Source organism: Pongo pygmaeus, chromosome 22 (genome assembly GCF_028885625.2).
Source record: "Pongo pygmaeus isolate AG05252 chromosome 22, NHGRI_mPonPyg2-v2.0_pri, whole genome shotgun sequence".
Lineage (NCBI taxonomy): Eukaryota > Metazoa > Chordata > Mammalia > Primates > Hominidae > Pongo > Pongo pygmaeus.
In genome coordinates, this window is record NC_072395.2 from 39,528,067 (window position 1) to 39,600,155 (window position 72,089).

General features: G+C 38.3%; 1 protein-coding gene across 1 annotated transcript; it reads right to left on the reverse strand.

Annotated features, from left to right (window-relative positions):
- Positions 1-19,790: 19,790 nt before the first annotated feature.
- ADAMTS1 (ADAM metallopeptidase with thrombospondin type 1 motif 1) lies at positions 19,791-29,352 on the reverse strand. Its single transcript, XM_054468833.2, has 9 exons — positions 28,132-29,352; positions 26,254-26,600; positions 25,371-25,503; positions 24,505-24,672; positions 23,784-24,070; positions 23,383-23,569; positions 23,097-23,272; positions 21,949-22,124; positions 19,791-21,788 (listed from the first exon to the last, which is right to left on the reverse strand). The coding sequence occupies exons 1-9, from the start codon at positions 28,859-28,861 to the stop codon at positions 21,080-21,082; spliced, it is 2,913 nt and encodes a 970-aa protein (XP_054324808.2). The 5' UTR covers positions 28,862-29,352; the 3' UTR covers positions 19,791-21,079.
- Positions 29,353-72,089: the final 42,737 nt, after the last annotated feature.

Consider the following 72,089-nt stretch of genomic DNA (forward strand, 5'->3'; position numbering starts at 1 on the left):
GTGGATGATCTTATAGCAGTATCACCAAAAGGAACAACCACCATAGGAATAACAATACTTTTTAAAATTCATTATAAATAAAAACAAACTCTAGTACCTTTCTTTTTCCAAGGTTTAAAACTTTATTGTACATTTCCCTTTAAAACAAGGACTGTCATTTAAAAACGTCTTTTAAAAACTCCCAATGCTTTTTATACACACAAGCAAATATAAATAACAGTGTTTCTTTATATAAAAAAATAATAAATGGGAAATTTATTTGGGGTCATTTCTTGTGAACTTTTTTTAAACCACCTATAAGCTTGCTCTTTATTATGACCATAATTTTATATATGTGTAATAAAATAACAGAATAAAAATTATATGGTCATAATTGTTATTTTTAGAAGCTCTGACTTTCCATCATTAAATTTATTAATCAAAAGTGTATGCTACTTATTTTCTAATTTATTCTGAAATGTAAACCAAGGAAATGGAGAACATGAAATTTTTGCTTCAAGAACTTAGACAATGTAAGTAGTGTTTAGAACCACGGTCATCTAGGAGAGCCATCACCCCATCAAAAAACTCTCGTTAATTATAATAAAAATAAAATTCATCCAAAGGCATTTTCATGAAGTTAGGAATTAGTTACATTTAATAGAAATATATATATGAATATATATATTTTATATAATTTCTATTTTTAATATAAAATAGAAAATATATAATAAAATTATATTTTAATAATTTTATTATTTAATGTTATAATAAAAATATAATTATATACTAAATAATTATAAAATTTAATACAATTATATAATTAATAACATAATTATGTTATATAATAATATAGTAATACAAAATTATGTAATTTTGTTTTATATAATATATAATTATGCAATTATATATTCTATATTGTATAATTATGTTAAAATTAAATTATATAAAAATTTATTATTTTATTGTGTATTACTATATATACTCGCTATAATATATAAATAACGTAATATTTTTAATATATAGTAATATATAAATATATTCATATATACTATATTATAATAATAACATATATGTATATATGTTATATATTATAAATGATATATCACTATATACTTATATATAAGTGTATATAAGTATAATTATATATAAAATACTATATATTATTGTATATATTATGTAATAGATATTATATGTATTATATATAAAATAGAGAAAATGTACACATTGTAGTTATATATTTATATAAAATAGATATTTATGTTTATTTTATATACTATTTTACATGTAAAATATATTTATATTTATCTATTTTTTTCCTCTTAATTCAGTACTTCAGGAAAACAGGCTTTTTTACTTTACGATGGAATGCACCACTCACATTACTTGTTGCTTGTTACTTTTGGAATACTGTCTGGGCCATAATTAACCCTAGCTTGCCTAAGCTTTTGTTGGGGCTGATAAACTTGTCAGCTTCTAGAAGCTTCTGAAGGCCAGTTGAACTCAGATCCATTCTTTTTACCAAAATACCTTCTAAGGTAACTGAGTTGTGTGTCCCTAAATCAGGGCGGGGTTGAGAGCATTGAATCAGCTAGAAAACGACTATAGTCAGCCATGTGCTCCAGATATTAATATCTCAGTAACATGTTTATTTACCCCATGTGCCGGAAGTTTTATAAATAATATCTCACTCAGTTTAGAGTAATCTTTTAAGGTAGCTCCTCATTTTTATAAAAGATGAACCAGAAATGCAAAAAGGTAATTTGCCAGTTCCCAGAGAAATTTGTAAGTACAGACATGTCAACCTCAGTAGCAGCAAGGTCATAAATTCCCCTCTACAGCTACTTGAGCCATGGTAACCAGTAAATGTTTAAGCCATGGTTGTTCTTTGCAGAAAGCCCAGATGTTTGTCAATGAGTAAAACTTTTATTGAGTTTCTACTATGTCTAGACTACAATTCTAGGAACTCGATAGGAGGGAGAGCTATAAAAGAAAAAGATGTGGCTTTATTATTAAGAAACATAAAACCCACTTATAGAGACACAGCACAAGAGTATAAAATCCGGGTGAACACTTTTATAGGGAATGTGTGTCTCCTGGGGGCCTTAGCACAGGAAAATGATAGAGTTCAAAGTGAAAGCCTTCAAGTGATTCTGTGCTAAATAAAGGCAATTTAAACCAAATATATTTCTTTTTTTAGTAAACAATTAAAATGACAGTATAATGGGTTTAAATTGAAAAAAAAATATTTTAAAGGAAATTGCCTTGGCTATCATGGTGTGATATCTGCCTTTGTGCGCATCTCTGTGACTTAAAGTCCAATGCCAGGATACAATGAATTACACATGGCTTTTGGCTTTCCAAGGTATTATCCAGTTATTAACAAGAGATATTAGAAAAGGAAAAGGATTTTCGACCGTAAAATTAAAATAACTCAATTATCTTACCTTGTTGAAGAAATAACAGACCTAGAAATATTAAATGACTTGCTCAAGGTCATATACTTAGTTCCCAGACTTCAAACTTAAAGACTGTAAGCAGAAAGGATTGAAGAAATGTTTGCCCATTCATTTTTAATGTCCTAAAGTGTAGCATGAAAGCATAGCAAGGGCTTCATGCTGGGAAACTGAAATGGCAGACAAAGCAAACTAAACAAAGACCCATTGTCTCATTATGAACTAAGATTTTGAGGAGGTTGTGGGTTTACTATGAAGACCTTAAGGAGCACTAGTTGGGGAAGGGAGAAGTATGACTTTATGCATAGATTTAGGGGACTCTGGGCTCTTTGTGGTTTTAATCAGACATACAATTGTTATCATAAACTATAATTATTATAAGTTACACCCGTTTCCTCCTAGCACAGATATAGTGATATGCATGTATATTATGTATTTTCTCAGTACACTCTCTCTGCCTATACAGTTATATTCATTTGGTAGAACCAAAAATGCATCTTATGGCAAATTTTGATTTCAAATTGAAATACATCAGTCAGTATGGAGAGTGTTGTCCAGAAATGCAGATGGTTCTTTGAAGGAAAGGACAATCAAACATGGCAGAGACAGTCTTACATAACAAATAACAGGGCTGACGTCAAAGTTCTTTGCCAACAGAACACAGTATGTACACCATTAAGCACTTTGCTGTCTTCATATGAATTTGTCCTTAGAAAAACCGCCCCAATCTAAACTGTTACATTCATATCTACTACCATATTAGGATTAGGAGTGCTTACTATGTATCAGGCACTCGTTTAAACACTTAGCAGGTATTATGAGTGGGATAATTATACCAACTGAATGAAGTACATTACTATTTTCATCATTCCCATTTTATAGATAGAAAATCTAGGTAAGGCAAGTTAAGAGTAAGGCAAGTAAATGGAAGAGCCAGGATTCAAATCCAAGCAGCCTGATTCAAATTTTACATGTTCAGTTGCTATGTCAACAACATCTCAATATGACTGAATCTTTTTCAAGAGAGAAATCAAAACCCAAATGCAAAAGCACTCTGTCCCTTTTAAGGTTGTCATTTGGGAAGTACATACACCTTTCCTAAGAATGCTGTCATACCTTAAATATTTCTGAAATGGATACCTTGGAATTAACGTCAGAGCCTGCAGCTCATTCTTTGACTATCTCCTGTGGTGGCAAATCTCTCTTTGAAGGAGGATTTTGTTTTGGATGCAACCAAAGTCCCTTGAAGCCAAATACCATGACTAAGGTGGGTCTCTAATCTGGGTGATGCCATTTTTGGTCAAAAAAGTGAAACATGCCTGGGAGGAAATGGGACAGATTGTTTCTCTAAATTGGCTCTGAGGACGGTTCCAAGGAGGAGCTTCAGAGCCTCTGGAGCAATTGCCTGCTCTGGGTTCATGACTTGTAGTCCAAAGTGATTTGACTTGGGGTGAGGGGGTGGTCAATTTACATATTCAAATCTGGACATGTTTATCTTCAAAGGTCACATCACTTGCCTCTGTAACTTGGATTTAATTTTTAAAAATTCATAAATCCAAATAGTCAATAATTTCTGTAGACAACATTTTGGAAAATTAAGCTGACCCATCTAGTTGAGTGAACAGGGATGAAGCTGGCAAAACAGGAGGCATCCATCTGTGTCTTTATTTTTTGCTCCGTGCTGGAAGGGTTTCGTGTCCACCCAGCATACCTGGTGGTATTACCTACACATGCCACTCATCAGTATGAGTGGCTGAGCAAGAATGGATCACATGGATCAGACATTTTTGTCCCTATTATTTCTTCTCCAACATCTGGAACACATCTCCCGCCTATTTTCCTTCCTTTCGACTCAAAGTATCATGTTATGTCTCTACTCCTTCCTTGAGCCCTTGACCTGAAGTGATCCCTTGCTTCTGTATTCCTGAGCTCATGTTATTGATGCAATTCACTGGACTCACTTTCTGGTATTGTTATTTTTTCTTCTGTATACATTTTATTTCTCCAGCTATGCTATAAGACTAAAGGCAAGAATGATTTCTTTTTCTACCCATTTTATTTTCCTTTCTTTCCATCCTCTTTCCTTTCTCTCTTCCTTCCTTTCTGCATCCTTCCTTTCTCTCCTTTTTTTTTTTCTTTCTTGTGAGCTCTTATTCAGGCCCTAGGACAGTTCCCTATACAAACTAGTAGCCCAGTGATATTTACTGATTCTTACTCATTCTTGTTATATCAATGGAATGAATAATCTAATTGCCCACTCTGCAGATTTATCTTTCTTATTATAATTTTCTTAAGAAAATGTTAAGTTGTTTTCCTTCCTTTGTTTCTTCTTTTCTTTTTTTCTTGACATATGCTACTTAAAGGGTTATATTTCAAAAAAAGGCAGCCTTAGTTAAACATCTTTTTTTATTTGTTCAAAGTGATAAAGGGCAAGTATACTACTAAAATTGATTCTATTTTCTTTGCAAGGGATGTTTTTCTTAAAGATATGCTATTGAATTATAATTGACTCCTCTTGCTACATAAAACCTTTGGGGTCTACAATTTGATTCTTCAGAAGTCTTTGTCTAAATATTGCTTAAAAGTAAGCATTTGTTTTATCAGTATTCATTTCTTATATTTTGGGGGTTCAAAATGTAAATAAGTATAATATCCAGCAATCTAAAACAACTTTACTTTTATTGATGCTCTATAATCAACAAACATTCACATTGATTCACATTTTAGATTGTACCTTTTTGTGTGTGGTTATTGATAAAGTCAGGTCTGATAAAAATAACTAATGATATGGTCCCACAGTTTGTGGATAGGAAAATTGCTCAGAAAAGTGTTCAGTTCTCTAATTTTGGACTGTTACTAATGCCTTCTTTTTCACTTGTAAAATGATGCTCTTTCCTTTCTCCCAGTCATGCTAAGAACTGAATTTTACTGCTTCAACCATGCCTGCAATATCTAGGAGAGTCCCAGGTGAGGTTTCTTAGAAATGTTTACAAATGTAGAGGATCAAAAGCTTTTCTAAGTATTTAGCTTTGTTTACATTTTAATTCTTTTAAATGGCTCACATGCATATGGATGTTAAAGAAAAAAAAATACAACCCTATGATGACCTTAGGTAGATAACCCATGTCCTTTGTTTTAAGAAAAGAAAAAAGGAGACTAGAGAGCAAAGATAAACAGGATATTCTGCATTTTTTTTAGCAATCTTGTACAGTTGTATATTACATTTGAAGGCCAAATTTAGAAGATATACTGAAGGTCTATATGAGAATATTCTGTTATCACTACTGTCAAAGGAAGTCATTGGGACATTCTAATTAGAAAACCACAAGGTTTAACTAATATCTAACTTCTAAAAGAAATTGACCTTGTATTATAGAGCATATTCCAGAGTATCCTGTACTTTGATAACTATATATCATCATCTCTGTGGGTCTTTAAGAGCAAAGGATCCTGTCCATAGGCTTGGGCTAGCCTTTGAGAATATGTATCCTTATTGTTTCAAATGAAGGTCTCCAGCCAACTTCCATTTATTCGGAATTAGTTTATCAAACCAAAAGATGATGTACACCCCTGCTTTTCTTTTCTTTCCCCTGAAGTATCCTTTGGAATGAGGTTAGTTTTTATTATTACCTCTGGCATACTCTGGGAAGAGAAGAGATATAGCCAAACCTGTTGATTCTACTCCTGTTAATAACTTTGGTGAAAACACTGAAGGTGAAAGGTTCTGGAATATTCAGAACTGAATAAACCAACTTGAAATTAATGAAAAGCCAGAGCAATATTGTAATGCCAGCACTGCCAGAAGTCAGTCAGCATTTGTGTTCTTTATTTGGTGCATTTCTCTGTTTTTATGCAAGATACAGCAGGAGTCTGATAAATTCCTAGCCCACTTTAAAGAAAAAAATGAAGAAACTGTGCACATAACTAATCTAATACATATGGTGAAGAGCTTCAGATAGAAACCAAATATCTTTGAGATTTAACTATTTACTTAATCTTTCAGCTGAGCTCCCTCATCTGCAAATTCAAGGTTGCCAAATGATATGGTCTGGCTGTGTCCCCACCCAAATCTCATCTTGAATTGTAGTTCCCATAATCGCCATGTGTTGTGGGAGGGCCCTAGTGGGAAGTGATTGGATCATAGAGGCAGTTTCCTCCATGCTGTTCTCATGATAGTGAGTGAGTTCTCATGAGATCTGATGGTTTTATAAATGTCTGGCATTTCCCTGCTGGCACTCATTCTTTCTCCTGCCACTCTGTGAAGAGGTGCCTTCCACCATGATTATAAGTTTCTTGAGGCCTCCCCAGCCATGCAGAACTGTGAGTCAATTAAACCTCTCTTATTTATAAATTACCCAGTCTTGGGTATTTTTTTCATAGCAGCATGATAATGAACTAATATACCAAATACGACCTCTTCCTGCTTTACCAATGGACTATGGACTCTACTTCCTTCAACTTTGAGAGCCAAGAATCTCTCTGATGGTCTTCATATTAATTCCCTTCTCTTCAGTCAGCATTTCTCTCCTCAAAAAAAATTCCCTTGATATGTGCTTCAGGTAGTCATCATAAATTTATCTTTTGTCCTTAAGATTAAATCCTGAGTACCTGCAAGCAAAAAGTGGTTTTTCTTTTTCATTCTCTATGTAATTTTCTTCCTGTTGGTGGAAAATTGGAGTTCTAGGAGACTTTAATATAAAATATTGAATTTTTTTGTATCTTATGATAATATTTAAATCATGCCTCTGTAGGAAAAGTGATAAATTCACAACCTATTACAATAGAGAATCCATTTAATTGCCCTATATTTTACATTGCTGCAGAGCATAAATATTCCTTCCTTCCTTCCTGATTTTTACTTTAATTACCACATAATGATTTCCTCCTGCACTCTGTACTGAACCCTGTTTTAGAGAGTGTTTCTGTATTTTTAAGTGTGAGTACTTTAAATACATTTATACTCCTCAAAAAAGCAAGAGTAGAAAAGAACACTAATATATGTCATATTTTAAATTGCTTCAAATACTGATATTGATTTGTAAATTAGATGAAAGAAACATAACTTCTCCTCAGTTTATTTTTAACCTTTTATTGTAGAAAAAAGTCTAATTATACAAAAGTAGAGAACGAAGTATGCGTCTCTATCACTCAGCTTTAACAATTATTATCATTTTGCTCATCTAGTTTCATCTATCTTCACATTTTCTATTTTTGCTTGAAAATTTTAAAGAAAATTCCAGACTTTGTATTATGTTACTTCAGTATCTAGCTTTAGTTTTTGAAACAAGATACAATTTAGAAATATCTAGCCTAGTTGTGAGAAGATGGGATCTTTCCATTGAAGTGTTTTTGTTCAAGGTAATAAACACCACTGCGTCCAAATAGGCCAGTGTGCCATTTTAATATGTTATATGATGTCAGTACTTATTGGATATTCTTTTCTTCTACTGCTAAGGGAAAAACTTTCTCTGCCCCACTGACAGTTTCTGTATTAGTCCATCTTCACATTGCTATCAAGAACTACCTAAGCTTGGGCAATTTATGAAGAAAAGCGGTTTAATTGACTCACAATTCCACAGGCTGTATAGGAAGCACCGTTCGGGAAGTCTCAAGAATCCTGGTGGAAGGTGGAGGGAAAGCTGGCCTGTCCTATATGGCTGGAGCAGGCAGAAGAGAGAGCCAAAGGAGAGGTGCTAAACACTTTTAAACAACCGGATATCGCAGAACTCTTATCATGAGACAGCACTAGAGCAATGGTGTTAAACCATTAGAAACCACTCCCATCGGCTGGGCGTGGTGGCTCACGCCTGTAATCCCAGCACTTTGGAAGGCCCAGGCGGGAGGATCACGAGGTCAGGAGATCGAGACCATCCTGGCTAACACAGTGAAACCCCGTCTCTACTAAAAATACAAAAAAAAAAAAAATTAGCAGGGCGTGGTGGCGAGCGCCTGTAGTCCCAGCTACTCGGGAGGCTGAGGCAGGAGAATGGCGTGAACCCAGGAGGTGGAGCTGGCAGTGAGCCCAGATCGCGCCTCTGCACTCCAGCCTGGGAGACAGAGTGAGACTCCGTCTGAAAAAAAAAAAAAAAGAAAAGAAAAAGAAACGACCCCCATTATCCAATCACCTCCCACCAGGTCCCACCTCCAACACTGGAGGATTACAATTCAACAAGATAGCTGGGTGGGAACACAGAGCCAAACCATACCAGTTTCCATAAGAAAAATGAAGAGAGTTGAAAATGATAATTGAAAAGATTTTGAAAGTTATTTCTACAGAACTTCTGTCATAAAGAGGACTATCATCATCTCATCTTGGCTTTACTCTTTATATGTATGCCTACAATTAAAATCGTAGTTTATTCTTTCACCCTTAGCTTTTGGTGGATTCTTTTGTTCCACAGATAATCTTGAATACATAGGACTATTGTTGTGGGGCTTGAGCCCAGCCTTTTCCTCAATTCTCATGTTTGGCTACTGTTGCACCCTACATTGCTTCAGAACGAAAGGACTTAATGTGAGAGGACTTAATATCACAATGTGACACACAAAGGAATACTCAATTTATGTGGATTTGATGCCTACTAGGGATCTATGAGTTTGATTCTCCCAGATCTCCCCTAGTTGTAGGGTATACTTTAAAAAAAATTAAACTGTTACTAACACTAAATTCTTAGAGTTTTCCCATTCATTCATCTTCTTCACTAGTGAACAGGGGCAGAGAGATGGAAAATGTAAAATTGTGGGAAACTCAAACAGGTCTGAATTTGAAATTAAATTTTTGTACTTTTAGTTATATATAGTATACATCTCTTTGTAAAATAATTTATATACTGAAGTCAAGATATGAAATCTCTTAGTAATCAACTGACCAATTCATCTATCTTGAAATCTACCTTCATGCTTGGAAAAGCCATCCTCATCTAAATACCAATATAACTAACTTTCTTTTATTATATCGTGCTACAAAAATGCTTCAGCTTTTTGAAAGCTACCTGTTTTGGAAACAATTTAAATAACAACAGAAACTATTTACAGTGTCTTGAAACCACTGGTGAGAAAATCTTCACACTTAAGGAAAACCACATTAATTAGGGTTTTCCTACCTTTTAAAAAACCATATTTTTTGATGATTATAAAAATGATATAGTGTGGTTTTATTGAAGAAAACATGGAAAATTCATAAAGGTACAAACAAGAAAACAAAAATAGCCAGTTAGGTTACTTTTGTATATATGTATTGTTGTGCGTGTGTGAGCACACAACTTGGCAGCACAACATGGCTTAATACTTAAGAGTATAGAAAGCATATGCTCTTGAGGTTGGGTTCTTGTCTTGGTCCATTTACTGTTGCTATAACAGAATATGTGAACCTGGGCAGCTTATAAAGAAAAGTTTATTTGGCTTGCGGTTCTGCAGGCTGTACAAGAAGCAGGGCACTGGCATTTGCTTGGCTTCTGGTGAGGGCTTTCATGCTGTGTCAAAATATGGAAGAGAATGTCTAAGCGGAAGTGGGCAAGTGTGAAGGGAAACCAAAGCCAGGGGATGAGGGATGTCTGTCCAAGCTTTACAGCAACCCACCCTGGAGGGAACTAATCCATTCCCAAGAGAACAAATGCCATCCCTACAGAGTGAGAATTCATTCAGTATGGTTAGATGGCATCCAGACATTCGAGAGGGTTCTGGCTCCCTGATCCAAACACCCCCCACTAGGCCCTACCTCCCACCACAGCCATACTGGGAGATTAAATTTTAACGTGAGATTTGGTGTGGACAAACAAACCATATCCAAACCACAGTGGCAAATGACCCATGCTCTACCTCTTGCTAACTGCCCTACCTAGACCAAGCAGTTCAACCTCCCTTTGCCTCTTTCCTTATCTATAAGATAGAAATTATAATAATGAAGCTTTTTTTAGGATTAAGTGAGTTGATTTATATAAAACACATTGTAAATTTCAAAGAATGTTGATTACCAGCTGGGCATGGTGACTCACACGTGTAATCCCAGCACTCTGGGAGGCTGAGGCTGGTAGATCACTTGAGGTCAGGATTCAAGACCAGACTGGCCAACATGGTGAAACCCCATCTCTACTAAAAATAGAAAAATGAGCTGGGTGTGGTGGTGCATGCTTGTAAGCCCAGCTACTCCCAGGAGAATCACTGGAACCCTGGAGGCAGAGGTTGCAGTGAGCCGAGACCATATCACTGCACTCCAGCCTGGGTGACACAGTGAGACTCCATCTCAATTAAAAAAAAAAAAAGGAATGTTGATTACCATCATTACTATCTGAGATGCAACTTTTCTTATGTCAATAAATACAGTATACCTCTTTGCTGGCTACATTCAGAGTTATGTAACATTCATATATAAATCTTTGTGAAACCTTCAGATTATTTAGCATAGATTCTTAGGAGTAGAAATATCTATATCCAATAATTTGAGTTTTTTGCTTATTAAATAAAAATCATATCTCACAGGCATAGTTTTAGGAGTTTGGGGAATGGTGAGCAAAACAGACCCAGAGCTAGAAGAGGATGTGGTTTCTATGAAAAGTGACAATGGAGAATGTACAGAGTACTTTGAGAGTACAATCTAGCCTGGGGGGGGATTTAAGATAAAGTGACATTGACTTTAAGATCTAAAGAATGATTAGGGATTAATTAAATGGCCATTTGGAATCAGGAGGTGAAATCAGTGGCCAGCAAGAAAGTCTTGAAGCAAGTTTGGGAGAAACCTCAAAGGAAGCCAGAAGGGAGGAAGAGAGCTTCTGGATGAAGAGGAACAGTTGGGCCAGATCCTACAAGTCTGGTATTCTGTCTGCAGATTTTGGCTTTATCCTCTACATAGTCAGAGAAGTGTTTGAACAAAAGAATGACATCCATTCTTAGGGTGATGGTTACACTAAAAGGCCAGACTTCACCACAATGCAATATATCCATGTAGCAAAACTGCACTAGTACCCCTTATATTTATATATTTTTTAAAATGACATTTGTTTATATTACCAAAAATGAAACAAAGAACACTCTGGTTGTATGTATTGGAGAGAGCACTGTAAAGGAATGTGGCCTTCCCCTTAAGAGGCAGATGCAAGCCTAGTGGTGGAAGAGATGGCAGCTGGGACTAGGGTGGTGGTGATGAGGAGGCAGAGGCATGGAGATGGTGAAAAGACTTTGATGCAGTAGCAGAACCTGCCTATGGGCCACGTGTAGAATAGGAGTGGGGAGAAGTAACTTCTAGCTCTCTGCTTCTGCAGCATACTGAGAAGAGAAGTGTGGAGGAAGCAGATCTGTTAAGCTGGAACTACAAGTTGAATTTAACTTTAAATATATGAACTTTGAGGTTGAAAATTATGATTACAACTTCAAGAAAGAGTGTTGTGATTTACATCTGCACCAGCAGGATTTGAGGGGGCTTTCACACAATCATACCAATTTTTAATATTATTGTAATTTTTACTAATATTATTTTTAAACTTTGCCTATTTGGAACCTGAATTTTAATCTTGTTTAAAAACATGCACTCTGATTTCTAGTAGTCTGAGCATTTTTTTCTGAACTTTATGTACATGTAGATTTTTTTTCAGTTGTCTGTTCAGGTCCTTTGACAATGTCTTGAGTACTTATTTTTATCTATTTGTATGAAATTTTTCTACATAACAGATCATAACCCCATACCTTTTGTATTTAATGAAATACCTTTTTCAAATTTTTTAAAGAATTCTCTTGAAACATGGAGGTATAGAGCTTTTAAGCCAATCAAATCATTCCATTTATCTGTGTGTGTGTATTGTGTATATATGTGTGTGTTTGTGTCTTGGCTGTGTAATCACATTCATTGTTTCTATGTTCACATATACTCTCCCATCCAGGGAACAGACAAATATATCCTTATATTTACTAATACTTCTTAAGGTTTTTGTGATGGTGGACTGTCTGTGTCAACTTGACTGGGCCCTGGAGTACCTAGATATTTGGTTAAACATTTTTCTGGCTGTTTCTGTCAGGTTGCATTTGCATGAGAATAACTTTTGAATTGGTAGACTGAGTAAAGCAGGTTGGCTTCCCCAGTATGGATGGGTCTCATCTGATTTGTTGAGGATCTGAACAGAACACAAAAACTGAGTAAGGGAGAATTTTCTCTCTCTGCCCAATTGCCTTTGAGCTGGGACATGGATCTTCTTCCGGTATCAGGCTTAGACAGAACTATACCATCAGCTCTTCTTCTTTTTATATTTTAAGAGATTGCTTCTTGTGAATACCATTCACAGATGCCACCCATCAAATATGGATGTTTGATTAGCCTAGTCTTCTGGGACTCCAGCTCACCGACTACAGTTCTTGTAATTTCTCAGCCTCCTTAATCGTGTGATTAAGGATAGATAGAGAGATATAGATAGATCTAGATAGATAGATAGATAGATAGAGATTTACTACAAAATTTATTTATTATAAGACAGATATATTCCTACCCAAATAAAAACAAACAAACAAATAAAAAACCCAGAATAACTATACAAATCTTTGGAGTCATCTAGGACAGTATTTTCCTTTTCCTTTCATATCACATTCATCTGCAAATCTCATTGTCTTGAGCTGTAGAATTTGACCTCTTTTGTAACTTCTATAGCTGTATAGCTAGATAGAGAGACATAGATAAACCTATATAGTTAGGTAGAGAGATAGATAGATATCTATATAAATTGATAATTATAGATATAGATATCGTATTGGTTCTGTTTCTTTGGAGAACCTTGACTATTACAGTTTTCATTTAAATGCTTTAACTATTTATGTATCTAGAATTTAAGCTGATGAATAGTCCAGAAGAAGCCTCTGAATTTACTTATTTTTTCCAAATATTTTTCAGGGCTATGTTTTGAATGGTCCTTTTCTGCTCACAGATTTATGTTTCTAACTATCATCTAGTAATAATTTGTGGTTAAAGTTACTAAGATTTGTTTCTGGGCTATTTTTTTCATCCAATGTTATGTTTATCAATAATTCTACAACTACCATTTTGTTTTCTAATCGCAAGTTTAGCGTGAATTTACAAATCAAGTCAAACAAGTCTCTTGTATTATACCGTGTTTTTTTCAGTTATGTTTCTCTCTGTTTTTCATTATCAAATTTACTTCTTCAGATGAACTTCAGAATCATGTTATCAAGTTCCAAAAATTTATGAGTCATTAGCCAACACTTGAAATTTCATTAAATCTACTCATTATTTTAGGACAAAATAAACAGGTTATGATTTGGAGTCAATCTCAAAGAAATCTGTATGTCTTTCGCTTTATTTAAGCCTTCTTTTTATGTTTTTGAAAAGGTTGGCTTTTTTTTCTTACGTATTTGATCTGTCCTTAGCTAGAGACAGATGTTAAAAATAAACAGAATAGTGCTTTCCTATTGATTATCCTTTGCAATTTTTTAAAAAGTTTTAAATTTATAGATGTTTTATTATCCGGGACACATATTTTATTGTGATTTGTACTTTTAATTCACAAAAATATTATTCTTTATTTTATTTTTTGTGTTTCCATCTTAAAAATAATTTGGCTGAAATCAATTCTTTTCCTATTTTCTCTGTGTTTGCCTAATAAATCTTTGCACTTCTTTGAAAAAAACATCATTTTGATTTAGATAGTTTCCTTTTACTTATCATGTCCTTGGATTTTATTTTTAAGCACATCCTGAAGATATTTGTCTTCTAATAGAAAAGTTTAAACAATGTGTTTCCATAATAATGTAATCGGAATTCCATCATCTTATTTTGTGTTTTTACTTTGCTTTCCATTCTTTACTTTATGGGTTTCATGTGAGTTCTCTTTCCATGAAAAGACTTTTGTGTGTGTTTGTTTTCAAGAAATATCATTCATCTATAGTTATCTAATTACCAAACTCAAGAAGAAAATTATATTATTTGTTAACTCCAAATATAATTTGAGCAAATTCTTTTATAATTTTGTAAATATGACATATGGTTTTATACTTGAATTATTTTTATTAAAATATTTCACATTATAGATCTGCTTTTCTAACAACTATCTTTACATTTCCAGATCATTTTGAAACCATATTCTCTGCAATTATTTATACTTTGCCATAGGTGTAACTGGTTTCAATAATACTAGAAATCTTGTATTTTAATTTCTGTTGATCTCTAGGTAGAACACAGTACACATATATGTTGCACAAAATATCTCCCCATCCAAAACAAAAAAACAGAAGAACAATACAAATCTTTGGAGTCATCCATGATGGTTTTTTCTTTTCCCTTCACATCTACAAATCTGCACATCTCATTGTCTTGAGCTGTAGAAGTTGACCTCTTTTATTACCTCTATAGCTGTCACCCTAGCTCAGCCCACCATTGCCATTTATTGCAATTATGGCAATGGTCTTCTATTGGGTCCTGTTCTATAACGGCCTCCAATTAAAATGTTAGGTAAGCATGCCTTTCCTGTGCTCAGTTCCTTTTGCTAGCTCCCCATCTTACTCTGAGCAACATGCAAACATACTGCCTACTGTAGTGGAACATGCTCTCTGCCCTCCACCAACCTCCTATCCTCATTGCTCCAGCCATATTGGCCTCTTGCTGTCCTCTCCAAGAAGTGAAGCACACTCCCACCTGTAGTGGCCACCCCTCTATTGTAATATCCCTCTGAGAGCTAATCCCTTCCATCTCTCTGGTTTCCATTCAAATATCTCCTTATTTAAGAAAACTTTCTGTATTATTCTTCATAAAATTTCACTCCTCACCTCCTTCACACCCCAATAAGTAATTGTTTTGTATTTCTCTTAAGAGCAGCAGAACATAAAACAATAGTAATCCTAAATAAAAAGAAACTACCCTAGCTAACAAAACATGCTAAATTTCAAAAAAAATAACTGTACTTTTAGAAACCTACCCTTACATAAAGGCAATATGGCTGCTAGAAGGGGCTGTAAAGAAAAATTCAGGTTTCTGAATTATAGGGACAAGAACACATTGAACAAAGGCCATATAAGGAATTTCCAAGACTGTTTGTGACCAGATGGAGACAAATGGGGTGAGTGGGCATTGTGTATGGTTCTGAATTCCTCTGTGACTTGCCATGTTCACGAATTACTATATTTTATGTTCTGCTGTTCCAATGAGAAAGCATAATTTACTTTGTTGAGAAAACATATAGATGAACCAAAACATCTTCCATCTTTAATGACATCATTCCCTTTCTGCCAATATCATGAGTTCACCCATGTCACAGAAATATGTGCATGGCAGAACAGACTACATTTCTCTACTACGATATCTTTGCTTAATTTCCTTGATAGTCCCAGCACACACAATCTTAATATTAATACATTTTCTTTTCTTTTGGGAAATCAATGAGGTTAGAAAATTATGGCTGCTGTATATTGTTCCTCTTTCGTTAGTATCTGTAGTGGACTCTTCTAGAAGACAAATGAAACAAAGCTGGGAACTGTTTTTGCCAATCGTAGGTGAAATCTGATCTGAAAATTGTGCTTGGATTGGTTGTTGTTTTTTTTTCTAAGATGGTGAACCAGAGGCATTGTTAGCATGCCTCTCCCACTTGAAAAGACAAAATATTGTGTAGAAATTTGTGCTGTGAACGTTTTTCCAAGAAGCAGCATAGGAAATTAATCAAAAAACTGAAAGAAACCACAGACCTCTTTCAAAGAAGTGGTGAGCAGCAGCTTACGCCGTGAACCACACAAAAACCTGTGAGTGTCCAGAGCGTGAGAGGGAGAGACTGCATTTATGACACACACTCTCACTGAGGAGCCAGGCAATCCAGGCCACGCGGGGAGGCCTTCACCCTATCCAGTGCTGGAGCTGACTTACTGAGCTGTGGAGAGTATATGAGGAATGGCGTTCGGATCTGCTTTGTGTTTACTCCCAGAATCCAGTGGTGATGGAAGGAAATCATGCCTGATCCTACCTCACGGAGGACCTCGCAGAAGTCTGCCAGCTAATTGAGTTAATGGTCATGGGATGAGAGATGCTCCCAACAGATGTGCAGTATAATTTTGAGTGGAAATGAACCCCATTGGCCAGAACTGAAAGTCAAGTGAGAACTGTGCTATAGCCACAGGCACAGAAGCTGGGTGCCCACGCTTTGCTGGAGGACCAGAAGAGGTGTGGCCTGAAAGCTGGAGTTTCTGTCTCAGCCCAGAATGCTTCTAGCCTGGGGGAGTCTGGAATTCTGAGTGCAGGCTGTCTGGAACCCAGCTAGCTGCTGCTAGTAGAACACTGTGGATGCGAGACCTGCCTTGCCAAGTGTGTGGGGGCTGAGTGGGGCTTACTGCCACCTGCTACCCCCGACTCCCCATGTGGATTCATTTGTACAGCAGAGGCAGCTACACTCCTCCCTGTAACATTACCCCAGCAGGCAGGGAGTTGCCCTCTGATCACCACTGGGGCTGCTGCTTGTACTCACAAGTGGGGAGCCAAATAGCAAACTTGCCTGACCCAGTCCCCACCTGGCTTTGCCCCTTCATCTGCCCTGGTAGTGTAATACAATGGACAGAGACTCCTGGGAGCTCCATGGCCCTGCACATTGCCTGAAATACCAGAGTTCGCCCCTCCCTTCCCCCCGCCTCCCCTACCCATAGTAACATAAGGCAAGCACGAATCCCAAAACTACCAACACAGTTGGCGTTCTTTTGCAAGTGCCACCTCCTGGCTGGAGGCCAAGTGGCACAGCCCATTACAACATCTGCAGGCACAATAACACAGTGCCCAGGAAGGAGAAAACTTTTGCACAACCTCAACTATCACCATTGCCTACATCACCCTGGCTAGCCAGTAGATCTTGAGTCTGTCCATGTGCCCAGTACATGACCACCACAGCTGTATTTGAGAAGGCCAACACACTAAGGCTATTTATAACCACGGAAATCTCACAGGGTCTACGTCACTGCCTTCCCACCCACAACTGAGCTGGTACTGATACCCACTGCTAAGGGACCAGACAGATCACATCACTGGATCCCTTGCAGACATTCACCAGCGGCAGCATGGAGTATGGAAACCTCACTGGGGACGAGACCCAGAGGAGCAGCAGTATTCACAGTAGTCTAGCCCTCAGGGACCGCTACTCTTAGGGGTGTAGGAGTGCATCACATTAAAGGAGCATCCCATGGGACAAAGGAAACCAGACTGCAGGCCTTGAGTCCCTGATCTCTCCACTGTGGAAAGTTTCTTTCAGCAGAGGCACAGCTCATCATTTATACCTGTAACAGGAGAGAGCACGAAATCTCTCCTTGTTTCAAGCAAGCGGTTAATCAATCTTATAAAACCGGGATGTGTGTTTTGAACTAATCTCAATTTGCTGCCAGCAGAGTATCTTAAACTACTCAGCCTACTGATGAAAAAATATTTCACCAGCAGAGGGCTGAAAAACAATGTGGCAACACCAGAAAGTTGTCTGACATTGCCTTGATCTGAGAGGATGATAGAAAATTTTTTGGCTGATTTTATCCCTTAGCGTCCTGAAGTTTAGTGTCGTTACTTATGTCAAATCAATCTAAGCTATTAAAAAGAAAAGAATTCTGGTGAATGAGGCAAGATCTAGAAGTGACTTTTTAATCTGTTGAGCTATCATTTTAGATTTGTGTACCTCATTTTCTCAAATGGTATGTATAGTTAATGAGGATCAGGGTATTTCTCGTGTGTGTCCTCCATGTCACTTACTGTGGGGATGTGTACTGCACTAATGTAGACAAATAATTTATTGTGAGAGGTTGTTGTTGCAAGTGGCAAATTAGGTCACTGAATTGAATGATTAAATTCTGTGTTTAAATGAGTTCTGGAGGACCAAGACTAGTTCCCACAATGTGAGAAGATGACTTTAACTTTCAGTCCTTTAGTCTAGTAGGTAGGAAAAAAAATAACCAGAAATTAATTTGATTCTCTGCACCTGTACACCTGACTGCTGAGAATGATATGTTCAATTGCTCAGGGGAAGAACACTTCGAATAACTGAGAGTAAGTTAGAAATTATCATCTATACGTTAAAAACTAGCATGCTATATTGTAATACCTGTGATACGGTTTGGCTGTGTCCCCACCAAATCTCATCTCGAATTATAGTTCCCATAATTCCCATGTGTTGTGGGATCCAGTGGGAGGTAACTGAATCATGGGGGTGGGTCTTTTCTGTGCTGTTGTTGTGATAGTGAATAAGTCTCATGAGATCTGATGGCTTTTTAAAGAGGAGTTCCCCTGCACAGGCTCTCTCTCTTTGCCAGCTGCCATCCATGCAAGACATGACTTGCCCCATTTTGCCTTCGGCCATGATTGTGAGGCCTCCCTAGCCATGTGGAACTGTGAGTCCATTAAACCTCTTTTTCTTCCCAGTCTTGGGTGTGTCTTTATCAAACTGCAACAGGAGAGGGCACAAACTCCTCCTTTCAAGGAAAAGGAGAAAAATGTAGAGTTCAAAATGTCTGTGGTTAACCACGTAATCTGAGTCTTCTAGTAAATACTATTTCCTGGGAGAAGTGTAGTTACTTTGGAAGGAATCTGAACTTTTAAAGTTATTGGTGTACCACTTAGTATTTAAAAGACAGTGATTTACAAAAAGACTACCCAGAAAGGCCTGGGCTTTCCAAGTTTTCTCCAAAACCCCTCAGGTATTCCTGATGAGCAAGTGAAGCATCTAGAGGGTTTAACTCACCATGTATGTCTAACCTACATGTAATTTATGAGTCATTGTTTTCTACTTAATAGCTAAATACTTTCACATATTTTTACTTATGGGATATAATTACTTATGGGATATAATTGAAGAAGAGGTACAAATTCAAAAAGCATCCAGAACTGAAAGCTCTTTCCATTTAATTTATGACATATACCAGGGTTGGCAAACTGAAATCTACAGAACAAATCTGACCCATTATTTGTTTTTGCAAATAGTTTTATTGGAACACAGCCATGTCCCTTCACTTACTCATTCTTTATGGCTACCTTTGTGCTGCAACAGCACAGCTGAGCAGTTGTGACATAGATGGTACTGACAGGACGATTATTGACAGGATTGACAAAGTTGCGATTATTTACCATTTGGCTTTTTACAAAAGAAGTTTGCCAACCACTGGTGTATATTATTAGATACGTTAGTAACAAACGACATCATAAATTTCTTTCTTTTTAGCAATCATGTATACCAAGGATACAAGAAATATATTTCATTAGAAAAAAATCTTCTATTCGGCCATCTTGCTTCACCTTCCTCTGGAACAAAATCTTATTGCCAAATAATTTAAGAAAATAATTCAGTCTTCAGATTCAATATTTGTGCCTCGGGTTTCCTTCCTAGGAATTAATTTCCACTTCAACAAACAGACACACACATTCCAAAAGTGTTCTTTTATTTCTAGTAACATATATTGTATAAATACTCTATTTTATATGCACTTTCACAAAAGCGATATAATTTAAAAGTTTTTTCATTAGAAATAAATGTATAAAAATAAATATGTTATTATAGGCATTTATTACTAACTATAGTCCTTCTTGGAAGGAACACCCAAACCAATACTTATAAAGTACATGTAATTTATAGTAACATATTTTACTATATACATATGGAAGAAATCGTATTCTCACAGAAGAGCTGAACAGACATTCACCAGGATACGACTGTTGGACCAGCTGCTGGAGATGGACCTGCTACCCCTCAGCAGCCTCCCCACCACAAGACGAGTGATCTCAATGTCCCCAAACCTGTGGGACCCTGTTCTACACACCTCATTTTTGTTCCAGCATTTCATCCTCCTTGTGTGATTGTACTGATTTTCATGAGACACAAGTTACTTCTTTACATCCATATTCCCAAATCAGGGTTACATGGTAGGAAAGAAAGGAAGTTGGAGGTACTAAGCTCATTGTGTCTCCTCTAGTTTTTACCAGGACCTAATGCTTCACTACTTTTTTTCTCCATTGTAGACTTTAATGCACTTGAATAAACACATGGAGTTGTTTTTTCCGCAAAATGAATTACACAAATAAAGACTGAGATGGTTCAAAAAAGGAAAGAGGAAGATATTTGAGTCATTTCATGTTGCTGAGCCTTTCTCTCATGCTGAACAATCTGAAGTTTTAATTCTTGGTAGAAATAATGTATAAACATTCTCTGAAACCATAGCAGCCATAAACAGTGCTGGTCAAAGATTCTATTTGTACTCCTTTCTCCCCCCGTTGTTAGTGAGGTAAAGTAAAACAGGTCTTAGTAAAATCTCACCTTTCTCCTACTTTTCATTTCCCAACCCCCATGATACAAAAAGTATTTGATAAGTACCAGGAAACAGGGGTTGTAATAGTTCTAATTTTTTTGACAATTGCTTTGTTTTTTTTTAACTTGTAATAGATGTAACAAAAGAAATAATAATAATAATGCCCGGGGCTTTATTATGCTATATCACTGCTCAGAGGTTAATAATCCTCACTAACTATCCTATCAAATTTGCAACTGGCAGTTTACTCTGATGATTCGACTCTTTTTCTATCTACCCCCATAATCCCACCTTACTGATACACCTCACTGGTTACCGGCAAGATACGCTGGATCCCTCCAGCCTTCTTGCTTTCCCTGCACCAGCCCTTCCTCACTTTGCCTTGCCCTCAAAGCTAACACCACTTAAACCACTTCACTGCATTCTGCCATCGTGCAAAAGTCTATGAAATGTTTAGGTTTCTTTAAAGGATCACAGTTCTCATGAGATAACACCCCTCCATCATGGGACAGACACTTCAAGCTTCTTTTTTTGTAACCCTTCCCACAGGTCTTAGAACATGATGACCACTCCCCCAGCTGCCACTGGGGGCAGGGATGGTCTGCACAAGGTCTGGTGCTGGCTGGCTTCACTTCTTTTGCACACTCGGAAGCAGGCTGTCCATTCATGTCTCGGCATTCTACTAGTCTTGTCTGCCAACCCAACTCACATGACTTAGAACATTCGCCCCATTCTTCGATGATCCACGCTGAAAAAGTGGGGATAGCATTGAAAGATTCCTTCTTCTTCTTTATGAAGTAGGTGTATTTAATTTTAGGTCGAAGGGCATTGCCCACAGTAAGAACCTGGATGGTCAAGGGCTCTTTGAGAGGGCTAAAGCTGCGAATTCTTTCCAACGCCGCAGAGGAGCCGCTGTACCTCAAGACAACGCCTTTGTACATAATGTCTTGCTCTAAGGTGGACAAAGTGTAGTCACCATTAAGAATATACGTGCCATCAGCAGCTTTGATGGCAAGAAAGCTGCCATTGTTCCTGGATCCCCTCTGGTTCCGCTGTTTCACGTCGATGTTCGTGGCTCCAGTTGGAATTGTGATGATATCATGATACCCAGGTCTGCAGGTGACAAAAACAGGCATAAATCTCTGATTCATTGGCTAATTAGATTATTTAGCTTAAAAACACATTAATCTTCCATGAGACATATTTTTTTCCCAGACCTGTTGAAAGGCCCACTTACATTATAAGGTCTGCAAATAGGTGTTTTAAAACTTACTTTGCACTAGTAACTGATCCTGATATTTTCTTACAAGTAGATCCATTTCCCCCACAAACACCACATTTATCAAACTTCTTTTTGGAGTCTATGATGTGATCACAACCAGCTTTTACACACTGTCCTTGCACACAGACAGAGGTGGAATCTGGGCTACATGGAGTACCATCCACAACCTGAAAAAAGGACACATGTCTAGTGTTACATACAAGCAAAGGAAGGAGATGCTGCAATGATAAGTATAAACATTTTCTCTCTACTTTCCTGACCATGCTAATTAAAAACAGTACCCTCTACACATTATGCATTTCATGCATTTACCCTTCACTTTGGCATGTTTTTCAGTACCACGTATAGACATGTGAAGAAATTAGAGATTTTTAAAAGTTATTTATCTATTGACCTATCTCTCCTCCAGCTAAGGTCAATGAAAGTAGAGCTCTTTGTCACTTTGTTTACTGCTGTACCTTCAGAGCCTAGAATAATTAGTATCTGGCACGAGTAAGTGCTTCATAAATCACTTGCTGAATATTGAATCTGCAACTTGGGAATATTTTCATAGCCTACGGTGCTAATGACACACGATCATCTCAATCACATTAAATTCCATTTTCTGTCTCAGATCCAGATGTATTCCCTTAGCAAAACAGCAAAAGAAAGGATGCTTTTCCTACTTCAATATGTGTTTTCAAACATAAAAATTATCAATACTCAGACTACCACTTCTATTATTCTGTTTGCACCTGCTACTGCTAGTTACCCTGTAACAAGTATTTTGGACCATGCATAAACTATTTTCCAAAACTACTGGTTACTGTGTGAACATATAATGTATCTAACTATGAGCTGTATGTGAAGCCTAGTCGCACAGAGGAGCGCTTGACTGTCCAAAAAGCTTTTCTTTGTATATAAAAGAGTAATAGCGAGCAATTGCAAGCATCTGAAGTGTTAGATTTAAGCTTCATTCATAACTGAAAACACGAAACTCAAAGCAGGCAGTTGCCAATTAATGTAAAAGAAAAGGAGTTCAAATTTGAAATTGAAGATATGTTAATATGGAAAGCAAAGAAAGTATATCAAAAATTGCTCGAAAAGGTAGCAAGCCTAGGCCTTGGGTTTTAGGTAAAAATAAGGTAAAAACTAACTACCTTGGGCTGCAAAACGAAGAAGTAGCCAATGCCTTTGGCTTGGCAGATGAGCTTGCACCTGTCCTTTGGTGAAACACCTGCATACTTGGGAATCCATTCCACCGCGGGCCCACTCCCAAAGGAAGCTTTTGAAAACTCGTTGTGTGCCTCACATTGTTCCTCTCTAAAGGTTTTTCCTGGAAAGAGAATAATATGATAACGTTATCAGTTTCCAATCTTGAGCCACCTGTTTGTGGGTACATCTTTTTTCCCCCGTTTCTTAAAACCAGAGTCTGTTGCTCCTCACCATTATTGTCTGGACAGTCCTCAAGGTTACAGGATCTGTAGCGAACTCGTTTGCCTTCACAGTACTTCCCTCCATTCTTTGGGACTGGGTTGTCACATTCCCTCATCGTGTACTGGACTCCTCCACCGCACGTTCTCGAACAGTCTCCCCAAGGCCCCCACATCCCCCAGCTTCCATGAAAAGGCGTCTAAATGGAGACATAAATCATCAGCATTAGAATTATCTAAAGAGAACTTTTAGGGTATCAAAGAAAACCACATGGGACAAAGAATCAATTCTAAAAATAAGCTATCTCGCATTCCTGCTAGAGGACACAGATGGGGATGTTTAACTTGGTATCAAATCTTTTACCATCACTTTGTTCTTTTCAATTCTGAATGTGTTTCAGTAGAAAAACTCACATCAAAATGCTTTCTGTCGGTTTTGTTCACACACTTGCCGTTGATACACCATTTCCCTTCTCCACAGCTGGTGCCATCTGCCCACGGGAAGTGTTTGGTTTGGCACACCAGCACCCCACCAGAGGTGCCGGTACACCACAAGGTGCTACATGTGCTGGCTGCATCAGGGCAGTGCTTGGAGTCCTCCCCAAATGTAAATTGGCACTGCCGGTTGGCATCGTACGAGGTGCCAGGGAGATCGCCTGGGAGCTGTATGGGATTCTGAGGCTTGTCCATCAAACATTCCCCTGCAAAGGAAATGCCAACCAATATTAATACGAGTTACTGAGGGCATGAAGGAGTAGATCCCATTTCAGAAAATATTTATCATATGAGAAAATAGATAGCAAAGTGATTTGAAAACTGTAAAGCTGGGGGAGGGAAATGCTAAAGAGATTTAGATTACTATTAAGATCTTATCCTCAAAGGGTTATTTCTATATTAACAATGACAGGAAGTTATTGATCTGCTAACAATGTGAATGAATGGGCTTTGGGAGCTACTCAACCAGAAGCACTATTTTTTATTTGGAATTAAGATCTCAACAGTTAGGATCTTGACAGAGGAAAAGTAATTTTGAAGTGGGGAAAATAAAAAGAACAAAAAGGAAAGAGTTCATTTAACTAAACTTTATGCATGAAAGGTTGGATGCCATCTAGAGAGAGTAGCTGGAACATCTCACCATGACCATTATCCAGAAATGATGTAATCATGTAGGCACTGCAAGGAGACCAAGGCTGGATGTGGTCCAGGTTGGAAAGCATTGACGCCATCATGTGGGAATCCTGGTTCACACCATTAAGGCTGGCACACTGCTTTGCATCATCATGCGGCATGTTAAACACGTGGCCTAGGAAGCAATCCAAAACCCACATTAAAACATGGATCATGGCTGGGTGCGGTGGCTCACACCTGTAATTCCAGAAGCCGAGGCGGTGGATCCCTTGAGGTCAGGAGTTCGAGACCAGCATGGCCAACATAGCGAAACCCCGTCTCTATTAAAAATACAAAAATTAGCCAGGTGTGGTGGCATGCACCTGTAATCCCAGCTACTGGGCATGCTGAGGTAGCAGAATCGCTTGAACCCAGGAGGCAGAGGTTGCAGTGAGCCGAGATCGTGCCACTCCACTCCAGCCTGGGAGACAGAGTGAGACGCCATCTCAAAAATAAATAAATAAATAAATAAAATAAAATATGGATTATATGCAGCAGGTTCTTTTTTCCCAACAGGGATTCATTCATTTGTCCCAAAATAACATTTCTAGAGAAAGAAATATATTTAGGAGATCGGCTATTTTGCAGACCATGTCTACTTTTCACAGGATGTAAACAAACATACACATTTCCAAATGTCCAGAGCTACTACTATCTTATTTTTTACTTTAATAAAAATGACCATGTTTGAAATAGTGAAAAAATATTTTCTATAGTTTCTAAGACGCACTAGGACCTAAAATAGCAATATAACCTACAGATTCTCCTTATTATATTGTTTTACCAGTTTACATTTCTGAATTGGGCTTAACTCCTACTTTGAAGCAGACTTACCTAATTCATGGGCTGTGGTGAAGGCAGCTTGTAAACCATCATCTTCTATGACGGAGCAGCTTCTGCTCGGATCACACACAGTTCCAACATCAGCCATCCCAAGTGTATCACATGTCTGGGACCCACACAAGTCCTACAAAAAGCAAAGGTAAACCCTTATTAATAAGGGGAGCATGACCCTTGGGATCTAACTTTTTTGGCAGGGTGTGCCTTCACATATGCTTTGGAGCATCTACGTTCATTATTGTTGACATAAGAAGACTTCATGTGACTTTAATCAAGCTTTTTTCTAATGCTTTTAAAATATATCACATGTCTGGGACCCACACAAGTCCTACAAAAAGCAAAGGTAAACCCTTATTAATAAGGGGAGCATGACCCTTGGGATCTAACTTTTTTGGCAGGGTGTGCCTTCACATATGCTTTGGAGCATCTACGTTCATTATTGTTGACATAAGAAGACTTCATGTGACTTTAATCAAGCTTTTTTCTAATGCTTTTAAAATATATCACATGTCTGGGACCCACACAAGTCCTACAAAAAGCAAAGGTAAACCCTTATTAATAAGGGGAGCATGACCCTTGGGATCTAACTTTTTTGGCAGGGTGTGCCTTCACATATGCTTTGGAGCATCTACATTCATTATTGTTGACATAAGAAGACTTCATGTGACTTTAATCAAGCTTTTTTCTAATGCTTTTAAAATAGAACTGTGAAACTTGAGATATTTAAATTACAGTAGAAATGAGTAAGATAAACCATGCTAGCCAACTAAAAAAGGTTAACTGCAAAAACACTGGTGAAATGCCTTGTATATATCTTTTTGGTACAATGTAGACTCCTAAGAGGACAGTCTCACAGCTAGTACCATCTTCCTCTTACCTGTCTGGTGAAAAGAATTGCTGTGTCATAGTGCTCTGCATCTCGGTCACTGGGTGGGTTGTGCTGCTTCTGCCAGTTGCAAAAGTTCCGCAGAGTGAGGGCAGCATTGGAGGTCACTTCTGGCCCCTTTTGTTCATCGTGGATGACCAAGATCTTCACCACCACCAGGCTAACTGAATTACGAATGCTGGGGTGTTTGTACAATCTGGCTGCCACCGAAAACAACGTGAGAAGGTAATGCTTTAGACCACTGCCGTGGAATTCTGCCATCGACTGGTCTGCCACAAGCATGGTTTCCACATAGCGGTGACTGGACACAAATCGCTTCTTTCTTATGCTTCCAGTTCCTGTAAAGAAAAAAAAGAAAGTTTGCTTATGGTCAGGCTGTCCAAGAATAGTTACCTTCCTAGCATATATTAGGAAAGCCTAACCAGTCAAAGCAAACAAAGCAAAAATATACCCAGAACAATAACAAAAATATTTGCATATCTTCACTCGAAGTGTTATTTTTAAAGTTCTCTCCTCTCCTTTAAATAAAAAGACCACGCGCTCCTTTGCATGGTCAGGCTCTTTCTGTGTGTGAGCAGGATTTCTTCTGTTCTCTTTGAAATCCCACAGTCTGAACAAGGCAGTTTTGCACATCATCCTACCCAATTGTAGTAAAATCTTGGAGCAAGGGTGGCAGGCAGAGGCCCTGAGTCACTCTTTCACAGGCGAGGGCTCAAATCCTGAATGAGATCATCAGGCTCCACGTGGAAGGCCTCGGGTAGGGCCTGGGCTGCTGCCAAGGGGCCGGGCCTTAAGGAATCTCAGAGTGCACAGCTCTGCTGTCTCATTCCAGGGGTCCCTGGGGTGCTCCGCTCTTGCCAATTCCGGGCACAAGGACCACCCACTCTGCCCAGCAGCCTCTGGCCCCACTCCCACTGCCCCAGGAAATAAGTTCCAGCTTCCAGGCATGATTGATTATTTGGAACAGAGCCTTCCACTCCGGACTGAGACCCAAGCCCTGCAGAAAGTCCTAAACTGGGCTGCGACCACTTTGCTCCCAGGAGCAGGGGAAAAGGGGAGAATTCTTTAAAAAATGACACGCGAGAGAGTTAAAGAAGGGAAAAGGCCCCAAAGTGATAAAACAAAAAGAACTGGAGAATAAGCACTGCACACAAGAGAGAAGGCGTAGCAGGAAGGACCGGCAGTGACTTTCAGCAGTGCTTGAGAGCAGAATTATGGCCGCGAGAGGGAGTGCAAACTGGGAGGCGGGGCAAACCCGGGAAAGACCTCCCAAGCAGGTTCTGCGAAGGGGCCCCACCGCCTTCAGCCCGCCCGGGTCAGCCTTATAAGGGGGAAAGGGGACAGAAGTCTGCAGAACAGAGATCCTAGCGTAGCCATTCAGAGTACCTTCCTAGGTCACCATTGCTCCTCTGCCCTCTCCACATCCGCCCTCCCGTGAGCGCAGGATGCACGCACAGGCAGCGGTTACAAAACTCAGCGCAACGTTGCAACCCGCACAAAAGGCGCACACAAAATCGTTAAAAAGAAATACACAGAGTGGAAAGAACTCGCACAAGCTCCAACTCACTAAAGGTGGAAGGAGTCAGGTTACAAACTCTCCCTCCCCGGCCTAAATGCTTTGCTTTAGTTTGCAGAAAATCGTTTGTCAGTTTTTTTCTTGGTTATTCATTATTCGGGCAAATGCAAGTATGTTTTCTAGCTGAGTTCACCAATCCAAACCTCAAACCACATTCCTCCACTCCAAGCCTCCGTTCTGTCCGCGGACTTATGCTCCTGCCTGCCAGCAGGAGTCTACCCTGAAGTCGCGTGGGATAGAGAAAGTGAGGAGAGGAGGATGAATGGATAGACAAACGAGAGCATTTCTTCTACCTGTGGGCTGTCCTACGCGTTGCAGTGCCGGGTCCTGCGGCGACCACTGAGCCCTTTCGTCCTTGTCCTCAGTCCCTTGGTCCTCGTCTTCGGTCTCCGCATTCGCAGTCGGCCGGAGCTCGTCGTCCACGACCCCGCACGTGCCGCCGCCGTCGCCCTGCCGATTCCGCCGCAGGAGGTGGAACTGTAGTGGTGCCGGCGGCTTCTCCCCTGGGGCGGCGGTGGCGAGGCGCTCGCTGGCGGCGGGCAGCGGCTGGATGAAATACGCCTCCCCCAGCAGGTAGAAGGCGCCGCGCACGCCCTCGCAGAGGCTGAGGGCGGCCGCTGAGCTGGGATCGCCATTCACGGTGCCGGAGTAGAAGCAGTGCGCCAGGTCGGGTTCCGGAAGCGGCGTCTCGGACCCAGATTTGCGCCCCACGTTCTGGAGCGTGAAGCCGGGCGCCAAAAAGCTGCTGTCGGGCCGCAGCTCCAGATCCAGCTGCTGGTCAAAGGCGTGCAGGCGGAGGCGCGTGGTCCAGTGTCCCGGGGCGCGCTCCAGCTCCGGCACCACCAGCTCCTCGTCCTCCTCGGAGGGGCGCCCGAGGGCGTCCGACACGGCCAGTAGCGCCGCGGCGAGCAGCAGCAGCGTGGGTACGGGCCCAAAGCTCCGAGACCCCGGAGCCCGTTCCGCGTTCCCCATGTCGCTGCCCAGCTTGCGCCTTCCGAACCCCTCGGGTACAGCTCGCTGCATTGGAGCCCCAGGAGACACCGCTCGCAGCAGCGCACGGAGCGAGGGAGCTTTAGTTCGGGTCGGGAGAGCAAAGCCTCGTTGGCCTGCTCTGGATTGTTAAAATTAACAATTTCTATTATTCGTTGGAAGGGCGCGCAGAGCCGGCTACAGCCGAAGCTCCCGGAGTCACTAAGAGGAGGCGCTGCAGTTCTGCCGGCGCGCGGGAAGTTTTTCTTCCAGCGCAAAGTTGGAGACACTGAGAGGGAGGTGCAGGCAGAGTGGCTCTGCGGGGACAAGAAGCGCTCTGGGGCGCCTCCGGGGCTGAGGCAACGCGGAGATTGGTGCCTGGCGCCCCTCTTCTGCCTCCGCCTTGGCTGCGGTGTTGCTCACTCTGCTCAGGGCTCTCCCCTCTCCGTCCGGTAGCGCACCCTGGCTTTGCAATAGCCCCTGGCTCGGCGCTGCTTTCCAGCGAGTGCAAGAACCGGGCAGCCGAGCGGTCCTTTTATAGTGGACCAGTGAAACCGACCCCTCCACCCCACTCCTCCCCTTTGGCCCTTTTCCATCCCAAAGACGCCGCCCCCGGCTCCGTTGGTGCTAAACCGCGCTCCGCGCTGCGGGCTCGGGAGGGGGAGGGGGCAGCCTCCGCGCTGGCTCCACGCCACTGCTCGTCAGTCTAGGGGCGGAAGGAGCGCTGTGACCAGCACTTTGTACTGCTGGGGCCGCTCCAGGGAGAAGACTCCCTTCCACCGCTTTTCTCCCTCGCCGGTTTCCTGGACCACCCTTCCTCCCCACCGCCCGGTTGCGGTAACTCAGTTACCGCGCTGGGCTGCGGTTCCCAGGAGGGAGGGTTCGGGTGGAGAACGCAGTCTCTTCTCCAACATTTCCCTATCCTGGAGCTGCCCTGAGTCTCCTTCCCTCCTCCCTCAGTTCCCTCTTCCCCAGTCTAGGAGATGAGCTGGGGCTACACTCTCTAGAAAAATACCTCACCCCACTTCTCCACCTTCCCAGCCTGCCAGGAGCTCCTTAGCCGCCGCCTGCTCTCTCTTTGCCCCAACTTTTCTAGGGAAATCTTGGCCCTGCCCTTCCCCCAGAAAGCATGCCTGGGTGAGGGGCCAGGTGACACTTCTTAGGATCTGGATTTTAAAATATGTTTGCTTATGCCTTCACCCTCCACCAACCCCCACCCCGCACGCCACCTCTTCCCCAGAGACGACTTTGTGAGGACCCGGTTTCACATTTCTGGAATGGGTGATCTGGGACGCGGCTCATTTCCCTAGAGCATAAGGAGGGAATTGCGCTTTCTCTTCTTCATTCGAGAAATGATCGGCTCCCGCCAGTCTGCGTGCTTTCACTCAACAGCAGCTGCAAGCCCTAGGCCAGCGTCGCAGAAACGGCCAGGAACCCCACTTTCCTACCCGGGGGCCAGCAGCGATCGCTGGGGCTAGCAAGCGTGCAGTGGGGGAAAGAAGGAAATCGGCTTCCTTCCTGGACCCCTCCTTCCTCTTCCTTCCAGGAAGGGAAAAGGCTATATCCGCGTTACGAAAGCGAGGAGAGGTCCGCCAACAGGTCCTCAGGAAAAAAAAACTGAGTGGCTCTTCTCTCCAAAAAGTGGGAGGGGCTCAAGGACCCAGAGGAAGGACGTGTTTCACAGGCGGAAAGCCGCGGGGACAATGGCGAGAGCGACCGCCCTAGACCCGGGCGGACCCGCAACCCTCACACTCGCGCGCCCCCGCTTAGTGCTCGAACTGGTCTCCGCCTTTCCGCCCCACTCCCGTCCGGTCTCTTGGTTGGCTCCAAGTAGATCTGGGTCCTTTCCTCGCTCCTCCCCAGATCTTCCCAACTTCAGTTGGCCCCAGCCAGAAGCGTCCCTTCTAGTTCTCCCACACGTCCCTCTTACAACCTTTCTTTTCCGGATGCTTTCCAACTTCTTTTTTCCTAGCGAGATTGCTTACTTGAAAAACAAAAACAAAAACATTGCTTTCCACTCATCAGGAAAAATCAAATGAGCAAGAATGGCAGAGAGAAGCAACTCAGCTTACTTCTGAAGGGCTTAGTAACGACCTCTAGTCCCCACACATTTAGGAGTGGGTGGTTTCGTAGATGTAATTTTGGTTTCCTAAAATCACCCTCATCGTTGAACGTTGAATAATCAACCAAGGCCTTAGATATATTTTGACAGCGCTCGATTAACATTCTGATAGTGTTTCTGCCTACCTCTTTTCACTGAGTCTCTCCTTTGCAGCCCTCGCTCTCTCCCCTCCGTTGCATTTCTCCTTCAAACTCAACATTGACATCCGCACACGAGTGTGTGATTCCTTTCTGCATTGTCCAGCATTGTCCAGCCTACCCTCCTTCTCTTCTACTTTGAACTACGAGGATTATTCCTTCCTGTTTCTCTGTTTCCCAAGCGTCTTTTCCCAAACATCTGATCATTCCTACTTCCCAGTTTGGTTTTCAGACTTTTTTTTTTTTTTTTTAACATTGTTTTCTTCTGTTACAGTAATTTTTTGACGGTCCATTTTCTATGATTTCATTTCATTTTACTTGTTCTTTCTAGCTAGAAGAAAGGTAAGATACTTGAGAGAACATATGAGGAAAAGTCATGTTAGACTTTCAAGATATTGACCGCGGGATCACAAAAGCATGAAGGCAAAGCCATCCGTACATTTTCAAACCTCTTGCTTAGAAAAGGGCTCAGAAGATAATATACGGTGACAACAGTTACAGCCTCAGAGTGGCTTTGAGATGGAGATTTGAGATGGAGATTTTGGACACTCATAATCTCCATCTCAAGGAGAGGTGGCCCAGAGGCTGAATGAAGATGAGTGAAGGTAGATGTGATTCCCTTAAATTGGGGCAAAAAGGGACAAAAACAGCAGAAAATCTGTATCTTTAAAGACATATGTAATGTATTTCAGTCTATCAACTTCTCTACATAAACTTTAGCTTTTAAAAATATGTTAACGTAAGTTTGACCTTCAGTGTGTTTCTACCTGCAGGGTTATTCTCATTGGAGGTTTGTTTAAAGCATACATTTCTGATCTTGAATGGGTTACTACAAATCCATTATAATTTTTTCATATTTCATGTTGCAGATACAAGTAGAGTTGAAAAAACAGTGAGTTAAAGGCAAAAGGATGGCCAGGAACATGGCTTTTTTATTCTCTGGGTTTCTGTCCAGATTTCTGTTCTTTTGCATAATGACTCCAATCTGTTGTGCACCTGTAGTTCTGGGAAATGATTCTTTTTTAATCGCTTCAACAGAGACATGGATGTTGGAGTTGCCAACTACTAAGCTGAAAAACTCCATCTACGCTCAGAAGAACATTTAATCCACTTACTTTTTCTCTTTTTTTTAAAGATCAGCACTCATCAGGCATTTGTGGTAATATGCAAATATATACATATGACACATATGTATATTTATAAGCAAAATGTGAATTGGAAAAACATTTGAATGTAGAAACAAGACCACAGGAGTAAATTTGTACAAGGCACTAGCAAAAGTGACATGTAATGTGGGGTTCTTGTAGTGAGTTTCATAATCCAATTTTTGCTCCTTGATTTGAATGGGCATCCAAAATAGCACATGTTATCCTAATCCCTACTCCCCATATTTTGGGTTTTATTTTTATAGAATACATATGGGCTTATATAAACAATAATCTTAACATGTTCTAATTTACATATGTAAGCCAATTTTTATTTCTGGAGATAACAGAACAAAACTCAAAACATTTGACATAAAATTATTGGAACAATTAACAGTTTGACCTATTAAACACATTATTGTCCTCTATGAACAGAGGGACTGTCTCAAAAAAAGAACAAGTTGTTTGCATTTTTAAGTGAGAGATAAGCATTAAGGTGTTAATTTCTATTTACACCTTATGTGTTTCACTGATTCATATGTTATAGACACAATATTCTATTCACAATTTTCATGACGTCTATACCAAAGTAAATATTCAACAAGTAACCATGAAATGAAGAAATCTGGTAATATGCATGAGCTATTAGAATTGTTTTAATGTAAACATTGTCTAGAGAAACAACTAATGTGCATATTTTATAACCGGGAAATGCTTTTTATTCACATTTTAGTACCATAAGATTGACTAATTAGAAATAGGGAAGCTGTTTGGTATTAGTCCTACTTTTGGGAACATATGGTCTAAAGTAATATTGGACAAATGGATATTTTAATTGATCACAAATGAGAAAGTAGTTAGAAAACTTCTAGTTTAAACAGGTTATATACCCAGAAATATTGCAAATATTGGAGACAGAAAAATTATTGTAGCTTGCCTTTAAACTCAAAATTGATATTCCCTCCAAATCATGCACTTGCAGAACTGAGAGGAGTATGATCTGCCAGATCGACTCCCTTTGTGTAACTGATGCAGAAATGAGACTCAAAAGGGTTAAGTAGTTTTCCCAAGATGTCATAGCTAGAGTCAAACTGGGGGCTTAGAAATGACTCTGACTCATAACTTTTAATCAACTGTTTTGACATTTTAACCTATCTAATTGTGTAGGAGGTAATTATATTGTCAGAATTTGGAATGATGTTGTTTCCAGTAAAGTTTTGTTTTAATTATAAATAGGAATTTTCCAGCAATAAAAAATTTCCACCTTAAAAAGATTCTCAGACTTTAGTACATCTTTCTCCAAACACAAGGTGGCGATGGTCTACAACAAATGATGTGCAACTCGGTGTTTTTTTTTTTTCTTTCCTTTTTTATTCTTAATAGTTCAAGTTAAGAATTTGCAAGTTTTACATCTTCTCAATCATATTTAATAAATTCTAATTAAATATTCTCCTACCTCTTAGTATTATGGAAAATATTTTAAAAATATTACAATGTTAAATGAATTTAATCTTGAGGGCATAATAAAATGCTTTTTTAAATCAACTACTTTTTAATTATGTGTTTGTATTACCATAAACAAAAATCCAATTAAACTTTAAAGAAAGAAAACTGCCTCTGACAAAATAATACTGTGGACCGCTTTTATTCATTACATTTGAGAACTTCTTGTCATTCAAATGAAAAGATTAAGTACATTTGCAATCCACTAAAACAGATTAAAAACTCATTCATTTATTCAATAGATATTAAGTACATACAGTATGTTTAGTATACATTAATACTTGACAATCAATACTGGTTAACTGGTTTCCCTGGTTTAGAAATTTTCCTTAGCAACAACGTAAAGCTTAAAATGAAAAAAGAAAAGTGAGAAAATGTTCTACCACCAGGTGGCGACAAAAGATAAAATTTAAAATCACTCTTAACGAGTGCGTACTTCATGTAATTCTTGAATACTGCAAATATAAGTGACTTCCGAATGTCATGTGAATTTAAAATCATATTCTAGGAATATTTTATTAATTAAAGCAAATTAATACTAACATATTATCTCTAGTTTAATAAGTGCTGGAATTGGAAGTGGACAGTTTTAGTCAGCAGGCGGCACTTGAGACCATAGAATAAGATATTTTAAACTATTTCACTACTGCTTTTTTTCCCCACCCGGCTTATAATTATTGATTGGCTGATTGAGATAGGAGCTGGTCCCCTCCTTACACTTCCACTAGCAGGGATTTAATCAGAGGCTGAAAATCAATTGTCCTTTAAAAGTGATTTTTGCTAAAGATCAAGAGCAATATTTGGTTACATCTCAGCCTCTATCCTACAACATTTATCATTTTATAATGCTCTTTTGTGTAAGATACAATAAATCTTATTAATAACCGAAAACTGAATTATGAATTATTGCAATTCATTGGCCATCTACTTGGGCAATTACAACAGTTAGTAGCTCAGAAGCACTGATATTTGAGCACTGTATCTTCAAATTCCTAGGCCTGGGTTAGGATGCTTGCTGCTGGAAACACTGGTTGGAAAGCTTTCTTGTTCCATGTGGCTCTCAGGTCACCCTGAGAACTGGACACACTCGTAATTGGTTGATGGGTAGGCTTGTATGTTCATGAAATGTTGATTGGAAAGGCCTAGAAATCTCTCTAAATACATAATTGGACAAGATTGTTGAAAGGATTAGAGTTGGACACTATTGTAAAGTGGCACAATGTCTAAGCATAGAGGTTGGGGGTCTTCCCGTTCCCTGCACTTAATACCCTGAGAGCTAGTGGTGGAGAGCCATGTAATCCACATTTGAATTCTGGCGTTCTGACTGCTGCATCCTTACTTTGTGGCTTCAGGGAAGCCATGGATCATCCCCGAGCCTCAGCCTCCTCATATGTAAAATGGAGATGACAACAATCCTGACTTGAAGGATAATGCACCATCGTATTTGCTTCCTCCTCTGTCTTTTCCTTCCTAGTTACCCCCTCCTGTTTCCTAAACTTACTTACCCTTGCCTCCCCACCTCTACAGGGACTGCATGCACATGAGCCCTTTTCTCAGGTTGTGCTTTCTGGGCTAAACTGAGTTGAAAACAGTGAGCATCAGGAGATCTTCTAGATGGGACTGCTCACTGATCAGAGGGCAGTAGAACCCGTTTGCTGGTGGTGAATGGAATGGGATCGCCCCGGCACGCAGTGTCAGTGCAATGACAAAGAGTCTCTGTGTGGGATGAGGTGGTAGTACGGGGTGAGGAGCAGGTTTATGCAGCAGCAGCGGCACTTAGACAGTACGAGGAAAATAACAATTGAAAGGAACATGTAGCTGGATGGGATTTTGATAGCTGCTTCAGAGCAGGGGCTGGCAAGCTATGACCTTCAGGCTGATCATCTGTTTTTGTAAATAAAGTTTTACTGGAACGAAGTCGCAATCATTTGCTTATGTATTTTTCATGGTTGCTTTCACAATACAAAGCAGAGTTGAATAATTGCAAAAGAGAGCAATGTCCTCCAGTCCAAAATATTTGTTATCTGGCCCCTTCAAAAAAGTTTACCAACGCCTGTTTTGAAGGTTATTTTGGAAATATAGAGATTATATACAGAGATTACATAGTTTTCTCACTTAATTTAAAGACATGCCATAAAAGTCACTTTTATCTCCTGTAATCAGAGAGAAGACAATGCTGAAACTCTAAAAATGTGTAATCTTATAGTTGTTTTATATTAAAGTTAGGGTCCTAATAGAAAAACTGTGAGATTCTGATACATAAAATGGAGACATTTGGATGGATGAGCCCCAGATTCTCCTAGACCCTGCAGAAGCAGATGTCACCCCCTTGCTAGAAGAGAACACCCTTTTTTGGCCTACAGGCTGTAAAGTTCTCAGCAGAGGCAGGTGCCTCAAAAGGATACTTGTCCTGCTCATCTTCTGCCCCATTTCCCCCTCATTCCTAGCCTCTTAAAGTCTAAAATTTCTTTGGGAACTTTTGTAAGAAACACTGACCATATGTATTAGTCAAGATTCTTCAGAGAGATAGAACATATGTATTTAATGAGATTATGAGGAAATGGCTCACATGATTATAAAGCTGAGAAGTCCCATGACCTCCTGTCAGCATGCTGGAGACTCAGGAAAGCCAGTGGTTTGATTTTAGTTCAAGTCTGAAGGTCTGAGAGCCAGAGGAGTCGATGGTATAAATCCCAGTCCAAGGACAGAAAAAGACTGATGTCCCAGCTCAAGCAGGCAGGAAGACAAAGGAGGGGAAATTCTGAAATTCCTCCTTCCTCTGTCCCTTTTGTTCTATTCAGAGCTTCAGTGGATTGGATCATGCCCACCCACCTTGGGGAGAGCAGTCTACTCTACTGGAGTCCACTGATTCAAATGTTAATCTCATCTAGCGACATGCTTACAGACACACCCAGAAATAGTGTTTATTCTAGGCACCCCTTGGCCCGGTTAAGTTGACACATAAGATTAACCATCACACCATCTGAATTATATTTCATAAATATTTTCCAAATTTATAAAATGGTAGCAATAGTGTATCTAATATTGAAAGCAATATATGTTGTAAATATAACATATAGCATATTGGAAGACTGCTCTCTCTCTCCATAGTAAAAATTCTGGGAATCTGGAGGGGTGATAGCCAAACCAAAACCAGGCCCAACTTCACTATGAAGCTTGGTGGTGGTTGTCCATTCAGGTTTAATATCAACCTGATATTGATTCTAGTCAGGTATCTGGATGAGATTTCCAGGAGAGCAACAATGATTCCAGGAATCTTTCAATTGTCTGTCTGATCTAGAGAGATTTGGTTTGAGGAATGCTCATTGTGTGTGTAGTAGGGGGAGATCTCACACTTCAGGTCCCATGACCCTGCTTCCAGAGCAGCGGCTGCCTGCTGTTTCCTGCCAGACTGATTCTACCTTTTATGTCACTCCTAACTTAAGAACTCCAGTCCACTCAAGAGAACCAGCTGGCAGGGGAAGGGAACTAATTGCCAATGACTTTATAATTGAATGTATATTTTTCTACAGTTTTGCTGTGACAATAATAATAATGCCTGATATTTGTTGAGTGCCTACTATATACCATGCCTACTTTATATACATAAGCTAATTAATGCTCACATGTAGATTGATTGCTATTAATATCCCTATATCATTGATGAGGTTACTGAGGCAGAAATTTGGCTAGCTCACACAGATAATAATTGATGGAGTCAGGTAATCTGTTCTTTTAAACTTTAACACAATGTCCTGCATATACACCTGTATTTAAAACATTGTGAGGGTGATGTGGTGTAGAGAAGAAAGAGGACTAGGCTGAGAATCAAAGTATCCAATTCCAGGTTGCAGCCATCTAGCTCAATGGCCTCAGTTACCAACTCTCTGGGTCTCAGTTTCTAAATCTAGAATGGGTTGAACAGCTCCAACTTGAATATACCATAACTCTCAGTGTAAATTTGGTACTTCGAATGATGATAGATGTACAAATTCATGTACCTTTATTTTAATGGCATATCTTTGTTTTGTAAGTGATTTATTATATCATCAACCATGGTGAGGAAATTATTCCTCAATTAAACTCTGCCTTAATTAAAACATTGTTCATATCAGAATATAAGACACACTTGTTTCTATTTCCAGAAACCCACTGTAGATAATGGCATTATTGTCACCAGTGTCTGGAAACAATGAATTAAAATTCTAAATAAGGCTATTCTGTTTTAGGTAATTTCGCCCATAAATAAACTGAGAAATATGATGGTATACAACAGGGTTTAGTGAGGATTTAGTGACACGTTTTGTAGATTCTGTAACTTTAAAAATCATACACAGTCATGTGCCACAAAACAATGTTTCAGTAAGTGTTGGACTGCATATATGACAGTGGTCTTATAAAAATATAGCACTGCCTTTTTACTATACCTTTTCTATGTTTAGATATACAAATACCATTGTGTACAATTGTGTATAGCATTCGGTACAGTAACACACTGTACAGGTTTGTAGCCTAGAAGCAATAGGGTATATCATACAGCCAAAGTATGGAGTAGGCTTTACCACCTAAATTTGTGTAAATACACTCTATGGTGTTGATACTGAGAGACAGGACTAGCTGGATTTCCTAGGCAGACTAAGAATCCCTAAGCCTAGCTGGGAAGGTGACCGCTTCCACCTTTAAACACGGGGCTTCCAACTTAGCTCACACCCAACCAATCGGATAGTAAAGAGAGCACACTAAAATGCTAATTAGGCAAAAACAGGAGGTAAAGAAATAGCCGATCATCTATTGCCTGAGAGCACAGCGGGAGGGACATTGATTCGGATAAAAACCCAGGCATTCCAGCCGCAATGGCTACCCTCTTTAGGTCCCCTCCCTTTGTTTGGGAGCTCTGTTTTCACTCTATTAAATCTTGCAACTGCACTCTTCTTGTCCGTGTTTGTTATGGCTCGAGCTGAGCTTTAGCTCGCCATCCACCACTTCTGTTTGCCGCCATTGCAGACCCGCCGCTGACTTCCATCCCTCCAGATCCGTCAGGGTGTCTGCTGTGCTCCTGATGCAGCGAGGTGCCCATTGCTGCTCCCGATCCGGCTAAAGGCTTGCCATTGTTCCTGCATGGCTGAGTGCCTGGGTTCGTCCTAATAGAGCTGAACACTAGTCACTGGGTTCCACGGTTCTCTTCCGTGACCCACGGCTTCTAATAGAACTATAACACTCACCGCATGGCCCAAGATTTCATTCCTTGGAATCTGTGAGACCAAGAACCCCAGGTCAGAGAACACGAGGCTTCCACTATCTTGGAAGCAGCAGGCCACCATCTTGGGAGCTCTATAAGCAAGGACCCCCGGTAACAATATGATGACAAAATCACTTAACAATGCTTTTCTCAGAATGTATCCCCGTTGTTAATTGATGCATGACTGTGTGTGTATAAGTATTTATCGCCAAAAGAAGAAATAGATTTCAAATTTCCATATTGTATCACTGAGGCAAGACATGTAAAGAGTTCAGTCTTATGACTTTTCAGTTAAGGAAACAAAATGGACTCTTGAGTAGATAAATATGATGATTTTTTGGAACTCATCAACATCATTCTCATCATTCCTGATATTTATCAAGCACTTATTATATGCAGATACTGACCTATCTATTCATATTTATTGTAGCTTGGCCAAAATTTATCCCTATATTTTTAAGAGAATGTTTCAACAAGGAAAAGATAAATACATGACAAGCTTTTACATCTTTACAAAAACCATATAAACATTTCTACCTGGAAGAAGAATGTGACACTAACCCAAATTTAAGCAGCTGGTGTACATCCAAATTCAAGGCAACTGCACAAGCTATATATACTTTACATTAGAAATTAGAGACCAAATAAACAGAAGCAGGTGAAACCAAAAGAACATTACAAGAGATTTTCAGACACCCATGAAACACAACAGCTCTGTTCTGAACAACTCCTGTGCGATAAGGGAAGAGCAAGAACTCACGTGGTATGAGAAATACTGCAATAAGAAGGCTCAAGTGAATCACTTTTTGGGTCTATTTTTGCAAAATTAAGAATTTAAAAAAAGAAAATTTGAGACATCACATAGAAAAAATCAAAAGCATGAAGGAAAAAAACCTATAAGCTTTTAAGAGAATAGAAAATAACTTTAATGAATTAGGCTTATACCCAAATGCCATTTCTGAGTGTCTGTAGGACATGGATTTTGAGAGAAAATTGAGGCTGTCAGTCACCTCTTCCCTGTGTTAAGCCTAGGTGCCAATACTTGCCTGAGGTTTAAACACAGATTTGAAGGTTTTAGAGGTTTTAATACCACTAAAACCAGATTTGAAGTTTTTAATACCATTAAAACAAAAAAAAATTAGATTTTTCCCATCAACTATATGTCAAATGACAGATGTCTGCTATTCACTTTATTTGCATATAGAAAAGAGTGCATAATGAGAAGAACTTCTCTTAAAATGCTATGCCTTTTTAGCCATTTCTTTACTAATTTTTATAATTTTATTATGCTCTTCCTCCCCACTTTATATTTTATACACCCTAGTTTAGTTAAAACAAGCACACAAATCTTATTATTTTACAGGAATATTGCAAATGGTTATTGCCAGCTTCAAGTACTTCAGTGTAGGCATAAATTTCATGGGTTTTTTTTTTTTTTTTTTGATGGAGTCTCACTCTGTCGCCAGGCTGGAGTGCAGTGGTGGGATCTTGGCTCATTGCAACCTCTGTCTTCCGGGTTCAAGTGATTCTCCTGCCTCAGCCTCCTAAGTAGCTGGGACTACAGGCACGTGCCACCATACTCAGCTTATTTTTTTTTTTGATAGAGACAGGGTTTCACCATGTTAGCCTGGATGGTCTCGATCTCTTGACCTCATGACCTGCCTGCCTCAGCCTCCCAAAGTGCTGGGATTACAGGCGTGAACCACCGCACCCGGCTGCATAAATTCCATGTTAAGGAACTGGAGGAAAAGAAGTTTTCTTATCAATTGAAATGACTTTTAAAAGATTGTATCATTTTTCTGTGACTTCATCAATTTTATTCTCTCTCCCTCTTTTCTTCCCTCCTCTCCTTGCTTCCTTCCTTCCTGTCTTTTTACATTTTTATTTATTTATTTTGCTATATACTGTGCTTAACACAGATTTTTTGATGTTTATTAAATTCCTACTATGTCAGGTGCTGTACTGGACACTAATGGCATATACTTTGCACCCAAAGACTTCACAGTCTTATCGAGAATTGTTAGAATACTGCTGTTTTAGTGTAGTTAGTGATCTACAGGGAAAACAGACAGAATAGAGAGGTTGGGACCATTAACTCTGTTCAAGGGCATGAGGTGCGGGGAGGAGGGAGCAGAGACGTTTTACAAAGGAAGAGTTATTGATCTGATTTTCTTCATTATATTATTTTGAGACTTGATAGATATATCTTGTATGTGAATAATATTTCTGTTTCTGTTCCTTCTGTAAAAAGTTAAGTGTCATTCACTACTTAGTTTAAAGAATGAATCTGGGGCATTTTTTCATTGGAAAGAAAAACTTTAAACTTGGAGTCTTCAATTTAATATTAAAATATTTTAAATATTTTGCATTAGTATTTTCTCCTTTACATATGGTTTACTTATTCTCTTTTTTTTTTTGAGACGGAGTCTCGCTCTGTCGCCCAGGCTGGAGTGCAGTGTTGTGATCTCGGCCCACTGCAAGCTCTGCCTCCCGGGTTCACGCCATTCTCCTACCTCAGCCTCCCAAGTAGCTGGGACTACAGGCGCCCACCACCAAGCCTGGCTATTTTTTTGTATTTTTAGTAGAGATGGGGTTTCACCGTGTTAGCCAGGATGGTCTTGATCTCCTGACCTTGTGATCCACCCGCCTTGGCCTCCCAAAGTGCTGGGATTACAGGAGTGAGCCACCATGCCCGGCCTGCTTATTCTCTTTAAAATGATTGTGTATAAGTAATAGCAAAAGCCTTTTTGACTTCTTGTATTTTTTCCCTACTTTTCTAATTATTTCTGTTAAGGATGGTACATAATAGTGAAATCGTTGATGAAGAGAATCTTATCTTCCTAAGAAAAAACTTGTTTCCATTTCCTTTTCTTAGAAAAGAGGGAAATGCATATATTGAGCAGTAAAAATTACAAATGAAAAATAATTTAGTTTTTGTCCTATACTTATTTTTTGTAGACTACATTATATATCTATATTTATATGTATACACACAAATATTCATACATTACAGCAATCAATATATGCCTTTACTTATATTTTTACAAATTGTGATAGTCTTACAATATTGAATTATTATCTGAATTGGCACTTTGAATAATATATCATTTTTAATGTGAATCATTTGAGGAGTTGAAAAGTGCCATTTGAATGCAATATGTATTAAACCTGAAAGGTCTTTTTTCCTCATTCATTCTCTGGTAGATATTAATGTAAATGTTAATATATAGGCTCAATGCTTCCTCAAGAAATCTAAAATAAGAAAATAATCACAATGAAAAATGAATTTTTCTGATTAATAAATGAGTCAAAGACATAAATCATTCAAAAAATATTAGACAATCCAAGGCAAACATATATAAAATATTTTTAACAATACTTGAGTAAAATTGATTTAGCTATAACTCACAATAATGATGATGATAGTGGTGGTGGTATAATAACTCACATTGACTCACTACTGGGGTTTTCAGGCACTACATTAAATACTTCCCATGTATTAGTTTATTTCCTCAAAAGAGCCCTATGAAATATTTTCTGTTAATTGTTGGAAGCTTAGAAATGTTAGTTGACCTGCCTAAGGTCCTATAGCTAAGAAGCAGTTTATGTAGTCATTATAAACTGTCTACCAAATATTTCTGGTTCTCTTTCCAAGCACATGTTAGTGTTGTACTTCCCTACCCACTTGAAGTTAGGTGTGTCTGTGTGACTTGCTTTAGTAAACTGCGAGCCAAGTGACTTAAACTGGGCAATAAAATGAAAGCAGAGTATGGCTTCCAGTTGGAAACTCTGAAGCCACTGAGTGATTTGCCATGCTCCCTTTCTTTTCCTCTGTAATGACAATGCTTATGTCAAAATCACTGGCTGCTCTATAAGCCTGAGTCTTGGAAGAATGACAATGACAGCAGAGCTTACAACCATAATGGACAAGCAGATTCAAGGTGCTGGCAGGTTCAGTGACTGGGGAAGATTGCTCTTCAGTTCATAGATAACTGTCTTCTAGCTGTGTCCTCACATGTTTGAAGGGGCTGGGGTTCTCTCTTGGGCCTCTTTTATAAGAGTACTAATCCCACTAATTAGGGCTCTTCCCTCAATGACCTAATCACTTTACAAAGGTGGCTCCTCCTAATGCCGTCATCTTGGTGAGGCAGGAGAATAGAGTCTGGAGGCAGGAAACCTAAGACCAATTTATGCTGACTTCCTAGACCTAAATCTAAAGGAAACCCAACTTTCCATGCCCAAATAACAAAAGGATCAAAGTCTACTCCTTTTGCAGCCCTCCCCTTTTGTGCTTTGCAGATAAAAAATGGAAAGTACCTGTGATAGGTCCCCTCCTGTAACCAGTCAGACTGGTGGTGGGCCTAGTGTAAATTTGCATAGGGATATAACTTTGTAACTTCACTTCAGCCTCTGATTGGTTGCCTTCCATAACCAATCAGACTGGTTGGGGGCCACTCACCATGTAACCAATGGGAAACCTCTAGAGGGTATTAAAATCCCAGAAAATTCTGTGACCAGCACTCTGGAGCCGCTTGCTTGAGTCTGCTCCCACTCTGTGGAGTGTACTTTCTTTTCAGTAAATCTCTGCTTTCATTGCTTTATTCTTTCATTACTTTGTCTACGTATTTTGTCAAATTTTTTATTCAAAATGCCAAGAACCTGCACAATTGGTAGTCAAAACCCTCCGCATCTAACATTAGGGGTTAGGATTTTAACATATAAATTTTGGAAGGGACACAAACATTAAGAACATAGCACTATTTTACTGAAAACTAAGAAAATCAAGTAAAAACTGTATACAATATTAATAGCATTGTCATAACTTTCACATATATAAAAAGCAAGCAGTTTAAATATATAATGTAAGAAAGCTCCCTTCACAACTATAAAAAATTATTGAAATCTTAAAAAGGAGCGTGAAAAAATATATTAAAGATTTGCTGAAAAATAATAAAGTTAAAATGAACAACTCGTGAGGGATGCAAAATGATTTGATCAAATGATGTCATACCTCAACCGTGGAAGGTTGAGTCCATGGAAGACTCAACATTATAAAAATATTTGTTCTCCATAACTTATACGCTTAACATGATCACAATAAAAATATTAACAGAACATTTTTTAGAGGGAACTCAGAATAGCAAGTTTAAAATTTATGTGGAAGAACTAATTCAAAGGAGTTTAGCTTTTGCTTAGGACGTATAAAACTGTCAGAGAACACTGTTAGAAAAATCTGGATGATCAACAAAATCGTAACTTTTCTTGAACTGTTCATAAAGCTGCAGTCATAAGGAACTAACTACACTAAATTCCAAAGTATAACAACCCTTCCAAGGCGAGAACACACAATTTTGTTTCACCCATTAGTACGGCACTAAGAAGAGTTATCTACTGCAAAGGTGAGTAAGAAAAAAAAAAAGCGAAGTATTAACCAGCATGTCAGAGAGTCCAAACATGAGAAAGCTCTGCTGGACATTTTCCTCCCCTTGGTGATGCTAGGTACAAAGCTCTACCTACTTTCTAGAATTATCTCTTATTTGAAGCCAAAGTTAAAGGGGAAGAATCCACTAACTCTGTGGGTGTAAACTAAAGCAAAACTATCTTCCTTGAGCATAGGAAGTGAAAACAAAGTGAAAGAAAACATTCCACTCCTGGAGGAAGAGGGAAGAGACCCAGGAAGAGGTGAAATTTCAGTTTGATTCCAAAGGCAGGAAAAAGCCAACGTCTTAGTTCAAAGGTAGTCAGGTAGGAAGAATTCTTTCTTACTAAGGAGAGGGCCCACCTTTTGTCCTATTTAAGCCTCTGATTGATTGGACAAGGCCCACTCACATAATGGAGTTCAATCTGCTTTACTCACTCCATTGATTTAAATGTTAATCTCATGTAAAATATCCTCCCAGAAACACTCAGAATAATGTTTGAGCCCAAATCTGGGCACCCTGTGACCCAATCAAGTTCATAGATAAAATTAACCATCACTATGTGCTTTTGCATGTGTGTGCGTGTGTGTGTGTGTGAGTGACAGGGTCTTGCTCTGTCATCCAGACTGGAGTGCAGTGGTGTGAACATGGCTCACTGCAGCCTCAACCTCCTGGGCTCAAACAATACTTCCACCTCAGCCTCCTGAGTTGCTGGGACCACGGGTGTCAGACTCCATACCCCACCAGCTTTTTATAATATCAAAGAATCAAAGAATGTTAAAATGTAAGCAATTTCAGATACATTAGAATACAGGTATATGATTTAGTGCTATGTTGCATAAAAATGCCCTGAGAAGAAAATTTAAAATCCTGGTAAATTTTTATGATATACTTTTAACTTATTAAAATGTTTACAGGGCATTATGTTTTATATGCCTTTTAAAACTATGTAAAAATGCATGAAAGATATATAGATATGTATATGTGAATGAATGTATAACATATATATTGTGTGTATATATGTCAAACAAACCAATTTCTTGTTATACTGGTAAAATGGTGTATTTCTATTAAAATGATAATTATATTTTATAGAAATACACAGAAAATACTACAGAAAATGCTAAGTCAAAAGAAAGGGATACAATAAAGAATAAAGAAACATATGCATGTTTCATGTAGTCCATCTTCCACAAATTTCAAAAATGACATTTTTGTTGTATGAGTTTGTTTGCCCCTGTGGTGCTTCAAACAAAGCTTCCTAGTCATTTAGAAGATAAAATCCAAACTCCTGTTGTGCCCTGGGACAACCTGTCTAGGGTCAACTCTCAGAAGCCCTTCTTGCCCTGTGAATTCTCATGGTACCTAACTGTTGTTTTCTGCACACACAATGCTGCTTTATATCTCTGTACTTTTACCTAGTCTATATTCCCTGCCTAGATTGATCTTGAAACATCCTTTATGCTCTCGTGAGCCTGAAAAATATTTATTATTTTTAGTACTCTGCTCTTCTGGTGACATCATGTTGAAGAAATCCCACATGGTGTCAGTTTTCTCCTGAGAAACAAACAGGCTGAGGTAGGAACATCTTCCTTTCTTCTATTTTTATTGCTATATATATAGTTATTTTATTACCTTTTATACATATAAAATTTCTGTAATTGTTTGGTTACTGATATGGTTTTCCCACTGGAATGTAAACTTCTCAAGGACAGTAGTTGTAACTTATCACCACCTGTAACTAAAAAAAAAATTCTCAGGCACTCCACCAACAAATATTTATTTCAAATTAATTGAAGTGAAAACTATTAAGATCAATATGGAAATAATGTTTGTCTATGATGGAATTCAGAGGAAAGCATACTTCTTTAAGTAAATTTTATGGTGAAGGAATTATTAGGAGGCAGATTTCTTAATGTTGTCCTTTGTGTTTCTTACTTTTAAGTAACAGTTGTTAAGCTATATCATTGTTTTAGGTAAGAACCGTTAATACGAGACTTGGCTAACTGGAGATTTTTATTTAAATTTACAATACAGGATTCAAAAATTAGTAGACTTTTTTTTCCATTTCAGGTGGTATTTTGGACTAGATTGCCTTAAGATTCCTCCTATGGAAAAGAGCTAAAAGAGACAGAGAAAATATAACAATAAACTCTTTATGAGTGCATCTTGTAAACACACAAGAAAGTAAGGAATTTTTAAAGGGCAAAGAATCAACAGAGGAAAACAAAACTCAGATGTAAATTCTTCTTGAGGAAATTTTCTGTAGGGAGAAAGTTTGTTTTTAAGGACTGTCCATAAGTGGGGAACACGGGATCAACTCCATACAAGATGGATATTCACAGGCAATCACTTCTCTACGTCCCATATATTTAACTCTCAGGAGAGGACAAGAAAAATAGTCCATCTTAGACTCTGATGCTGTATAGAGGAAAAAGAAAAATTTTCTTTGAGACTCTGTAACCATAAGCCATCTGATTTCAGTTTTATAGACAGAATTCATACTTCCTGGGTGGTCTCAGTTCTCAGCATACGCTCAGTGTAATGTGGTCCTGGTTACCAGTGCTCCCGGGACCTGGCAGGTCCAGACAAAAGCCCTCTCCCATGAAAACTACCACAGCTTGGGGCTCAAATAATATCCATAGAAATATGAGCTCACAGTAAAAACAAAAGTGAAACAAAGCAAAGCAAAATAAGCAAGACTTGATGAGTGAGAGCCAGCAGAAAAAAAAACAAATCACAGAATCAAATCTGAAAAAAAATGTTAAATGTTGGAATTATCAGACACAACATATAAAACAATGATTTGAAAATAAGTTATAAGAGAGATCCTGTAAAAATGACTGAAAACAAAATCCGAATATGATGGGTTTATTAGCAGATTAGACAAAGATGAAGAGCAAATTAGTGAACTGGAAAGAGATACGGAGAAATTTCAAAGAATGTAAGAAAGTCCATGGGATGAAAGATAGAGACGACATGTTAAGTAAAATGAAAGATAGAGTCAGGTTAAAAACAAGGAATTAATATGTAAACAGTAAATTTATCATAACGGTAAAAATTTAGGTGAACAAAGATAAAACGAAGATTTAACTCTTTTCCGGTTTAGAAAAAAAAGTGCAGCTCACTGCCAAAACAATTTTACATAAATATACTCTTTGAGGCTGAAGCAAATCTGATTGATTTTCAACATGAAAATAAAATATATAAACTGTACTCAGAGTTATTTCTAACCAGAACTAACATCAGAATTGTCTGAATCATGAGAATTATCTATTTCGGAAAAATCAGGTTCATCAAATGAATCTTTGACCAGCAACTGTTCAAGAACAATGTTAACATCACATGTAGGAATGCTAGGATTTGATAGGATTTTCTAGGATTTGATATTTTTAGCAATGGAGAATTACTATATTTTGCAAATGGAAACACCACTACTAAAAACAGAATGCTGTAAATAGAACGACGTTTTCTGTTTCTGAAGTTGATATACGAGAGCAATGCGAAAACAATAATAAAAGCAAAATATTTTGTGGCAAATTTATCTTGGGGTAAATGCTGCAGCTGCAAGCACTGCAGCTTTTATCTGTGCAAACTTTTTGAAATGCTACATCAGTGAGTATTCTCAGGGCAAATGGGAAAAGGGTTACAACCTCAGCCAGAAGTATAGACAGCTATGTTCAGTCAGATTATAATTATTCTGAGAAATGATTTCTCCACAGCATCAGTGAAAGCTTGAAGAAAATGGAATGATATATTTAATATCCTGAGAGAAAGTAACTGTCAGTGCAGAATTGTATACTAGAAAAATCACAAGAATTAGGGCAAAATAATGACATTTTCAGATAAAACCTAACAGAGTTTGTCCACAATAGACTAAGGAAAACCTAAAATATGTATTTCAGTGTAGGGTCCAGCCCTACAGGGCCTGTGGGTTTCTCTCTTCATGTGCAGAGAGGAGACATCGTAGAAATAAACACACAAGACAAAGAGATAGAAGAAAAGACAGCTGGGACCAGGGGACCACTACCACCAAGGCGTGGAGACTGGTAGTGGCTCCGAATGCCTGGCTGCACCGTTATTTATTGTGTACAAGGCAAGAGGGCAGGGTAAGGAGTGTGAGTCATCTCCAGCGAGCGGTGAGATCACACGAGTCACGTGTCCATCGGACAGGGGACCCTTCCCTATTTGGTAGCCGAGGCGGAGAGAGAGAGGGGACAGCTTATGTCATTATTTCTTCTATGTATTTCTCGGAGAGATCAAAGACTTTAATACTTTCACTAATTCTGCTACTGCTATCTAGAAGTCGGAGCCAGGTGTACAAGTCGGAGCATGAAAGTGGACCAGGAGCATGACTGCTGAAGCACAGCATCACAGGGAAACGTTTAGGCCTCTGGATGGCTGCGGGCGGGCAGGCCTGACTGATGTCAGGCCTTCCGCAAGAGGTGGTGGAGCAGAGCCTTCCCTGACTTCCCCGGGGAAAGGGAGACTCCCTTTCCCGATCTGCTAAGTAACAGGTGCCTTCCCAGGCACTGGCACTACCACTAGACCAAGGTCTGCTAAGTATACTTAAGGGTGACTTCCCAGGCACTGGCGTTACCGCTAGACCAAGGAGCCCTCTAGTGGCCCTGTCCGGGTGAGACAGAGGACTCACACTCTTGTCTTCTGGTCACTTCTCACCATGTCCCTTCAGCTCCTATCTCTGTATGGTCTGGTTTTTCCTAGGTTATAATTGTAGAACAAAGATTATTATAAAATTGGAATAAAGATTAATGCTACTAATGATTAATAATATTCATATATAATCATATCTATAATCTATTTCTAGTACAACTATTCTTATTGTATATATTTTCTTTATTATACTGGAACAACTTGTGCCTTCGGTCTCTTGCCTTGGCATCTGGGTGGCTTGCCACTCACATTTCAGGAAGAAAGAATATTATCTTAGACGGAAGTTTTTGTCAGGGAGTCAAGCAACAACTTCATTGTTTATATAATGATTCCAGAGTATATAAAAAGAAAGAAAAAATTAGCTCTTTATATGAAAATAGCGTAAGTTTGTTAGCAAAAGCCCCCACAAAAATGAATGAGGAAGGAGATATCAGGTCATTTCATTTGTGACGTTGATGCTAAAATGTTTAGCCAAATATTAGCAAGCATAACTGAGCAATGTACAATAAAGAATATAAATATTTTTGACAAGGTGGTTTAACTCAGAAGTGCAACAGAGGTTCAACATAAAATCAGGCCAAGTGCAGTGGCTCATGCCTTTGATCCCAGCATTTTGGGAGGCCAAGGTGGAAAGATCGCTTGAGGCCAGAAGTATGAGACCAGCCTGGGGCAAGATAGCAAGACTCCGTCTTTATTTAAAAAGAAAAAAGAAAAGAAAATCAATAAATGCAAATAAATGCATTAATAATTTGAGGAGAAAAACTTGGCAATTGTATGAAAAGATACCTAAAAACAGTAAGTTAAGAAAAAGAAATAACAAGATGGCACAAATAGAAAACAAAGCTAACCACTATGAGTAGATACATCAAAGGCAACTGTACTAAATATTCCGAAGACAAAGATTAAAGATTGTTAGATCAAAATAACAATAATAATAATAAAGAACCACTTGTGTAACTCCTACATGGGACATAACTTTTTAAGAAGGATAAAATATAGATAGGTTGAAAATAGACACTGGAAAGGATATACGTATTAGGCTATTCTTGAGTTGCTATAAAGAAATACCTGAGACTGGGTAATTTATAAGAAAAGATGCTTGATTGGGCTCACAGTCCTTTTTTTTCTTTTTTTTTTTGAGACGGAGTCTCGCTCTGTCACCCAGGCTGGAGTGCAGTGGTGCAATCTCGGCTCACTGCAAGCTCCACCTCGATTGGGCTCACAGTTCTACAGGAAGTATATCACTGGCATTTGCTTCTGGGAAGACCTCAGGAAGCTTTTACTCAGGGCAGAAGGTGAAGCAGGAGCTTGCATGTCCCGTGGCAAAAGCAGGAGTGAGAAAAAATTAGGGAGAATGGGAGGAGGTGCTACACACTCTTAAATGACCGGTTCTTGTGTGAACTCAGAGTGAGAGCTCACTCATTATCAAGGGTATGGCCCAAGCCATTCATGAGGGATCTCCACCCCTATGACCCAAACACCTCCCATCAGGCCACACCTCCAACACTGGAGATTACAGTTCAACTTGAGATTTGGGAGGGGACAAATATCTAAACTATATCAACATACACTAAAACCTTAAGCAAATATAAGTATTGTGAATGTCTTGTCCCAATCTATGCAAACTTTTTGAAATGCTAGATGATATCTTCCAAAAAAACAGAAGTTTTCAGTTCTATTGCAGTATAATTTATCAACTTTTCCTTTTAGGCTTAGTATTTTCTGAACTTTGTTTAAGAATTTTTGCCTAATTCCAAGTTATAAAGATTCTCTCCCTTTTTTATTTAGATGTTTATAATTTTACCTTTTACATATAGAGCAATAATCAATTTCAAATTAATATTTGGGTATGGGAAGTGAAGTAGAGATCAAATTTTATTTTATTTTTATATAGATATATAATTGTTTCAATACTGTTCTAGTGATCAATTTCTGCCAAAAACCAACCAAACAAAAACAAACAAAACTATCCCAAAACTTAGAAGTTTAAAATAAATAAAGTGAGTAAATAAAATGGGTAAAATACTCATTTTATCTTTTTACATGATTATTTGGGTCAGGAATTATGGAAAGGCTCAGCAAGGTGGTTCATCTCTGCTCTATATTATCTGCTAGGATGCCTGGCTTTGAAGGATCTACTTCCGCAATGGCTTCTTCCCTGCTATGTCTGGTGCCTGGGCTTCTTGGCCCCTCTCTATTTCTTAATCTCCACATGGTGTCTCATCCACTAGGGCTTCTCAATGTGGCTTAGGATTTTCACAGAACAGTGACCTCAAAGTAGTTGAACTTTTTACATAGCAGCTCATGGTTTCAAGAGACCAAGGTGGAAGCTACCAGCCCACTTATGACAAGGTCCAGAAATAGCATTATAACCAATTCCACCATGTTATGTTGGTGAAAGCAGTCACAAAACAGCTCAGATTCAAGGGAAGGGAAAAAAATGTGAACAAATTTGTAGCCATCTTTTTTTTCATTATTATGCTTTAAGTTCTGGGGTACATGTGCAGAACGTGCAGGTTTGTTACATAGGTATACATGTGCCATGGTGGTTTGCTGCACCCATCAACCTGTCATCCACATTAGGTATTTCTCATAATGCTATCCTTCCCCTAGCCCCCCACCCCCTGACAGGCCCCGGTGTATGATGCTTCCCTCCCTGTGTCCATGTGTTCTCATTGTTCACTTCCCACTTATGAGTGAGAACATGTGTTCTTTAATTGGCCACAGCATCATACAGAGAGGACCATTCTTTCCCCCATTAAACTGCATCATACTTATCATAATTTAAAGAAATATTGGCATATGAATCTATTTCTAAACTCTTTCATAAAATTAAACATGTACTTACCATAGGACCTAGTAATCCTACACCTCAGTATTTACACAATATAAATGAAAAGCTATATTAACATAGAAACCACCCCATGAATATTTACAGCAGCTTTATGCATAATTATCCAAAACTGGAAGTGATTCTAATGTTCTTTCATCAGTGAATGGATAAAGAAACTGTAGTGTAGTGATACAGTGAAACTTATTTAGCAAATAAAGGAAATAACTATTAATTTACACAACAACATAGATGAATCTTAAATACATTTTGCTAAGCAGAGGAAACCAAATTCAAAATGTCACATATTGCTTGATTCCATTCATAAAGTATTATATAAAAAGCAAAATTATAGGATGTGTATTTGTCAGGGTTCTACCAAGAAACAGAAGCAATAACATATGTATAGAGATATACAAGAGATTTATTATGGGAACTGGCTCATGCGAGTTTGGAGGCTGAAAACTACCTTAGTATTCTATCTGTGAGCTGGAGACTAGAAAGCCAGTGGTGTAATTCAGCCAGAATCCAAAGGCCCAAGAACCAGGGGAGTTGAGAACAGGGAGGGGGGTTCCACTGGTGAGAACTGAATGTTCCACCTCTAAAAGAGAGAGAGAGAGAAATCGCTTTTCTTCTGCCTTTTTGTTCTATCTAAGCCCTCAGCTGATTGGATGGATGCCAGCCCACATGGGTAAGGGTGGATCTTCTTTACTGAGTCCACTGATTCAAATGATAATCTCCTCTACAAACACCCTCACTAACACACCCAGAAATAATGTTTCATCATGGAAACGTCTGGGCATCCCTCAACCCAGTCATGTTCACACGTAAAATTAACCAGCGCAGGATGAAAAAGAAGTCTAGTTGCTAGGTGTTGCAGTGAGGGGAGATGTTGACAGCAAAAAGTCATCATAAAGGAATTTGGGGGCAGATGAAACTTTTCAAATCACAACTATAGTGGTAGGCCCATGACTCCATTCATTTTTCAAAACCAACAGAACTGTATATCACAAAGAATGGGTAAGTTAAAGCTAAATTCAAAAAGAGCATCACATAAATACTGCATTGCAGTTAGTAGCTTTGTTTCTTATAGAGATATGGGTTAGTTATTCTGAAACTAATTTATGTGGACACCATGGTTGAAAACACAAGTAGATCTATGTAGAAAATAAAAGTCAGGTTTCTTTCTTATTGTTTGAGAATGAAAGTTTCAAATAAGTAAAGGAGGAAGGTTAGAATGAACTCTGTGCTGCTGGACTGGAGTTGGAAATTTCTGTATAAAGTTGTGTGTGTGTGTGGGCACAGAAATAAATATATAATGTGTATGTATGTATGTATGAGGTAGTATACATACACATTTCTTCACACTCTGTCTGCTGAAAGGGTTTAAAAGCAATGACAACCCAGTAGCAATAAGAACACTTGAAGCCCAGATTTTGATTTTCAAGTACCGTTCTCCAAAGAAAGAAACCACGCTCCTTGGTAAAGAGGTTGCTTGGACAAGGAAAATATAAGATGTGCTTAAAATATCTTGTGGTACCAGAAAATAAAGTAGTTATAACTATAAATTACTTGTGTTAAACATAATTTTTGGCAAGCAAAAGTATACTGCAGAATACTTGCAGTATCATTCTATTTGTGTGACATCTACAAATACCCCAAAGTAGACATATTGTTAAAGGATGCAAACATACATGGTGATAATCTAAAGAAAATCGACGACATGCAATTCAGAATGCTATTTTTCTTCTTTGCTAAAAACAAAAACACTGTGGAACTTTCAACAGCTTAATGGCTTCCACAGTCAGAAAGACTTTCACTTCCTTTATCTCACATATATCTTTGTGTTGTTACAATTGCTTCCGTCTGTTTGGGGTTCAGTAGATCTAGTGATTGCATCCTCTGGGTAGTAGCCAAGCTTAAAATTGAAGATCGATTTTAGCTTTCTTTCGCTAGGATAAATGATTTTATATCTTAATGCTCGTGTTCTCTAATCATTTCACCATATTTGCATTATTTCTTTGGTCTGCTCTGAGTTTTCTTCATGTTTTGGCTTGCAAACGTTGCTGTAATGCTGTGGAATTGACTACTCCTAAACATAATGAGTGGATGGCCTCTTAATTCCTTCACGCTGTGCACTCTATGATATCAGTGAGCAAATCCAAAATATATTGGCTCTAAATGCAATTTCCAAAAAGGCTTTAATAAGGTAGCTTTCTATTCCACAATTCCTCAGAAAAATACCCAAGCCTTGAGTGGTTAAAATTACCTGTCCCCTCTCTCTAGTTTTTTAGGTATTTGAGAGTAGCATCTCTATCTATGCAAATCATCTGTTTATCTAAACCAGATAGTTTTTAGTCATAGAAATACTTCTATAAACAGTACAAATAATACTGTAATGAATATATGAAAATATAAATTTTACTTTCTCCAATTATGTGTGGAATTTATTATTTCAATATTGTCATATAATTTAATGCTTACACAATACACTAAATGTAAACAAATGCACCATGAGAGCAAGATGAAAATAATAATTATACTAGAAGTTACAAAACCATTAGATACAATTCAAAGTTTTCTCTACGTTTCATACAACCTCTTGGCAAATAAATGTATTAGATTTATTCTTACATCACATATTTTAATAATAAGTAATATTTATTAATTATATTTATTTATCCAAAATAAATGTAAACATGTTTTTAGAAAAAAGTGATCTAACTAAATGCAATGTGGTATCCTGTATTAACTTCTGAAACAGAAAAAGAATTAGAGGAAAAACTGGTGAAACCATAGTAAAGTCTGTAGTTTAATTTATCGATGTATCGATATTAATCTTTTAGTTTTGACAATGAAGCCATGGTTATGTAAGAGGGTTACATTAGGGAAATCAGACTGAAGAGTACATGGAGCCTCTATGTTCTTTGCAACTAAAACTATTCAAAATAAAAAGTTTGTTTAAAAATATTGTATGTTATTTTTAAGTAAACATTTTATTTCATTTAATTAATGTGTATCTTAAATCTTTTGACTTTTTTTACTTAAAAGAATAACTTGCATAAGAATCTAAAAATGTGGTTTCTCGGCCAATTATTTAAAATTATAGATTAAAATTAATGGTGGCCTTTATTTAGAATTTTTCTATCGCGTAAACTTATATAAGATAATAAACACGCATTTTTGCTTTGAACTAATGCTTTGAAACTGTATTTCCTGGAAATTGGGTGACATTAATCGTCATTTTGTAATTAGAAGTTATATAACTTAAATGTCTTTTATTTTTGCAGTATAGAATATATAATTGCTTGTAGAAAATATAATTCTGTCTTTTATGAACAATATTTCTTTTAGATGAATTCAGTTATATATTTGGTATAAAAGTCCTTAAGTACCAAATAGACCTTCTATTACATACATTTTCTGTTAGGAGCCAAATGAGCAGTACAGATAACTATTGACATTCTTCAGGAGTTTAAAATATAAATATGTACAAGACAAAAGTAGTACACAATTTTAGTGTGAAGTCTAATGAGGAAGTCAGACCAATGAACTTGGGGGAAAACCTCAACTCATTTCTGAGGCTGCATTTCCCAGTTTGTGAAAGAAGAAAAACCAAATATATTGTACTTCTTAAATATGCTATGAAGACAAATCCGTGTGGGCATTTAAGTGATTCTGGAGGATTCTATTTAGGTATAAACAACAAATTAACTAATTTGCTGCATTTTGTGGACAACAAACAGATAGTACTTTATTATGGATGCTGCATGTTTTCCCCATTATTGGAAGTGATGGTTTCTCGATATACTAACAAAATAGAGAAGGCAATAAGATTTGCACGGTTTAAATATGTGTTTATTTTTCAATTAATACTACCCTGAATTTAAAGCTAATAATGACTCTGAGAAGTTGTGAAGTACAGTTTTTCCTGTTTGTGGACATTTATGTTGATTCCCAAACAGAACTGGCTTCCACTTTATGGAGAGCAGTCGCACAACATTGATTGGCTTTAAATTATTGTCAATGTACACACACTAAAGTGGGCACAGTATACTTTCAGAGTATACAACCTTTAAAACAAATTTGTGTTTCATCATACCATGTGGCAGACAGTAAATAATCTTTTTTTTTTTTTTTTTTTTTTGAGACGGAGTCTTGCCCTGTCACCCAGGCTGGAGTACAATGGTGCAATCTCGGCTCACAGCAACTTCTGCCACCCAGGTTAAAGTGATTCTCCTGTCTCAGCCTCCTGAGTAGGTGGGATTACAGGCATGTGCCACCACGCCCAGCTAATTTTTTTTTGTATCTTTAGTAGAGATGGGGTTTCATCACGTTGGCCAGGCTGGTCTCGAACTTCTGACCTCAGGCGATCCACTCGCCTCGGCCTCCCAAAGGGCTGGGATTACAGGTGTCAGCCACCGTGCCCAGCCAGTAAATAATCTTAAAGGTTAAATAAACTCAGTGAACATGTTGTGGTATTGTGTGAATGTATTCATTTATATCATTGATGAATTCTAGATTTGTACAGCTTCTTTTCTCCAGTTACTCCTTTCTCACACTGAGGCAGAGTTTCTCAAAATGGGTGGGTTCAGGAGGGAAGCACTGAACCACTGGTGAAACATGGGGTGAACTCATTGCGTGGGTTCAGAAGGAAGCATAGGTACCATTTCTCAAAAAGTATCTTTGCCTTTGGTGGATTACTATCTGTAATTCACTGTCATAAATTCTTAAGTACATAACCAGAGTGGTTTTGCTTCAGTAAGACAACCTGACTTCTACATGGTAAACTCCTGCTAACCCAGCTCTTCAATCAGACCCAGTGGGCTTCATAAGCTTGCTCTTGAGAATCTTTCGCCATGGCCCTGTCTGATTACAAGTCTTCTTGCCGGCTATCTCAACATGTTCAATACATTATTTTCTCTGTGTATCTTGCATTTGCTCTCATTGTCTTTTGCTTTACCTCTCCATTGGCCTTAGCTATGACCCGTGAAATCTTGGAAGGCTCTTCCACCCCACTCTTGTCTGATGCTAGCTGCAGCAACCACCTCTTTCCTGGAATCCTTGAATTAACCCCTTTCATTTTGGCACTTGTGCCACATCAAACAAGATTTAAGATAATTCGGAAAAGCAAACATAACAAAAGGCAGAGCAATTTGGAATGAAAACAAAAACAGAATAGAGGTCACCAGCAAAGAGTAAAAAGAGTAAACATGACCAAATACCTGAGATTATTTAATTATCATAATTGGGCATGAAGTTTGATTTGCCTGGAAGCAAAGACATTTTTTAGTTACAAAATTTAAATGATACCAATTCACTTAACAACATTTTTTTTTTGCCGGAATCCCATGTAAAAGAGGTGCTTTTATAAGGTACATTAAAAATCAATGAAAAACTACTATGGTTTTACCAAAAATAGCTCTAAAATTGTGTTTAAAGAGATGATGTTTTTACTGACCCAAGAGCTGAATATTATATTATAAATTTGTAAAATATTTCTTATGGATACTGTATTAATATTTTTTAGATTTCCTACTGTTCAATGATCTACTTAATTATGGGAATGGGACTTTGAGAATCTAGGTGAATGGGTGGATAATATGCCAAATAGGCTCTTTAATGAATGACCTGTCAATGGCAGATCCTGGGTGACAGTCAATAATATTTTCCATTTCTAACCTAAAGCACAAAGATACTTGTTGTTGGTCAAATTCAAAACTATAGTTTTAAAAACCCCAGATGTTAGTGTAAGTAATTTTATTATTTTGCTGTAGAATTTTGAGAGCAGATTGTATACCTCACCTGGATTTCAAAACACTTTATCAAGATATGGGTAAGCAAAGCAGAGGACATTGGTTAGAGCTAATATATATATTTTTTCAGAATGTGTAAATGTAATTGACGGAGTTAGATTGATGAGACCCAGGTTTGATTTGAGCTCCACTACTTGCAAATCATGCAGCATTAGAAAAGCAATTCAATCTTTTCTGGTTGTGTCAATCAATGACATAGATCCTCTAAGCCACAGTAGAAGCCTTAAGTGTTTTAAAAGGGAAAGAGTAGGTATAATTCAAAGTCAAACTTTATACGAATGTAAGTGCTGGGGTTTATATTGGTGTTGGAGGATATAATGGATGAGATTGGCAGGGGTTGAATCCCACGATTCAAAAAACTCTGATAAGGAAGCTTCACAGCTTCTGTTTTATTACAGAAGACAAGTGAAAAGTGTCTCTATCTAAATAAACTGTGCAGTTAATGTGGACAACTAAGAGCATAAACTTAATATGCTAAAGTTCAGTTAAAACACACACACTGAATTTCCAGCGTTTCAATTTTAATGTTATGTAATAACAAGACCACCCAAAAGGTGGCACTAAAAAACAGATATGTGACCTCCAAGTAAGTACAATTTGGTGAGATAAAAGAGAGATGGTAGAGAAGCTTTAGTCTTCTTTTATGTTTAAATACTTAAATTGCTTCTTAGTAACTTGTAAATATTAAGCTGTCGATATTTTGAAGAAAAGCTTCTATTTTCAATCCAACTTAAAGCATTTGAAATTCATTTGTCTTGTAGCTATATATATTTAATTTAATATCTTTCAGCCTACCAAACTAGTGATCTTTTTTTGTGTGTGTAATCATCAGAGACATTGGCATATGCAGGCTAATCTGATTTTCTTTGGAGTCATGCTTGTACCATAAGTTTTGAATGAACAGATGCTCTTATCTGAACCCAACTTCACACTACTGTGTGCCTCAGGGTTACAGAAAATAGACTCTTTAATGAATGACCTGTCAATGACAGGTCCTGGGTGACAGTCAATAATATTTTCCATTTCTAACCTAAAGCAGAGAGATCCTTATTGTTGGTCAAATTCAAAACTGTGGTTTTAAAAACACGAGACATTAGTGTAAGTGGGTAATTTTGCTATTTTGTTGTGGAATTTTGAGAGCACACTCTGTACCTCACCTAGAATTCAAGCCGCTTTATCAAGATGGTAAGTAAGCAAAGCAGAGGACATTTATTAGAGCTATTTTTTTTTCAGAATGGGTAAATGTAATTGATGGAATTAGAATTATGAGACCTAAGTTTGATTTGAATAGAAGCTGTGAAGTTTCCTTATTAGAGTTTTTTGAATCGTGGGATTCAACCCCTGCCAACCATATCCATTATATCCCCTCCCCCACTATAAACCCCAGCACTTACATTCATATAAAGTTTGACTTTGAATTATACCTACTCTTTCTCTTTTAAAACACTTAAAAATCAGTAGGCTCCTATGACTGCTTAGAGGACCTATATCATTGATTGACACAACCAGAAAAAATTAATCTACTTTTCTAATGCCTTAGCATTTTCTAATGCTAGTAGAGAATGTTATGTTCAAACCAATTTGTTTTTTTTTTTGCCTCTGTGCAAATAACCAAGTCACAATAGAGGCATATTAAAACTATAATGCTTGTTGGGTGTGGTGGCTAATGCCTGTAATCCTAGCACTTTGGGAGGCTGAGGTGGGTGGATCACTTGAGCTCAAGAGTTGGAGATCAGCCTGGGCAACATGACGAAATCCGTATCTACAAAAAAACACAAAAACTGCTGCGCATGGTGGCACATGCCTGTAATCCCAGCTACTTGGGAGACTGAGGCAGGAGAATCGCTTGAACCTGGGAGGTGAAGGTTGCAGTGAGCCGAGATTGCTCCACTGCACTCCAGGCTGGGCAACAGAGCAAGACTCCATCTCAAAACAAAAACAAAAACAAAAACTATCTGGGTCCGGTGGCTTGTAACTATGTTCCCATGTTCCCGGCTACTCCAGCAGCTGAGGCCAGAGGATGGCTTGAGCCCTTGGGAGGCAGAGGTTGCAGTGAGCTGGGATCACGCCACTCCAGCCTGGGTGACAGAGTGAGAATCTGTCAAAAAAAAAAAAAGAATATAATGCATTCATATTGACATATTTTACTTCAAACTGATAGAATTTTACAGAATTTTCTATGAAAAGTTTATCAGTAGCTACACATTCTAATAAAGTATTAATATCACTGAATATCAGGTCTAAAGTAGTAGTTGTTTTATAGTAACAGTAAAAAAAGAATGCTACTATAAAGGTTAACAATGAATATATTTCAGTAAATAAAACAATATGCTACCTTTCTGAGGTTATTTGGGAGATGCAACAAATTGTGCTCCATTTACCCATTCAGCTTCAATTAAGAAACACAATAAATTAGTTCACATACAGAGAATAAAATATAATCACCCTTATTACAGTCAAAATTGAAATTAGAGAATGTGTTTTGTATCTGGGAGCATGTGGACTTCTGCACCGAAGTCCTGATTTATATAGCCTTACTCACCTTGTCACAGCAGTGCTTGACTGGGCAGGCTCTACCTATGAAAACAGAAGTCACCCACAGAGAAGTAAAGTAGAACATGGGGGCAGCTGTTTCTTAAGAGAAACAGTGAAGGAAGATGTGGGTTCCGCTTGCCCAGGTCTTCCTTCCAACATCACCTGTGAGATAAGCCCCTTCCAGGTATTTAAATTATTTGGAAATGAGTAAGAAAGCAAGGGAAGCTGGGGGTACGATGGAATATTTTCCACATAGAGGAAAACACAAGGAATAAAGAAGTACTTCCTACCCATGCACGCATGGTCTTTCTAATGAAGGGGTTCTTGTCCATTATGAAACAGCCTTGAGTATTCCCTGATGTCACAGTGCTGGAGCACAAGGGAAGTTTATCTTGCACAATGCCTGTTATTTTAGAATTCTCTCTAGGAGAATGAAAAGACACTTAAAGCAGTGAAACAGCAAAACAAGTGCTAAGGTCTGAATGGTTTGTTTGTTTGTTTGTTTTCCTACTCCCCTAAATTCATACATTGAAATATAATTTCCAACATGAAAGCATTAGATGGTGAGGCCTTTGGGATGTGATTAGGTCATGAGGGCTCCACCTTCACGAATGGGATTAGCACCCTTATAAGAGAGACCCCAGAGAGCTAGCTAGCCCCTTTGACCATGTGAGGTTACAATGAAAAGATACCTGTCTATGCAGAACAGAGTCCTCACCGGATACTGAATCTCCCAGTGCCTTGATCTTGGACTTCCCAGCCTCCAGAACTGTGAGAAATAAATTTATATTTTTTATATGGTACTCAGACTTAGGTATTTTTGTTATAGCAGCCTAAAGAGACGAAGAGAATAAGACAGCTGCTAGCTTCCACCTTTCAAAGCTCTTCTGGACATTAAAGACTATTTGGCCTTATCACATCAGGTGCATTCTAGACCATCTTTATTGGTCAGCTTAGCTCATACCCATGAGTGGCAGACTTTTATCTGTGCTAAGGAGGGAATCTCCTAGTATGCCTGAGCTCTTGGCCTCCAGATTCTAAGATCATGCTCTTATTCATGCTGCTTTCCATCTGGTCTGACAGCAGGCGACATAAGCGGGTCTGCTAGGACAGGCAGGTACTGTCCTCAATTTTTCTCTATAGGTAGTAATGCTCCGATGTGAAAAACAGCAGTTCTAGACTTAAGAACTCCACTTTCTACATAAGCTTAGCTGAGATTATTAATACAAATTTACAGTGATGGCAATAGTAGTGTTAAGTATTCTGTTCACCCCTCTACATTTTATGGCCCACTTGCAAGGTGAGACTATGTGAGCTGAATTGAATTTTGTCTTCTGATTAGAGGCAATAAAAATTCCTTGCACATTTCTCTAGTTTTTCTCTTCCCTTACCATTGCAACTGAGCATAATGTAGCATCAGATATGAGAGCTTTTGTTTACTGAATACCTGAGTGATGGCATAGTAGAGCTACCTGATGGCTCATATGGGACATTTATGTAAGAAAAAAACTTCTGTGAGGTCATTGAAATTCATGGATTTTTTTGTTAGTAGAGCACAAATTAACCTATCTTGACTAGTATAGTTACACAGAGCTTTTGTATGTAACAAGTGTGCGTTTCACTGGAGGCACTATTAGGAGAAATTGTGCAAATCCTCACAAACATGAGACTGGAACAAGCTTTTAGAAGACAGTTAAGATTATAGGATAAGTTGAGAAAGCCATGAAGACATATTGAGCAGGGAACTCTAGCAAAGGAGTGGGAAGAGAAATGTGTATGGTACAGTAAAGCTGGCTTGAAGAGGACAAGGTGTTTAAGTCATAGAGTTATATAGGATGCACTTTCATGGATGTGGAGAATCCAGAGTGAGAAAACAGCTTGAGAGTTCACGTGATGTTTTTAAGGAAGATGAGGAGCAAAAGGGGCCAGATGGAAGCAGTAGGCAAAAGCTCAGGAAGATGATGTTGAAGTGTTGCTCACAATACCTAGATAAGATGATATTTCACCTAATTAGTTAGTATCAGAGAAAGGTTGGCATGTGCTGGATAATTTCTAACTATAATAATTGATTTATTGGAGCATTCAGTTATATATCATGAGTGAGAGGAAGAGATATGAAACAAAAAACATTAAAAAAAAGGAGTTAATGAAGAATGGCCATGCCTCTACAGAAATAGGTGAAAGAGAACTAATTAGAGTGAAGATAACTGATTTACAATTGAATACATTTACAATAAGGGCAAGCTCTCTGGACAGTTGTATATAAGGAAATAAAACAATTAGAAGTAAGAACAGGAGTTACATATTTGGGATTAATGCTAGGTGACGATAATTTGCCTTTAGATTATAATCAGAGAGAGAGAAAGAATTATCTATCTGTACAAAGATGTGCAAAGTGCTGATGAGTAAGACTTGTTCATGGTAGAAAAAGGAAGACAAGTTCTTGAAGAACTGCATCAGGTATCTTTTGTAAACAGCATGTTGAGCTCATTACCATATACATGGTGCCGTTTTTGTTGTTGTTACAAGTGTGATATGGTTAAGCTTTGTGTCCCCACCCAAATCTCATCTTGAACTGTAATCCCCATTATTAAGGAAGGAACCTGGTGAGAGGCAATTGGATCATGGGGGCGCTTTCCCCCATGTTGTTCTCATGATAGTGACTGAGTTCTCCTGAGATATGATGGTTTTATAAGCTTATGGCATTTCCCCTGCTTGCTCTTCTGTCTCCTGCTGCCACGTGAAGAAGGTCCTTGCTTCCCCTTCACCCTCCACCATGATTGGAAGTTTCCTGAGACCTCCCTAGCCATGCGGAACTCTGAGTCAATTAAATCTCCTTTGTTTATAAATTACCCAGTCTGGGGTAGTATCTTTATAGCAGTGTGAAAACGGACTAATACAAAGTGACTATGAAACCATGTTTATGTTTTTACAACTTTTATTCCATTTGACTCCATCCTAGGAGAATATCTGCAGCAATAGTCCACTCATTCTCTGGTTTCTTTTACAACTTTCTATTATTTTTGTCTGAATTTATTTATTCAGGGAAGATCGTCAAAAAAAAGGTTGCATATTTCTTCTTGGGCTGCAATGGACAATCTTAGCTCATTCTTACATGTTATAAAACCAATTATCTCAGGCTAGATCATGCATCAATATAGTCAGTGTTATCCCACAACATGAAGAGCTTTATGAACATCTATAGTTTTTTTGAAATGTCCATGAGAGTTTACAGCTCACTCGAGTCAACAGAAGCTTTACATGAATCTGTAAAGTTTGTTTGCTCTATTGTAATACATTTTTTATAATCTAGAGTTGGCATTTTTAGAGAGTCCTGAAACTCTCTAGGTATTAAGATGTTTCTCATGCTTACAAGGAGAATGCCTTAAAATGTGTTCTCTGATCTTTTCTATTATTTGGGTCTGTAGAAAAGATACTGTATACGTTGCTTCTGAACATATTTTATATGTGTTCAGTTAGTTAATAAACATGTATTGGATGATTTCGTGTGCTAGGTGTCCTACTAAGTGTGGAGAATACAAAGATGAAGCAAGCACAGTTTCCAAAATCAAAGAACAGCACCTGCCTTCTAGAAAGAAAGGCAAACAAACGAAGAGAAAATTAGAGTATAGAGTGATAAATATTGTGTTAGAGGTAGGCACAGAGGGACCAGCACAGCAATGCAAAGAAGAAGCAGATTTCTTAGGCCTGGAGGTGGCAAAGTCAGAGCTTGTCAGGTGAAATGAGGGCAGTGAGCAGGAAGGGCATTCCAGCCAGAGAGGCAGCCAGTGCCCAGGCCAGATGAGAGAGCTGTAAGTAGCTCAATATGCTTGTAGCACAGAGTGGTGAGAGATGAAGCCGGAGAGATAAGCAAGTGCCAAATCATGATAGACCTTGCTTCTTCAATTGTTTGTTTAGTTACAGCTCACTTTGCTCCAGAAGAGTTTGTAAGTGCATTGAAGGGCCGTGAATACCACACTAAGACATTTGGAGCCCTTCCTAAAATGTTGGCAAGCCTCAGGAAGAAAGCAACATGATCAGATTTGCATTTTAGAAGGATAATTCTATCTTCTTAGGGGAGAATGAATTGTAAGGAGCAAAGACAGAAGCAGAGGGACCATTTAGGAAATTGCTGCAGTTGTTCAGATGAGAAATGCACCATGAGGGGCTAAATTAAAGTAGTGGCTTTGGGGATGGAAAGAAACGAGATATAGAATAAGCACAATGAACATGGCTTGCTAATAAATATTTTCTCAGTGAATGAGTTGTGACTAATTAGATGTATGGGGTGAGAACAAGAGGTAATTAAAAAATGAATTTCAGGTTTAGACTTGGGAAACCAGGTGGGTGACAAGAGAACTCATTGCTTGGATACTGAATGCATTCCTTCTGAGTTCTTTTTATACCTGGGAACTGTAATTGTTGTGTGTGGATTAATCTTAACTGTGTGGTAAATGCCCTAAGCATAAGTACTGTCTATCTTCTCTCGTATTATTTTTCTAGCACTGAGAACTTTAGAGTTACGTTCATTGAACTAACTATAATTCAATGAACCTGGCCCAGGTCGTTATCTATTTAAGAATGAGTGACAGGTCTTAACTCTTAATTCATTAGTATTCTTTGGTTGTGTGCAAAAGAAACTGACCCTGACTAACATGAACGAAAGAAAACTGTGGTGAGTTATTGAGGATTCTCAGACTTGATATATAGTCTGGAGAAGTAGGCTTGGAAATAGGCAAGCAGAAAAGTACATGCAGCAAACTGATCAAGAACCACAGAAAGTCTCCTGTAACATGAAGGATCCAGTCAGGAAGCCACTGTGGAAAACGAGAAACCACAACTTTCAGTCTCTTTGTCCCTCTGCTCAAGAATCAAATTCCAGAGAGCTCTGAATTATTGCCTATCTTGAGGAACATTTTCACTGCCTAGCCTACAAGAGGTTTGGGCCCATAATTATAGTCCTGACAGAAGGGAAGGAGGTGATTCCTCAAATATTTAGAAATCATGGTGCACTTAGGAAGAGAAAAAGGATGCTAGCCAGCCAAATAATTACAAATGTCTACTTCCAGCTGATTCTAGCTTTTATTATTTTCTGTTTAGAAAGATTCTTAAAAACAAAATTGAAGCCTTATGAAGTAAGGGCATGTGATTTATTTTCTGGCTAAAAAGAACTTGGAACTTTTTCAACTAAGCTACTTTTTTGACAAAAATTCTATTCTGTAGCTTCTAGAAAGTAAAATGAGTATTTTTTTTAAAGAGTAGGACATACACACTGAACTAATGAGATACAATCTAAAATTTTAGTCTTGGAAATAAATATTATTTAGTCTGAAGGAAAAAATTGAATAGGTGGGATGAGGGGAAGAAAATATACGAGTAAAAGGAGGAACACACACGGAAGAAAAATCCAGCATTATTTGGATAAGCTTCTGAGCAAAATTCAAACCAAATCTAACTCTTGAGCATCCGGAGGGAACACTCGCCACTAATTACAGGACTAAGATATACAAGAAGCCACTTCAGGACCGTGGGGCCAAATCAGCCATCCGATTGTAGTTTTTAAGATGTGGCTGTGGTTGTTTGTTTGGTGGTAGGAGAAAGTTTAGATTTGCTTTCACTGGCTTTGGTGGATGTTGATATTTCTTTCGTCTCTAATCTCATTCCAGAGCTAGGGAGATACCTGTGCCAACTCTGGCTTTGTTTGCTCTGCCAGACAACCCTGATGCTGCAAAGTCAAATCATTGTGAAGGATGTTTGTGCAAATGTGGGAAACAGGACTATAATCCTGCTTGAAGTTTGCTTAGATTCCTGGGAAGTCTCCCTATTCCAACCCTTTTTGAGAAAGTAAGTAAAAAAAACTGCTTTTATGATTGATTGTAAAAACTATGGAAGGGTTTAAGTTGGTCTCTATTTGAAACCACAATTTTGGTGATATTTCTATTTTCTTTCATTTCTATTTTTTTTCCTAGATAACAATCTCTTTCTCTCTCTCTCTCTGTGTGCGTGTGTGTGTGTGTGTGTGTTTTCAAAGAAGAGCTCAACCTTGAGAAAGTCCACATTTCTGTGTAGTGTAGGATAAGATAGAGATGAGACATTAGACATAATGGGTGAAAAGTACTTTTTGAAAACCGAATGAGTATTTTCTGTGAACAATCTGATTCTGTTATTACAAGAATTAGACATGTTATAGGATGACTTTATAAACTTATACAGTTGATGTTTACAGCTTACCTTAGAATTTCTATTTTTCTTTTCCCAAGCTAGACAGACACCCTAGAAAATAAAATAATGATTATAGCGCTTTTACTTACATTTATTATGGGAAGGGGTAATTCCTCAAATTGGAACTAAAATTGGAAATCAGATAGCGGAGCTGCTTAAGGAGTAACTAAACTATTTGAATTTGTCACACAGAAAAAAGATCTGACACATTCCTTTTGCTTCAAAAATGTTTTTCTGTCCTTACTGCTAGAAGAATTGATACACTGTCAGGAATATTGAACACATTAAATATTGGCTTTTGAGTTAGGCAAGACAACTTCTTAAATTCTTTCCAAAAATGAGTTTCTATGTTATTATTGTGGCCAGGGATGTAGCCAAGGATGTGAGCCAAACTGCCTGGGCTTGCATCCTAGCTCTCACCTATCGAATCAGTTGCCATTCATAAATTGCAAAAAATGCAAAAAAAAAAAAGTGGTCTTTGCAGAGCTATATCTATATATACTAGTTGATAAAGAAAAACCTGGAAATTTTATTTTATTGGTTACTCTTTCATCTGATGGTTCTGAAGAGTTATAAGAGTGTGAGTGCTTGTGTGTGTGCTTACGTATCTATGTATACATACAAGTGCATGTATATACATGTAAGTGGAAATATTTATTTACTGTATTTTATGTATGTATCTTGTGTGTGTGTTTGTGTGTGACAGAGTCTCACTCTGCTGCTCAGGCTACAGTGCAGTGGTGCGATCGTATGTCACAGCAGCCCTGACCTCCCCAGGCTCAGGTCATCCTCCCAAGTAGCCTCAGCCTTCCAAGTAGCTGAGACTGCAGGTGTATGCCACCAGACCTGGCTAATTTTTGTATTTTTTAAAAATAAAGATGACAGTTGTAATAAATTGAGTGAATAGTCATAATATTATCAAGCTATCCTGAGAGGAAAATCTCAGTTGAGTATCATAATGTTGCTACTCCAACCCATTTCACATGGAATACAGTTATAGCAGGCTTAAACCACTTTGTCTTAACTTCTTTGCCTAGCATTGTCACTTTTTGTAGTAGAGTTGAGATGATTAGGTAGGTAGAACCCAGCAGAAATCAAGACTGACCCTTATTTACAATGGAGGTGAGTGTTGAGATGCTGCCCCATAACTGCCATCAAGACTAACTGCTGATATGGAATATGGAATGGCATGTTGGTGATGAATGCTTAGTAATTCCATTTCTAGAAAGATTTGTTTTAGCATTTCCTTAGTCATCTCTACCTTCCTTCTAGCCTGTCATTTGTTCAAGGTGATGGAGGGTATGTGATAACTTGGAGAAACTGTTTGAACTGAATTAATCAGACTACTATTGGCAATAATATTGTGTGGCTCTTTGTGTGTTTTTTAGATTATTTCAGGAGATGTTTGAAATGAAACTTACTGGCCCTGAAGCCATTTTGAGTTACCTACCAAATTAAGAAATGGTATTCCCTGAGAAATGGACATAAAATTGCACTGCATTCCTAATTATATTTTCTGATAAATTTTCATGGAAAGTAGGTGTCCTTGGATTTTATAACAGATGAATAAATTCCCAACTACAAAATGTCATTTCCAGCTTTATTCCAGTTTCCAGTGTGATGACTGCGATGGTTAATATTGACTGTCAACTTGATTGGATTGAAGTGCAAAGTATTATTCCTTGGTGTGTCTGTGAGGATGATGCCAAAGGAGATTAACATTTGAGGCAGTGGACTTGGTGAGGCAGATCCACCCTTAATTTGGGTGGGCACCATCTAATCGGCTGCCAGTGTGGCTGAATAAAGCAGGCAAGAGAAGATGGAAGAGAAGACTTGCTGAGTCTTCAGCCTTCATCTTTCTCTCAAGCTGGATGCTTCCTGCATTCAAACATGGGACTCCAAGTTCTTCAGCTTTTGGACTCTTGGAGTTATACCAGTGGTTTGCTAGGGGCTCTTGAGCCTTTGGCCATAGACTGAAGGCTGCACTGTTGGCTTCCCTACTTTTGCGTTTTTGGGACTCAGACTGATTCACCACTGGCTTCCTTGGTCCCCAACTTGCAGACAGCCTATCGTGGGACTTTACCTTGTGATCGTGTGAGTCATTTCTCTTTAATAAACACCCTTTCATGTGTACATATATTCTATTAGTTCTGTCCCTCTAGAGAACCCTGACTAATACAATGACCTTGTATGATTTTTATTTCAGGAAAAGGAGAAGGAGCAGAAAAAGGAATTGTAATGAGTAACCATGAGAAAGTTTTAAAATCATACCTTCTTTTTAGCATTGACAGTTCCTGTGTTGCCATATTCTGATTTGGGGAGGAAAATACCAGTGATACTACTTGGGGTCTAAGAGGTTTACAGTGGGTTTTTCACTTGGATATATATATCTACATATATATACATATATATCTCAAAACTATTTAGGACTCTCTAAATTCTTCTCATGGATTCATCATCTATTCATGCCACAGTGAGAACATCATTCATATATGGCAGCACATCTGGAAACTGGGTGGCAAGGTCAGATTGAAGTCATGGAACATTCCAGGGAGGCCAAACATTCTAAATAGAAGCAGCTTAACTCAGAATGTTCTTCAGTAAGTGATGATTGTTTTGGCTTCTGCAGTAGCCTCATTGATGATCTGCCATTAAGAAGCTTTCAACAAGCAAATTTTTCAAAAACTTGACCTTCTGAAAGGAGGGTAAGAATTTCATTAACTGTAAGCATTAGACCATGAGCACATTATGCTTTAAATTCAGAATGTTTCTCAGAAAGTCTCACATCATCATTATTGTTTGGTTTTAGCATGACTTTGTCCAATATAGTAGCCATTAGCCACATGTGACTATCAAGCACTTGAAATGAATGTAACTAGTGAGACTGAGGAACTGAATTTTTAATTTTTAAAAAATTGTACTTTATTCAATTAAAAAATTGAATATAACATATATCATTCATATTTTTATATTGCTCATATGTTAAAATAGTAGTATTTTGAATATATTGGGTTAAATAATATGCATTACTATTAATAATTTTACCTGTTCTTTACACTTTTTTGTTAATGTGACCACCACAACATTTAAAATTACGTATGTGGCTTGTATTATATTTCTATTAGGCCAGTTCTGCCTTGTATTTGTTGGAGACTCAAAGATGTCTAATTTACATAGATATATAATCTGTCTTCCTTTTTTCACCTCTAGAGTGACGGTAGATAATTGTTTTCATTAATTGATTTCATAGCTGGTTTCAGAAGAAATGACTCTGATTCTTCCATCCAATCATCTAATTACTCTGAGAATATCTTGCTTTTTCTGAGAACAAATTCACTATTATCAAATAGTCGAGGTAACCTAATGCTCTGTTATTTCTTTTTCCCTTAGCCCCCTTTAATTCTCAAGGCTAACCCATGCAACAGTCATAGGCATGTCATTAAAAAATATTTTTGTTCATAGTTTTGATTCAATAATACCTCCAGGATGTCTTAATTATATCTGCTTTAGTCCAGCTTGTACATTGCTTCCTCCGGATTTCTGATATTCTTGACCTTAAACTTCTTGTCTCATCTCACATGCACTTGTTGATCTTGATCTAAATTACTTCCCATGTCTTTTCTCAGAATTCTGCTTTCTAAGTAATATCCTCTCAATTCCACACCTTGATTGTTGGAACCCAGAATGGTGCAAAGCTGGATGCAAAGGCTATTGTAGGTGCTGGATACAGCTCCATAGGAAGACATGGCTTCTGGCCTTATGTGACCCACAGTCTAGTGGGGGAAACACAAAGTAAACATGTGTGTTTCTTTTCCAGGATGTTAGAACCTGCCTTTCCTGTAAGCTCAGAGAGGAGAAGTAGCTGGGCATTTATTTCTCCCTGGGAACAGCCCTTGGCTAATAACTGATATATTAAGAAATAGAAATACTCCATCCCCTAATCAGGACACCTCTAAGCTGAGAACAACATGGAATGCAAACTGCCTCTGGATTATTGAGCCTAAGATCCATTCTGCTGGGCTATGCTTGCTGTCACAGCCTTCTTTGGTCTCCTTCCTCTTCTGGTCCCAAATCCTTCCTCCTTTACTTCTGTCCTAGGAATACTTCAAGTAAGCCACTTTACCCCCAAATCCTCATTTCAGTATGATGCTTCTGGGGAATCCAACCCTATGTCAGTAATTGTAGGTACTGAAATTGGTTCTAGGAAGCCAACTCTTAGGATGAGACTTAGAATTAAATCACTCAATGCCCAGATGGCAACAGAGAAGCTGTTGTTTGTGGTGAGTGAAGGGATGATATCCTCTGGCCTGCTGTAGCATTAAATTGTTGATATTTTTACCTGTGGTGAGTTGGGACGGAATACAAGTGAAAAGGGATGCACTGGACCGCACAGCAGCTATGAAATTTAATACTTTTGTAATTTGATAGTAATTATAAGAAGGATGGGGTTGTTTAGTGGCTGCTAATTGATGTACTGCAGAAAGAAAACACCGTGCTTTGGTTAGTCAATTGCCAGTTCATGGGGAAGAAGGAGATCAAGAATTCTGTTTCACAGATATTTAGTTTGTATCTGAGGGTGATTTTATGGAGAGTTCATATAGCTGCAGATTGGGTCAAAAGCAGAAAAATAAATTTTCAAATCATCCCTCTTTACATTGTATTTAAGACAATTTGTATTAATAAGAGTTAATACTAGCAAACAACACTAAAAGGGATCATCTCAAGAAGAAAAAAATATTGAATGGATGTTGGGTCATTCAAAGAATTGCCAGGATATCTCAGGGAATTGTCAGGAACGAAGAGGGCTGGTAAAAGCCAGAATTGCAAGACCGTGATAATGGCACAGATTCTCTCCAAAGAGGACACTGCTACTGCCACCATGATACAACTGAGTATCTCAGCTTATACAATCTCTACTTTTAGTTCTGATTCCTGGATGCCACCACAGATAGGCATCTCAGCTACTGGTGCCCTGGATAATGAGTGTAGCTGCAACTGACATTAGAAAGAATTCCCTATGGACTCTGTTTGTTCTATCTCACAAGCTCCAAATTTGAAGATTGGTGGATTTTTGTGATTAGACAAGCCAAGGCCATGCTGCCTTGTGTCCCACATAAGACACCAGTGCAGCGCATCCTCTTTGAAACTTAGGATAACGTTTTTGAGATTCAGCCAAACTATTGCATGTATCATGCAAATTCATTATTTTCTATTGCCGAGTAGTATTCCATTGTGTAGGGACACAACAGTTCGTTTATATCCTAATATATCCTTGCCCTCATTGAGTTCTCAGAGTTGTTTTTTTTTTTCATAGTTCTCTTTTGGAAGCTTAATAGCTTTAGCTTTAACATTCAGGTTTATGATCCAGTCTGAGAAAATATTCTGTATATTTAATAGTATGAAATATTGAAGTTTTTTTCCACACAGATATCCATTTGCTTCACTATTTGTTGAAAAAACGATCCTTTTCCTATTGTATTTCTGTAGCACATTTGTTGAGACATCACACTTTGCCCCATAAATACATACAATTATTATGTGTCAGTTAAGAATAAAATTAAAATACAAAAACAAAATAAAACGACCATATATATGCATATATACTTCTAAAGTTTCTATTCTGTTCCATTGAGTGATAT

Bases quoted from the DNA above. Each gene is read 5' to 3' on its own strand.
- ADAMTS1 (XM_054468833.2), bottom strand. From the start codon at position 28,861: ATGCAGCGAGCTGTACCCGAGGGGTTCGGAAGGCGCAAGCTGGGCAGC. The intron at 23,570-23,783 runs GTGAGTTTTTCT...GTCTCCATTTAG, and splicing joins CCGACAGAAAGCATTTTGAT to ACGCCTTTTCATGGAAGCTG. The intron at 22,125-23,096 runs GTAGTTAGTTTT...TCCTTTTTTCAG, and splicing joins TCTTCGTTTTGCAGCCCAAG to GTTGTGGATGGTACTCCATG.